Raw genomic sequence first — 72,089 nt, forward strand, 5'->3', positions numbered from 1 at the left:
GGATAAGAACCATGAGAATGGATTCAGAGGAGCAATCATCAGAGTTTACACAGGGCTGGAAATAATTTGTATTGCCACCAGCCAGAGTGACAAAAGGTCTTGTAATCCACAAGATATCAGGTACAGTACTCGTGATGAGCGACAGAGTGCCTCATTAGTGGAGCAAAATCCAAATTAAACCAAACAGAGATGTGCCCCTCCACCCAACAAATGTGAAAAGATCCAAAAGGATCAAAAACTGAAGTGGGTCTCTGAACAAAATTCATGCCTATTTATAGTAATAAAAAAACATCCAGCACCCAACAAGGTAAAATTCAATTTTGATATCCAAGGGTATCAAATCAAAAATTAATAGGCATGCAAAGAAGTAGGAAAGTAAAACCTGTAACAAGAAGAAAAATAAATTGATAGAAACACACCCAGAAATCACATGGATGATAGAATCTGTAGACAAGAACATTCAACCAGCTATTCAAACTATATTACAGATGTTCTAGAAGGTAGAAGGAGATTGAACATGTAAAGTGCAGACACATATTCAAATCAAAATTCTAGTAATAAAAACTATAGTTTCTGAAAGGAAAAGCACATGGGATAGGATCAGCAGCAGATTAAACACTAAAGATTATTAACCTTAAAACATAGAAATAGACACTAATGAAAATGAAATACAAATAGGAAAGTATAGGGGAAAAAGGAAAAGCATACATCTGTGAGCTAAGAGACAACTTCAGGAAGTCTACTATACATGCAGTTAGAGCCTACAAAGGAGAAGAGAAAGAGAAGTGGAAGAGAAAAAAATATTTAACAAATAATAGCCAAAATTTTTCTTAGTTTCATATGAAGTATAAATCCTCTTCTCCAAAAGTTTCAACAAACCTTTCGTACTAGACACATCAAGAAAACTACCCAAGGTAATACCATCAAATTGCTGAAAAAGTGGCGATGAGACATTCTTAAAAGTACACTTTTTATACAGGGGAAGAAGGATTATCTATCTCTCTTTTGAAACAATGCAATCCAAAATACAGTAATGTAGTATCCATAAAGAAGTGAAAGAAGAAAATTTAATCCACAATTCTATACCCAGCCTTACTAGTTTGTTTTCAAAAATGAAAGAGAAATAATTACTCTTCTGGCCATCACAATGTTGAAAGAATTCACCACCACCAGATCTGCACTGCAGCTAATGTTAACGGAAGTCCTTCGGAATGAAAGAAAATGATACCGAACTGCAATATGGATTTATGCAAAGAAATGAAGAGCACCAGAAGGAGGAAAAACCCATATCATATAAAAGGAGGCTAAAAATTGAGACCCTAATGCAATAGATACTAAAGATTAGCCGGATTCCCACGTGCAACATTTAGAATGGAGAAAGCCAAGAACTACTGTGGTGAGTCCCGCACCCTCAGCCAGATAAGATACGAAAAGCGGTCAGAGGCTTAGGAGGAAGAATACGTTGCAGGCTATTTATTGGCAGAGTGTTGCCAAACAGGTTCCTGCTACCTCCTTTAGGGGGGAATATGGAGTCCTTTTCCCTTCACCTCAAGCTTGGGGAAAGGAATGCATATGGAAACACTTGGAGAATTTGTCTTTGGAGTCATGGAGTGTTTGTCCCTAACTCACAGCTGAGAAACTTTAAGCCACCTAAAGCTGCAGAATAGAAACGAATGTATAGTTTGTCCTGACTCATGTTTCTAAGAGCAAGGGATATGTGGCTATTTCCCCGGGGTAAGCACGGACAGTAGCGAAGAGAGCCAGTATGACATGATCTTAGGTGCTGTCGTATAGAGCAGTCCTGAAGGATGGTCAGATGACAGCAGCAAGAACATGGATGTATAAGTGAACACCAGATTTCAGGAAAAGGCATCACAAGAAACTATCTGGAAGAGAGAAGCATCGTCCAGGTCAAGAGAATTGCAGAAAAGTGATCTACAGTGCAGCAGTGGAAATTAATTCAGCAAAGTACCCCCAGTGTCATCTTTAAACATTGGCTAAACTAAAAGGATACAAAGTCACTGAGCCAAGAATCACCCTAAATCTTTGCTCTCTCTCCTCAACTTTTTTCATCTGATACAATTTATCAGGGTACAAAACAATAGCCATCACAAGTAGGGCAGGAGTTCTATGGGGAGAGAAAGCAAAATCAACCACACTCCTCCTCTTGGAAGGCAGAAAGCCACCAGCTTCAGGTCAAAACACACAAAGGGGAATGGACATACCTTTGAAGAAAGATTATGTTGAATTTTACAAAGTATGAAAAAACACCCTGTTAAAAAAAAAAAAGTCAAGACACCTGGGTGGCTCCGTCAGTTAAGAGTCTGACTCAGTTTTGGTGCAGGTCATGGTATCTCAGCCTATGAGTTCGAGCCCTGCATCAGGCTCTGCACTGACAGTGTGGAGCCTGCTTGGGATTCTGTCTCCATCTTTCTGCCCCTCCCTGACTTTCTGTCTTACTACTTCTTAGTAAGGAGAAAAATCATGTCTTCCATCATTTTTTTAAAGGTTATTTTGAAACCTGTTGAGTTTTGAAAGAAAATATATATACGTATATCTACTTATGGGTATGCAGGCAATTTTTGAAGGTACACACCAGGAAATGGTAACTAATTAAATTTTGGTCTTTTCCCAGAAAAAGCCCAAACATTGAGGACAGGGAAGTTTCACTTCTATCTTTTTTACCGTTTGAACCTTCTTCTTTCCTCACCACGTACATTGTGGCATTCACTGTCAGTTGCTACTCAATACCCATTCACCCCTTCGTGCTAAAAGAATCCTGATTTTGTTCAGGACAGCCAAGTACCAACCCACAAGAAATGGATCTCAAATAAGCTACACTGGATTCCCTGTGAAACTAGAGGAAGCATGTATTTCACTTCTAAAACAAAAAAAATCACCAATAAATACATTGCATGGCACCACCCTTCCCCTGTTTTCTCCATCTGCCATGAATGCAGACTGATAGCTGGAGCTGGAGCGAACATCTTACAGCATTGGAAAAGGACAAAAGCATCACAGAGACTTTGATCCTGACCTCATGGAACCTGTAAATAGAAACCAGAACCTCCCAACCTCTTGTTATCTAAGATTACAAGTGTGTCCCTCGGGTGTCAGCAGTATCACTCAATAGCTTGTTAGAAATGCAGAACCTCAGGGGGCACCTGGGTGGCTCAACAGGTTAACTCTGACTCTTAGCTTTGGCTGAACTTACGAGGTTTTTGAGTTTGAGGCCTGACTCAGACTCCATGCTGACAGTGTAGAACCTGCTTGGGATTCTCTCTCTCTCTCTCTCTCTCCCTCCCTCCCTCCCTCCCTCCCTCTCTCTCTCTCCCTCTCTCTGCCCCTTCCCTTTTCCTGCTTGCTCATGCATGCGCGCGCGCGCTCTCTCTCTCTCTCTCTCTCTCAAAATAAACTTGAGAAGAGAAGAGAAGAGAAGAGAAGAGAAGAGAAGAGAAGAGAAGAGAAGAGAAGAGAAGAGAAGAGAAGAGAAATGCAGGAGCTCAGGCCTCACCCCAGACCTACTGAGTCTGAAACAGCATGTTGAGAAGATTCCCCAGGTGAGTCATAGACACATCAGAATATGAGAATCACTGCTCTACAAAAAAAAAAGAAAAAAAAAAAAACCTTCCTGTTTAAGTCATCAGGTATGTTAACTGGAGTTGACATTATTTAAATCATACATGTATGCATTGTGTTCTCAATAAAAAATAAAACTACTTGAAATGATATAGTATAATAATAGAAAAATACTTACATAAACTTTTTAAAAGATGTTTAGGTGCTATTTATTTCCCTTCAGCACAGGTAGCAAAAAGCAAAAACTATAGTTGCAAATGAGGTTTCTAATCCTTTCAGAATGAAAAAAAAAATTCAAATAAATTCCAATGCTAAAGTTTCAAATGAACTCCAAATGCCACCCTGTATTAAGGCTTAACATTAAACAGCCTCCAATAATGGCATAATATAGATATATAGCTATAATCAATTATTTTTTAATTTTGCCAAATTGTTCTTGTTTACTCTAGATTTGAATTTAATCAAATGTAAGCTCTGTGATAATTTTATCAAGATACACTTTTTGTATATAGGGGTTTTTTGGGGTTTTTTTTATTGTTGTTTTGCTTTTTTTTCTTTGTTTGTTTGTTTTTCTGGTTTAAACCCTAGATGCTATTTTAAAGCACGGACTGAAATCACCTGCGTTAGTAAAAACAAACTCCCACCACCAGCATTTTCCATTTCTGCTGGCTGTACAATTGAACTGCTTATGTATCCTGGCTCTGCTGTAAAGAAATTTTGGGCTCAAATCCCAGGATTGATTCCACTACAACAGGATTGTCAGCTACAGAATTCTGTAAAAGTTTCCTTCCTTCTACATTTATTTAACCCAAAGATTTGAAGTCTTGGTCACCTAAAGTTTTGCACTAACCAAAATTTCACAGGATAACTAAGAGAAGCAGAAGAGGTGGCTGAATCAATTTTGTCCCCATATTCTGAACATATTCACAGAACAGAAAATGTATCTATTTGATAACCCAGAAAGCTATACAGTATATTCTATAAATATATTTTGTAAATGTGCATGCAAGGTTGAAGCGGAACAAGGCTCAAGGAAAACACTTATGCATGTAATCTGCATCAAACAGGTAACAGCCACACTGCCATTGAGATTTCCTAACCACATTTTATGTAAAGAAGAGAGGAAAATGATATTAAAGTAACTGCACTTTGGTTTCACACTGATACTGAAAATATGAAAACGATTAGAACTACATAAAAATTCCATGAAACTGATGATGCATTGAAAAAGTGTGTTGTTTTTAATTTCTGACTACCTTCAGTGCCCACTTCTAGTGGCCATTTTTCAATAGGTAAAGTCTGAAGGATATCATACATCTCACAGCACTCTATTTTTCTCTATTTTCCATATGTATATATCTGTGTCTCCTAATTGACTAGGAGCTCCGACCCTAGGATTGTGCCCAGCTCCTAGTAAGCACTCCATTTTTGTTTTCTATTTAGTTTCGTGTTGGGCTCACTCTGCTGCCACTGCTTATAAAAATGGTTGTTCTGATGTGCTTCAACTTTATCCATTTTATCCACAGATGCCCTAGAATTTTCTCACTTGCCTCTAAGAGACTAGTTTTAAAGGTGGAAATCAGGACTGAAATGATAAAGTTGCCATGGGGCTAGGTGGGGTTAAAATCTAAGAACTTAGATTTCTGTCTGCCAATAATTAGTGGAAAGACTTTGGGTAATTCTTCTTGTGGTAGAGCCACTCCCTAAGGAATGTGGTGAAAACCTCAAGACAGCGGAAGGCAACCTGTCTATGGATGCATGGGAGACATTCCTCATGACTCTGTAACATGAGACCACCCAGACTGTATGTTACCATATATGGGAGACAAAGGAGCAAAAATTGTACACAATGCTACACCCCACTGCACTTGGGCTCAGCCGTTTCAGCTGTGGCCGCGCCCATGCCAACACAACAAATTTGCTTCCTGCACAAAAAAGCCTCAGTGTCCCATCTCTCTGTGCAAGAATCCTGCTACATCCTAACCTCTCTGGGTTTCATGTTCTCTGTAAAATGAGGGTTTTGCTCTACATTTAGTCATCTTCAGGGTCCCTCCTCATCTTCAACCTTTTGAGCTCTCTACTCTTCCAGTCTTCCAACCCCACCCTCAACACCCTCGTTGCCAAGCACAGGACTAAGAAAATAAGCTTAGACGGGATCACTCAGAGTTCATGGCTCATAACATTCAAAATCCAATCACAAAAGGCCTTTCTAACCTGATCATTTTTTAAACTACAGGTAAAAGGTCGAAGTCCAAGTACAACTTTTAATGGGTAAGCACTAAATTGTCCTACCTTTAAGTGATGCTCCAATTCAGAAACAAGTTTCTCCTCCAAGATTAATTACTGCTGTCTGACACTATTACCCATTGAAATGTTCTATAAGACCACAATACCAAGAGTTTCAAAAAGTGTCACACACCAGCAATTCCTATTACTGAAAACATGAAGATGACAATTGAATATAGAGGGAGGGGGGAAGCTGCCCCCAGGTGGTTTTTCTGAGCTTAGCTTGCACCTCAACAGGGGATGATGAAAGCTGGCACTGACCTTGGCAGGACTACCCAGAACATCTTTCTATTAAGTTAAGGTTTCCTTTAAAATGCTTTGGAACAGAGGAAATAGAGAGGAATTCTGTTGTCAACAACCAAATGTGCTGCTTAGTGTCACCTTTTCAGTTTCATGACATACACATTTGCATAGCAATTGCTTGAGAAGATCTTTCTTTTCCCTTCTAATTGGATTGAATTGCTCCTAGATCTTTCTTCTAGTCCCAAAAGCGATAATGAGGGGGTGGAATATCTTAAGCTAAAAGGTAGAATTATTTAAAGCACTCACTTTGGATTCCAAAGCCACTGTAGGTGTTTCCTCTTTCTCACTCTCTCTCCTTCCTCTTTTCCTCCCTCCTTCTCTTTTCTTCTTTAATGAGTTTCCTGGGGGTATATTTTTCCTTACGGATATCCAATAACTTTGTTTTCACGTTGTCTTTGGGTGTGTGATTGGTCACGTGTGGCACTGAGCCGTGCTAACGTACAGATCAGTAGGAGCCCCTACATTAGGAGAACCTTACAGTTTTTATAAGCCTTCTGACACCCATTTCTTGGGCTACACAACCCTGGGTGTGGAGAGGAGAAAAGAAAACTGTTTTGAGGCAAGATCTGTTCCTGGTACTTTGAGGAAACCTTTCTCAGGGCTCTTCACATGGCTTTGAAAAGGGAGCAGAAGGCAAGCTGAGGGCAAAACACAAGCTAGCACACACTGCACCCCACCCCCTCAGATGGGATATGTATGATATTTCTCAGGCATTTCTGGCTGCCCAAGAACAAAGGAAAGGAAAGGAAAGGAAAGAAATGGTTACTTGATAGAGATCACAGACCTGCAGGAACTGAGTCTCCATCAGTTTACAAATATCTTAGTAAATTACAAGAAAAAGTCAATCTTATCAATACCCTAATCTCCAGAAACCCATAGACTCAGTTTCCTGGAGCTCCAACATCACCCTCCCTTCCACAGTGATGTGGGGAACAGAGGCAAGAAGGAAATGGCAGGTAAAATTAAATTTTCTTATAACCTGCAGCCCATTGACAAATACTTGAGGTAAATACAGAGTTTACCATTTCTAGAAGGAACACAACCTTAGCTTGACAATAGCAAGGCCTCCAGTATCTTAGGAGTCTTCTTTAGCATATCAAAGTCCATCTGGAGGCCTCCCTTTTGCCTTTATCTCCCCTAACTCCACAGTATATAACCAGTCGCTCTTCACAACCCCAGTGCTGCTCTTTATGCCCAAGGGCCCTGTCCCCATGCTTTAATAAAATCATCTTTTTGCACCAATGGTATCTTCAAGAATTCTTTCCTGGCTATCAGCTCCGAACCCCTACCATTCCAAAACCCCATCAGCTTTATAGAACTTTTCTACCTTTTCCCCCTTCTTTTTCCTCTCCCCCTTTACCCCTTCTTACCCTCTCCCCTCTCACTCTCTGAGAATGCCAAAAAGAGATCATCTCAAATAAGGATATATGCAAAATAATAGGGTCCAGATGCAAACCAAAGGAGAACATCTTTTAGCATGAAAAGGGTAAGATCTTAAAGGGGCACATCAGTTATACACTCGGTTAGAGGACATTCCAAGGAAATGCGAAGAAAACCATTGTGGACAGGGACCAGAATTTTATATTCTTCATCACCCTCACAACAAATAAAAGTACCATCAACAAAGTAAGAGTGTAATAAAGAAACAAAACATAGCAATAAAGAAAGGTCAAAAAGAGTCTAATTTGACAGAGGATTCTTAAATGGGAAGAGGCAACTGTTCATTTAATTCCAATGTGCTTCTTGTTCCCATTTTAATAAAGGACAACCGTGTGGGGGGAGGGGGGCACAGGGGATGCTTTGAGTAACCTGAAGGGGTACAACACATTTATAGATGTCCAGTTCACATGATGGCCACTGCTCTTTTAACCATTTAACACCATGGGTGTCAGGGAATAGATTAGAGGAAAAATTTAGTTTCCAAAGATCTATTATTATATAGGGGCCAAGGGCCACCCACCCATGATAAGCCACTTCAGCATAAAAGGTTATTTTGAGTTAAAGAATAATCAAAACCCAGTAGATTTAGGAAAAGCTCTGTATCTCCCCCTCAACTGCCTAAAAAGAATTTAGATGGAGAAGATGCTCCAGGAAGGAGCTGTCACCATAGATAACTACATTATGACATGAACCAGACAGGGAGGAACCCGGAAGACCTGTTTGATCAGTCTTCTACATCCTATTGTTTCCCGAATGGCTCAGTGAAGATTTGTGTACCAAACATCTACTCTTGTTCATTCCTCCTGAGGGTAGCATTCCTTCTCTTTGAAGACCCAGACCTCTACTCCCTTCTCCTCAATTCAGAATGACACATGTACCTCATTTAGCCTGTTTTTGGAATTTCCATGTCTGTCTGAATTCTTTGTACATATGCTATGAAATTCGACTTTCTCCTGTTCATCGGTCTCATGTCAATTTGGTTCTTAGTTCAGCTACAAGGACCTCGAAGGGGACAGAGATTCTTGCTCCCTGACAATTTCATTATAGACCATATTAATAAAATGAATGCATCCTTTTTTCTCAGATTTCAAAAGAAACACATGTGCCTCCATTCATTTAATTTCTCAATTACTCGTTTTACCATAAAAGATCACTAAGTTAAATGCTTTGAAATAAAATTGAATTACCACTTCCCTTCTGTTGAAGTTTTCAATTTAATATTTCATAAGAAAGTTTATATTTTAATTCAAGGCTGCTATTAGAACAATAGGTGAGATAATGTCATTACAGGACAGGAAGGCAGATAGCCTCTACTTTCCTTGAAAGAATTGTTGAAAATAGTAATTTCTTGAAAAGTATAATCTGAACTTCTTCTATTAAGAAAAAAATTAAGAAAAATTACTTTTTAATACAGAATACATTTATTTCGAGCATATACATTTTCTGTATACTCTCATTAAAATCCAACATGAGTATTATCCAATGCCTATTAAAATTAAACACACACCTTTAGGTGTAGGCCTCCCCATGTGAATGCCAACACAGGACAAGCTATATACTGTCAAAGTCTCTACCATCAACTAGGTCATTCTTGCTTCTTCCAGATTGCTCCATGAACTACTGGCCAAGACAGATTTGTTGCCATTGACCATACTGCTGGGATGGAATTGGTAAATATTACTCACCAAAACTTCAGAGTTTTGGAATGCTAAGGTCACCAATTTCATGTACAGCTGATGTGGTTTTGGAATGGTGGGGTCCCAGAGCTGATAGCCAAGAAAGAATTCTTGAGATGTCTTTGGTGCAAGAAAGGTGATTTTATTAAAGCACTGGGATAGGACCCTTGGGCAGAAGAGTTGCACTGGGGTTGTGAAGAGAGGCTGGTTTTATACTATGGAGTTGGAGGGGTAAGGACAAAAGGGAGGCCTCCAGAAGGACTTTGGTATGCTAAAGAGAACTCCAAAAAATTCCAGGGGCCTTGCTATCCTCTAGCTAAGGTTGTTTTCCCTCTGGCAAAGCATTAACATTACCACAGTATGCAGTTCCTGGAGAAATGGTGTAGTCTATATTCACCTCAAGTATTTGTCAATGGGCTGCAGGTTATAAAGAAATTTAATTTTACCTACCACTTCCTTCTTGCCTTTGTTCCCCACATCACCAGGGAGGGAAGGGTGATGTCTGGGCTCCAGGAAACTGAGTCTACAGGTTTCTGGAGATTAGGCTATTGATAAGATTGCCTATTATAATTTACTAAGATATTTACAGACTGTTGGGAGACTCATGTCCGGCAGGACTGCCATCTCCATCAGTTAACCACTTATTGTCTTTCCTTTGTTCTTGGGCAGCCAGGAATGCCTGAGGAATATCACACATATCCAACCTGTGGGGGCGGGGTGTGTGCTAACTTGTGCTTTGCCTTCTGCCTGCCTTATGCTCCCTCATCACAGCCAAGGCTTGTTTTTCCCCCCTCTTTTATTCCTTCATATGTATGTATGTATGTATATGTGTATGTATTCTATCATATATTTTATCTATTCCCACTATATCCCAACCCTCCTTCTTGTGAACATTTTTTATCGCCTCTTCTTACAGTATTTGGCACACGTGTTCATTGTAGGTGATTAATAAATAATCATTGTTTATTTTGTGTATGTGCCAAGCTGCAGTTAGGTTTAAGGTAATCTCACATACTGTAATTGTTGCAGGACGTTTTTAACACAATACTCAGGATTTGTTGTCTTGTCGCTTTGAAGAATCAAGAGGTGGACGCAAAATGAGCAGCAGGAAAGTTTATTAGAGTCTAAGATCAGAAAGTAAGCATAATAGGAATGCTCTCTTTACAGAGAGGGAACACTTGAAAGTGTCTATAGGCAAAACTATAGGCAAGGTTCCTTGTTTTATAAGGTTCTGGTCGCCCCCCTCTTCCCTTCCCCTTCATTCCTTTTCAGGTTCTACCCTTACTGGCAGGACAACTCTACGTGCTGGATTGTCCATTCCTGATTGGCTTGACTCCATTGTGTGAGAAGTCAGACTATGTCATACCGTCCCTCCTGTAAGTTTTCCTATAACATAAGTTTTATGGTTTAGCTAGGTATTTTTTATTGTCAAATTCCTGAGGGGGACCTAAAGGGAAGGGTGTGGTGTCTGTTACATTCTTAAGAGGAACCTTATGCTTGAGGAGGCTTACTATGGTGGACACTTCCCATATTGTTCCAAAATATATGGTTTTCCCCCACCCAGAGACCTCAGGTCCTAACCTCCTTCTCTCTCTCTCTCTCTCTCTGCTTATTTTATCCTATCTTTTCCTATCATATAATCAGAAAATAAGGATGACAAAACATCATTATTATTTAGGCTTTTAATAGCAGATTTAGGAGTTTAGATTTGATGCAGTAAGTGCAAAGTTCCTATTGGAACTTGAATAATGATACTTGGTATCAAATACACTTTGTCAAAGATGTTTCCTGCAATAGGCCATAGATGTAATTTTTCTTTTAAAATATTTTTAGAAAACTGTGACAATAAAAGAAGTTCTAATTATTTCTTTGTCCCAGGAATCAAGCACTACTCTAAATTCCTGAAATTGACAACATCCAGCCAATAAGGTTAACAAGAGGTCAGTACCAGCCAATAGATGTTTGAGTTGCTTCTGTATCCACTCCCCTCATACACAAACCTACCCTCACCACAATGTCCCAGGAGGCCAAGCAGAGCAAATGTTAAATCCTGCTTGCAGCATCCTAGTTAAGGAGCCTCGGTTTCTCACCAAAAACAAATTCCCACGGGAATTTGACCAAATTCAAATGACCAAAAATTAAAGTAGCAAAGGCAACCAAACTTTGGAGGGGATATTTAGATACAATTTTCTGAGACCAGATTTTTTACTTTGGATTCTACTTGTTTTTGTTCATACTTAGAAGAAAGCTTCAAAGAGAAAAGGAGAAGATACATGTGGCTTATGTGTGCCTAGGAAAGAAGTTTCCTTTTAATAACATACCATTTCTTATGAAAACCAATAGGTCAGGAAAACAAAATGTTAGGGAATGTTGTATAAGAAAGAATTTGCCTGATGTTCATCCTGAGTTCCTGGAAGGGAGCATCTAAGCTTTTGAAATTTACATACAAGTTTCACATTTGGGTCTCTCTGAGACCTCACCCTACATGTCTCTTCACTGACTAGTCCTGATCTGTCTCCTTTATAATACAACTGCAATCATAATTATAGCACTCTGAGTTCTTAGTCATTCTAGCCAATGATAGGACCTGAGGGGATAGCAGAGGACCCTGAATTTATAGCCTGGGAACGCTGGAGCTTGCAGCTGGTGTCTTAAGCGAGGGGAATTTTGTGGAGGACTGTGACCTCAGCCTGCAAGGTCTGCACTAACTCCAAGTAGTTAGTGCCAGAAGGGTAAATAGCAAGCTCAGAGAAAAAATATATATATTAGAAGCTTAATTATTAATTCCCATTCATAACTTAATTCAGCTTTTTAAAATCACCCAGCTAAAAACATTTTAACTGGAGCATTTATTCCTTTACCACGTGCCATGTCACGTTGTATTATTCATGTAGCTGTATCTTTTTTATCTGCTCCTGCCTCCCCACAAAAATGGAATAAATAACTCAATCTGGACTATAGTAATTTTGTGATAAGTTATTCTGATAACTGCGATTGTGAGCGCTGGCCATTTATAATAAAAATAATAAACTGTCAGTGTGACCTAAGCCACAGAACTTTAACTCATAATTCTTGATCTTCTTATTCCTGTATTGAAAAGTATCAATCCTCCATCTACTTGGAAATCCTTTTCAATGGTCTCATGATTATATTTAATTTACTCAGCAAACCTAGCCTCCCTTATAAAGTTAACTGAAACTAAGTTCTGCATATATAAGCAAATGTCAGCATTCCCAGATCTTCTTTAGGCCAGTACCTATGTGCATTATTTGCACAGCCAAAAATTGGGGTGATCAGCAAATTGTTAAAATTCTATTGACAATTCAGTAAAAGAATACAGTGTCTTTCTCCATCAATTAGCAATGATCTAAATTAACAATAACCCAATCTAAACTCTAATTTCATTCCATTTTCATTCTGAGTAAACAACTTAACTAACTTTTCATTTAATATAATTTACCAGCAACGACTAATCAGTATATCACACAAATTTCTCCTGATGTAATTCTTCCTAGCATAATTCAATTTCTCCTAATATAATTATTATTCAATTTTTCTTCCTGTATCAAATCTTTAACCTATCACCTTTCTAACTCTAATTCTGTGTATGTGCGTGTGCACACGTGCACATGCTTATGCACACACATGCACAACAGTTCTCTAAACCATATACCTTCTATAGCACTTGAAACAATGAGGGGGTAGCAGACGTTAAAACAAATCTTTTAAGTTACTAATGTGGCAAAATCCCCCACTCTTAATACCAGGTCCCTACAGCAACAACAACAAATACAGTAACAACAAAGGTCCTCTTTAATACTCCAAATACTTCGTTTTAAAATGCAATAAATCAGTAATTCTGGTAAGAACACTGTCACTTACCAAAGATTCCTGATGTCTTACTTGCTCTTTATTGGCATTCCCTAGGGTAGTCACTTCTCAAGAAGTGGCCTTTAAATGATAGCTAATGGCTTTCAAAAAATTTTTCATTAAATATTTCAGCCATAGTATACTGTTCACCAAACTCCTCTGACTCAATAGCTCTTATGTACAAACTTCTTTCTTTTCCATCTCAGTGGCAGATAACCATGAGTCAATCTCAGAACTTTATGGGCACATACTATTATGAAAAAAGCAAGGACTTGAAGACAGAGGCAGGTTGTACAGTATGTATGAGACCAGGGAGTGCCCACAGAGAAACAAGCCAGCTTTTGGAGAATCTGATGGCAAGAAAGCTTAAGAAATTATCAGTTACAGCAAGGCTGTGATGGGAGACCTCAAGCCCAGGCAACAGCATATTCTTTCCTTTAAGCCTCAGTTTAAAAATAATTGTGATCATTAGTCAAGAGGAGGGAATAGGCATAAGTATATAAGAAACTGAAATGATATTTTGACCTCTTCTTTATAAGCTGAAAATATTATTAGCCAACTCCCATAACAAAATGCATAGCACCACCTATAGGAGTTGAGAGCCTTATGTGACTGTTGACTCTGAAAGTCTCAGAGAAAACTATTATGCAACATTTTGCAAATTTTCAGTTAACGTAAAATGAATATCAGACATCTCAAAACACTAAATTAATTTGCACATAGTAGTAACATCAAGAAATTTACCTTTAGTACTATATAAACCATTGTATACTTACCATATAAAAGCCCATAACGTTGAGAAACTCCAGTTATTTGGACTGATTTACAGGTCATCCTGATTTAGGACAAAACTGATATTATAAACTATCATTTTAAAACTATATGGTTACAATAAGTACTGGGGAGAAGAAATGCTAGCTATTCTAGGTCCCTGGAAGGCCTGTTGTAATAAATCACCAGCATGAAGCTAGGGGACAGTCCCAAGACCACCCTCACTTCTGACACCAATTGCAATTTCAGGGTTCCCAAAATCATCCTCAGGTTTAATAATTTTCTAGAAGGACTTAAGTAAGCCATTCAAAGCTGTTATGCTCATAGGTATGGTTTATAATGTGGAAGGATACAGATTAAAATCAACCAAGAAACACATGGAATGGAGCCCAGAAAAGTCACACACACTCTCACACACACACACACACACACACACACACACACACACACACACACACACACACAGCTTCCAGGTGACTTCTTCAACTGGAGTTGGGGAAATGCTAATTTCTCCCAGCAATGATGTGTGATAATATGCATGGAGAATGGCCAACCCAGAAAGCTCACCTGAGCTCAAGTGTGCAGAGATTTTAGTAGGGCTCGAGCAGGTGAACACGGTTGATTGCACATGTGGCAGACCTGTAGTCTCTGGAGAGAGCTGGTATGATGTGTCCTAAAGCCCTCACCATAACTAATATTGTTACACTATCTGGAGTGGATCCATGAGTCCAAGTAAACAAGAGTACTCTCATTAGGCAGAGCATTCTAAGGACTCAGTGATCAGTTCCTCTGCTAAGGGCAAACGCTAAACCTTTCTTGAGGCAAGTTTTATTCTTTACTACACAGCCAGGACTATTTTTTTTGAGGGGTCCAGATGTTAATTTTTCCTTTGAAGTTTCAGAGGAAATTTAAATTGTCACTTATTTTTTAGAAAGCAATTATATATACCTGCTATAAGTGCAGCAAAAATTTATCAAGATAATCAACGTTCCTATCTTATTTTTTATACACTATAAATTAGTGACACCCATTATCAAGTAAGCTTATACTTTAAAATGGGATTAGCATATTTACAATTCTAAACATCATCAAATAGTGTATCTCTCTCCTATGGAGATAATATAATGACTGAGTAGTAAAGAAGCAGCAGCAGCAGCTATAGTTTTATACTTTTTCACCAAGAAAGGGAAGATATATTGTGAAGCATGTATAGTACTCATTTACTTAAAAGGCACTGGTGGCTCTTGGGGCCCCTCAATGGCTTGACGGTGAAGCATGGAACTCTTGGTTTCAGCTCAGGTCACGATCTCACGGTTTGTGAGTTTGAGACCCATGTAAGTCTCTGGGCTGACAGCATGTTCAGAGCCTGCTTGGAATTCTGTCTCCCTCTGTCTCTGCCCCTCACCCACTCTCTCCCTATCTCTTAAAATAATAAACTTTTTTTTTTTTAAAGGTACTGGTAGCTCTTAACAGAAATAGAAGAAACTATCCCATATGAATGTACATTTACCATGATGGAATATGTCACAACAATGACATATTTTTGCTCACAAACACACAAATGTGATGTTCCAGTATACACTAAGTCCTTTTTTAGATATTCCTTTTCTTGAGAAGAATGCTACATATGAGTTCCTAACCCAAGCCAACCTAAAGCCATGGCAACTGCTCCCCACCACCAAAAAACAAAAAAACAAAACAAAACAAAACACTATTGTATGTCTATGTGTGCCAATAGAAAATTCATTGAAAAACTAGATACAATATGAAGAGCAACTCCCATCAAAAGAAATCAAGAACTAAAGACGCTGATGCATCAACTCCTTTGGCAGAATAACCCAGAAAGGAAGTATCATTATCATTGCAACACTGTGTTCCTCATACATATTTTATGAACTAAGTTTTTCACACACTTTAGAGGTTAGCAGTGCATTACATTTTTGTCTGCTGCTTGATTTAACAGAATGAAATGCCCTGAAGGCATTTATTAAAACCAGAGGAGGAAAAAAAATGCGATTACTGTTAACCTCTGCCTATAACTTATAAAGGCTTTCATGAAACAGGTATCAAAGTGCACTCCAATCACAAAGTGAAATATGAGCTACTCTGGCACTTAACAGTCACTGTTATTTAGCATTTATTTGCACACTGACAGGAAATAGGTTTGTGTCAAGCTTAAACCATGGCATCTGTGCTCCAATTTCCAACTTCCTGAGTCCAAATGCAATAGTATTTTGTAATTACCGAAATTTGTAAAGGTTTATCTTTTAGCAAATACTGAGTTGTTTGCATGTTTGTTCTTTTAACTGAACTTATGGGGCATCAACCATGTGTAAAGTTCTGTGGAATAGCAACTCCCCAAATATCACCAACAATTACCTCTACTGCTCTGACAATTGTGAGTTTTTTGCTCACTGTGTTCAAGATGGACAAAGATTGCTATATCTCGGAGAGGAAAAGGTAAAGTTGGAATTTACTGAGAATTTGAAGTTTGGTGTTACTGGGTCTTTCAATGTAAGGGAATGATTAGGATTCCTTGTGTACAAATTGTAACATCACTGCTTAGAACTGCAAGAAACAGCAGGATGAGGATTTTAAGGGCAAGGGTTTGTGAGTTTTGGGCTTCAACAATTGGTACTTCCCACTGAAGAAGGGATGGGTTTTTCTTGAAGTTTTCCCTTCCAGTAAAAACTTATGCTGTGAAGGCAATGAGTTGGTAAAAATCACGTTAAGTAGACAGTAAGCTGAATTGTGAGGCGGTAGTTTGGTCTTTAGTGCCCTGCTAGTTGCTGAAGGAATGAACAAAACTGTGTCTTCAGTGTCTGTAAAGTGGAATTATAGCATTAAAAAATTATATCTGGGTATAACCAACTTAAACAGACATACGATATGAAACCTGAGACTTACATAATCGTCAACTAAGCAAAGGGTTTCTAAATGTCATAATAAATGCATGTGTGCAAATCTCTTTGTGCCTTTAAAAATAGAATCTGACTGTATCCCTTTGTTTTTGCACATACCATTAGAATTATATCAATTGCATAAAATGATGTTTGAAATGCCCTGTTGTAGAGAAGTATATGAGAAAGAGTCAGGTAAAATTCACTGGCAATGTTTAACAAAGGAAGTGAATGTTAAGGAGAGTTTTGAAAATAAAGTGGGGAACATATCTTTAAAATTGCACTGTAGATCACATATAACATGTGATACAAAGACCTCCTACCAGAAGGAAAGGGCAGGGGCCAGAGTAAAGGTGAAGAATACATTTATAAGTGGGAAGTCAGCAATCTGGAAATCAATGTTTTGAAGTGGAGAAGCAGCCATTAAATGGGCCTCATAATATGAAAGCTGCAACAGAAATAAATCTTTTCAGACTCTCCAACCTGAAGAAGCTTCCTTCTGAGGACCACATAGCTTCTTTTTGGTGCAGATAAGGGTGATTAAGTGAATAGGAGAATTGGGAAAATGGCCAAGTTGTGAATGTATTTACACAAGAAAAGGAATGAAAATATGCACGTGGGAGGAAAGCAAAGATCCTAAAGGAAGGAAAAGAATTATAGACCAAGAGAGGACATAAATAAAGGGAAAAAGAGAAAGGAAAAATAGAGAAGGACATAGAGGTAGACAGAAATTGAAAGGAGCTTAGGCTAAAGGTTCAGAATGTTGGTAAAGAATCACTGCCAGGACAAGTGTGACTGGGGAGAGATGTCTAGTACGGATTTTAGGCAGTTTTGCTATGTGATGTGTAGTGCAGTTTTACTCCCGTACTAACCCCAGCACATACAATGCACACGTAAGACCACCAAGACAGGTCTTTCTTAAAAGAGTGTCTTAAAGCAAGGTCCATGCAACAGACTATAGGGCAAGGCAAATCCCAATCAAGTATTATTTAGCTGTTAAAGAAAATGAAGTCCACACTAAAGCAAAACTCAACATTCTCCAAGGTTTGGGCAAAGAGCTTTTGAAAAGGTACTGCCTGATGATAAAGCTGAGAGGGAAGGGGAAGAGAACTCATTTATTGAGTGTACAGTGTGTGTCAAGCACTTTATATTTTCTATTCCATTTTACAGTTTCCTCAGGGCCATGAAGTGAGTTTCAGTGTTCCCATACTAGAGATGAGGAAACAGACTCCTTAGTCTTTTGCTACACCACCTTGTCTCCAGTTGATTAACATGTCATAGAGACTAAACCTTGCCATTGATGGGACTGGCAGCCACTCTTCCTTTGAATCTTTAATTCACTACTCTCAACTTATGAGAATGTGTCAACTGCCTATCTGTCTCCTTCAAGGAACTTCTCTCACTAAAAGCCATGAGTAGCAGATGAGAAGGAGGCAATCAATAAATTGAAGGATAAGGAATAAATAAGTTTTAGTTTGGAGGGGGGAAACCATTTCTAGTTTTTGTCTCCCAGCTCCTTCCCTATACCCTCCTCCCTCACTTAAGCCTCTATGACACTGCAAGGCAATGTTCATCCAGAGCACTGATAACACATGAAGCAAGGAAGAAAATCCCAGGGAGGAAGAAAATATAGAAGTCATACTGAACCAGAGTTTGAAGAAAGATTGTGCTGACAAAGAGTTCTAGAAAATGAAAACCCTCACTAGTGATCACAAATCAAAGGGTATCAGGATAAGGTAGAAGGAGCATTCAATTTCCATAATGTAATGCAGCCTTGGATAAATTTGACAGAATTATATACATTAGTGGGACTTATAAATGTACTCATTATAGAGAAAAAAGTAAAGGTCACACTTTATTAAATTTAGTCATAACCCAATTTGTCATCCCGGTAAATAACATAAATAAATATACAAATTAAATGCATGGCATTTGCTTTTTCATAAAAAATATACACTAGGATGATCACTAATTTCTTAAAAGTCACCTATATAGCATTGATTCACAGTATCATCTACACCCTGAAGTAGGAAAAGCTGTGTTCATTAAAGGAAATAAGGAAAAAGAAAAGGCACCATGGGTGAATCATAGGAGTAAGAGGAAAATGAGATTATTGCTGAAGGTGTAGGCAGGGATCATATCATATAACCTTATTGAGCCACTGGAAGGATTTGGGGCTTTATCATAGGAGCAACATAAAGGCACTGTAGAGTTCTAAGCAAAAGAGTCACAACATTAGGTTTGCCTTTTGAAAAGATCATTCTGACTGCCTTATGAATAATGAATCACCAAGTGGAAAGAGTGTGCTCTTGGGAGGAAGCATTTCAAGGACGACTGCAGAATGCCAGACAGAGGTGACACTGGCTTGAACTAGGGACTTGCTAGTGGGATGGAGAGAAACTAAGACCTGAGAAAATTGAGGAGAGATTAGAATACTCCTGAGATTTGTTGGTTTCATGGATGTGTGGGGTAAGAGAGATGCTCAGAATGGATCTCAGGTAGCCCCAGTTGGATGGTCAGCACAACAGTATGCTGAGTAAGGAAGTACTGACAGCAGGTCATTAGTTCCATTTTTAGGATGTTCAGTTTGAGGTACTTGAAAGGCATCCAAGTACAGCTATAATGTACATAAACAAGATCTCGTGTTCACAGGGGAGGTAGACTAGAGCCAGGAACTGGGAAACCGTCCTCATATACACAGAAATTGAACTCATGTCAATAGATAAGAGAAGCAGGAAGACAAAAGAGAATTAAAAAGTATTATGGATCAATCTGGGAAAAGTGAACACTCAGAGTTTTGGGTAGAAGAGATTTCCACAAAGATGATCCAGAGGCAGGAAGGAAAAACAGGAGTTACTGAAACTTCTGTGGCATGTATTGTGGATATTTTTGGCAGATTGTTTCTAATGTTTCTATCAACTATATAAGATTAAATGGAAAAATGTATGAATGGATATCTTAAAAATATCCATCCTGGAGAGAAATTAAGCCTGAGGACCTTCTATAAGGTCAATTTACCTTTAATGTACTCCATGCCACCTTATATTCACCCCAAAGACTGTGGACAGTATAACCCAGGAAAGTTTAACTGTGCAGACAGCACCAGTCACTGCTACACTGTATAAATATGGAATGAGTTTAACGACAAAAACATGAATTTTAATAGAACAACATGACATAAATTTTAATCAAATATACTGAAAAGAAACTTCTGGGAAACAAAAAAAATTTTCCTTTCTTTCCTCTCATTTTGATACCTTAGCAATCAAAGCTAAAAGTAATATTTTAAAAATGTAAATTGTGGTATTTGCACATTTCAATTATCTTCCACTGGTAGATTTAATAATTTTCAAAATCTTGCTTTAGGATGAACGGAGCAAAACTTAAGAAAGCCAATAATGAGAGGAAAGCAGGAAAATGCTACCAGACTAGGTGTTGTAAATCTGAGCAGGCAGAATCCTGTCTTTATACAATTAGAAGAGATCTTTACTTGAGGGTTTAGGACTGGATGACAGATAACAATGAGTCTTTATCTCAGCTTCTTATCTGTAAATCTGAAGTAGTGTCACCTACAAGATAGGACTCAGAGGGTCAAAACAAAAGATGCCGGTAAAACTGCAGTCAGTACTAGGCTCACAGGAAGCATTCAATAAATATTCATTCTTGGAAAGTCAAATTCACATTCCAAAAAAAGAAGAAGAGGAAGAAGATTGTCGCACTGGCAAATGGAGTAAACAATAAATGAATACCACCTGGTCTTCTAAAATCCAATCAGGCTTTGTTGGAGATCTTTGTGAAGACAATCTAATACGGTATCTAAAAGCCATACCACTGATACCAGACAGCCAAGGTTCAAATTCCACCTCTACCATTTACTAGCATAGAACCTGGCTTAGTAGGTCAACTTCTCCTGGCCTCAATTTTCTTATCAAATGTTAACAACAGTATCTACTTTATAGTGTTCTTGTGAAAATTAAATGAATTAACACATATAATGTAAATATACGTGAAGTTAATAGATATAAAGCACTAAACACATTCCTACATAGGGCAGGTGCTCAAAAAAGATGACCTTTTATTATCACACATGTGAAAACAGTAATTCTGTGGCAGGATGGGAGCTATTAATTTCTACAATGGTCTTGCTGGTATAGGAGAGAACAAATAACAAATTTTCTCTTTTACTTTCCTCTCAGAAGAACAGACAAGGGGCATCTGGTTGGCTCAGTTGGTTGAGCATCTGACTTCGGCTCAGGTCATGATCTCACAGTTCATGAGTTCTAACCCACATTGGGCTCGTGTCTATCAGCCTTCAGCGCAGAGCCCACTTTAGATCCTCTGTCCCCCTCTCTCTGCCTCTCCCCTGCCTGCGTTCTCCCAAAAATAAATAAATAAATAAATAAATAAATAAATAAATAAATAAATAAATAAGCCAAGTCTTGTGTCCAAGGTCTAAGTTCCTTATTATTTATCCCTTTAAGTTCTTGGCTGCCTTGAGATCTATAGGCATAACTGAAGAAAAACCACTAAGTTCTTAGATCATAAAGTTAAGCAAACAAATGTCCATCGACTGATGAATGGATAAAGAAGATGTGGTGTATATAAACAATATTACTCAGTCATAAAAAATAATGAAATATTGCCATTTGCAACCACATGGATGGAGTTAGAGAGTAATTATGCCAAGCAAAATAAGTCAGTCAGACAAATACCCTAAGATTTCACTCATATGTGGAATTTAAGAAACAAGACAGATAAACATAGGGGAAAAAAGGGGAGAGAGGCAAACTAGAAAACAGACTCTTAACTATAGAAAACAAACAGGGTTGTTGGAGGGGAGGTGGACAAGGTGATGGGTTAAATGGATGATGGGTATTAAGGAGGGCACTTGTGATGAGCATTGGGTGTTGTATTTAAGTGATGAATCATCAAACTATAACCTGAAACTATTATTACACTGTATGTTTAACAAATTTAATAAAAAACTTTTAAAAAAAGTAATTAAGCTAGATGTCTCTAAAAAGAGATGGGAAAGCAGATAGTGCTAGATAGCCAGGAAAGAATCACATTACCTAAAGATCAAGATTCCTAAAGACCTGAGAAACTGAGGCAAGTTCTACAAAAGCCATAGAGTTATGTCCTCAATGCATGCAGAAGCCCAGATTGGGAGGAAGTTGCTGGATGCCTTGGATTCTGAACACAATAACAAGTGTTTCCATCTAATCAAGTTTTTTTGTACATCCCAACTACTCATGCCTGCTATATGTCTACAGCCAGATATGGACACATCAATGTCTCACAAATTTCAGAAGACTGATGTCCAACTGTGGAAATAGTAATAAAAATAGTAATTAACATGGCTATTGCCATTTTGGTGCACCTAAGCCCTAAGTTATCCTTATAGGCAATGGAGATCTAGAAGCCAGTATTAAGTAATATACAATTTCATATCAACACTGTTGTGTGGGGACTTGAAATCAACTTTATCTTTAAAAATATTTTAATGACCTTTATTATATCTGAATTCTGTGGGTACAATTCAAACAAGTAAGAGTTCTGTTATGAATGTGGAGTCCTATTATATTTATCTAGGTGAGGTTGTTCTAACCTTTTTCTAAACTAATTGGACATTGGCTGTTTTACACTCCTTTTTGAAGTTGCACCTAAGGATATAATGAATGTAATAAAAATGGTGCAATGTCACATACTTTCTGATAAATCATTTCTTTTTATCTAAGTATGTGACATAAAAAGGAGGACATGACATATTACTACCAAAATAAATATGTCTTAGGAGTTGAATTGGGTATGAAAATCACTTAAAGGAACAAGACCATAATATATAATCTGATGTCTATATTGAGTTTTAAGAGATAAATGAGTCTTCAAATATAGAATTGACAGGTAAACCATATTTTGCACTAACCTCAATAACCCAAGACATATTTGAAAGTTTGGAATAATGCCTTCTGGAAATTTTCAAATAGTCATAATGATTGAGAGAATTTACTCTATTTGTTTTGTACACATCATATTCCCACACGTCCATTTTAAGAAGAATATTAAGAAAAAAAGTCCTCCCAACTAATCCCTCTGTCATCACACCATCATACATAATATACTCTTTTTCCTGCTTGGAATCAAGAATTATATGGTCAGCTCCCCTAAAGCCTATCTAAAATATTCTTGTGTCCTCTAAAGTGTTTCTAAAAAGCAAAATCCAGCAACCTGTGGCTGAGAAGAAAAAAAGAAAACATTTTTACTTGTTCTTCTCACATTACTGTCTCTATACATCACTCCCTCATGTGTCTCTTCACTCACCTATTCCCTCATGTGTATCTCTCAGGCTAAAACGTAAAGCTATAGGTTTTCTGATGTACCCCCCCCCCCAACTCTGGAAATTTTTTTTTTTTAACGTTTATTTATTTTTGAGACAGAGAGAGACAGAGCATGAACAGGGGAGGGTCAGAGAGAGGGAGACACAGAATCTGAAACAGGCTCCAGGCTCTGAGCTGTCAGCACAGAGCCCGACGCGGGCCTTGAACTCACGGACCGCGAGATCATGACCTGAGCCGAAGTCGGACGCTTAACCGACTGAGCCACCCAGGCGCCCCTCAACTCTGGAAAATTTTAATGGCACTCTGCCATTGAAGAAATTTCCACAAAATAAGACTTTTTGCACCTTATCTTCTTGCTCTTGTATTAATGTGGTTAGTTTTAATGTAAAAGTAAAGTAGTTTGGTTTCTGGGTCAAGAAGGTACATTTTAAAAGCTCCCTCTTCCTGTATAAACCCTGAAACGGTAAATAATAAAAAAGGTCTTTAGATTTTTTACAAAATACCTTCCTGTGCTTGGAAGGAAAAAAGAAAAAAAATCTGTCATTTAAAAAGAGCACTACCTCTCCATACACATACATACATATACATATATATATATATATATATATATATATATACATACACACTCCATATATATTTTTTTCTTCATATATATATTTTCTCCATAAATTTTTCTCCATATATATATATATTCTCCATATATATATATATATATATATTCTCCATATATATATATTTTTTCTCCATATATATATTCTCCATATATATATATTTTCTCCATATATATATATTTTTTCTTCTCCATATATATATATACATATATATATATATGTATATATATGTATATATATATATGTATATATATATATATATATTTTTTCTCCATATAATGACTCCATATGTCATTATGTCATATGTCATACATATATGTATATATATGTATATATATATATATTTTCTCCATATAATGACTCCATAAAGTGACTGGGAGGAAAGAAAGGAAAAGGAACAGAGAAAAGGGATAAGAAATTAAGAGAGAAAAAGAGAAAGAAGAGAAGCAAACCGTAAGACCACTTCACAAAGAAATTGCCCCAACCCAAGGCACACAAACGAGAAATCTTTTCTAGAAGTTGAGCTCATAAAGTATAATAAGTTTATGAGAAACACCTGCACCACGAAAGTTGGTACGCAAAATCCACACATAAGAGATTTTCCGTCTAAGGAAATAGATATAAAAGAAATCCATAAAGAGTTTTGAAGTACGTACCTGTGAAAATCCTCATAAATAAAGGTATAAGTCCCATCCACAAAATAAAATGGGAAGTTGTAAAATATTAGACAATTATTAAGTAGAGTTAAATATTTTAAAGGCCAACTTAGAAACCTTAGAAAGGAAAAAATGCTTATTAACATTTTAAAAGGAAATGATATACTGAATAGAATCGACAAAACCAAAGAGTAAATAAATAGGAAAATCAAAAAAAGAGAGGGCAGTATGGTAACAAGATAAAAAGCTCTAAAAATTGAGGAAATACAGAAATAGACTGAAAAAGCACAATTTAAACATAAGAGAACTTCAAAAAGAATGACAAAAGAAAATGGTGAATAGAGAGAAATGATGGTAGAGAATTTCTCAGGGTTGAACAAAAAGCTTGAGGCTTAATTTAAAAAGCCTCCTAAGTATTTAGAAGGCTGAAATAACACACGCGTGCGCGCGCGCACAGACACACACACACACACACACACACACACACACACACATCACTGATCATGTGAAAATCAGAAGATACAACCTACTGGAGAAGTATCATTACCTACTTCAAAAGCTAATAATTGTACGAATATCACAAAGGCAATGATTTAACATATATGGCTACAAAATGCACAGTTAACATGTTACTCTGTCAAATATGACTTTTCATTTAGATCAAATTATTGTTCTTTAACATTTATTTTACTAAAGTTTTATTCCCAGTTTTCACATATGCAGCATGTTACATAACTTTAAGTCTGTTAACTCTATTAGTAGAAAACCCAAAACTATAAATTACATCAAAAGCAAGATAGAAATTAGACAAGATTTAAAACTGATTAGCAATACACCAATATCAAGACTAAACCAACACTTAAAGGAGAATCTATAAACTTAATTGTACATGCTAGGAAATCAAGAGAATCCCCAAAATTTTAAAGTTTAAGCCAAATACAGCAAAAGAAGAAATAAAAAGAAATAAGTGAAATGGAAAACACACAGTAATAAGTTAAAAGACTAGTAGACAAACCTCTGATAAAATTGATCAAATAAAAAAGAGAGAAAGCACACATAAACAATCTGTACATATAAAGATAGGATATGTATTTTAACTGTAATAATTCTATGAATATTTCATATTAAATTTGAAAACATGGAAAAAAAACTTTTATAGAAAACATAACTCACCAAAACTGACTTAAGGAAAAATAGCAAATGTCAAAAAACCTTCAAACATTACCAAAAAACTCAAATTGTAGTTAAAATTCTATATGTACAAAAACTCACATGCACAATCCACCAGATTCATATGGTTTTATGGGTATGTAATGCAAAATATATAATGAACATAAATCCAATAGGTTTTATAATCTGCTGCAGAGAAGTAAAATAATATTTATTATCTATCTAATTTGGTGAGGCTGATATAACCTTTATACAAAAAGAGAAAAGGATGGAATGTAAAGAAAAATCATTAGGCAATTTGACTCATGAACACAGAGCCAAATCCAACAAAATAATTAATGATAATAATAATAATAACAAACACACACATTCCCTACAACTATATGGTCAATTAATCTTCAACAAAGCAAGAAAGAATATCCAAATGGAAGTTACAGTCTCTTCAACAAATGGTGCTGGGAAAATTGGAGAGCAACATGCAAAAGAGTGAAACTAGGCCACTTTCTTACACCAAACACAAAAATAAAATAAAAATGGATGAAACACAAATATAAAAACAAAATGGGTGAAACCCCTAAATGTGAGACAAGAAATCATTAAAATCCTAGAGGAGAACACAGGCAGTAGTCTCTTTGACATCAGCCATAGCAACTTCTTTCTAGATATACCTCCTGAGGCAAGGGAAACAAGAGCAAAAATCAACTATTGGAATTTCATCAAAATAAAAATCTTCTGCACAGTGAAGGAAATAATCAACAAAACTAAAAGGCAACCTACAGAATGGAAGAAGATATTTGCAAATGATCTATTGGATTAAGGGTTAGTATCCAAAATCTATAAAGAACGTATCAAACTCAACACCCAAAAAATAAATAATCCAATTCAAAAATGGACAGAAGAAACGAATAGACACTTCTCCAAAGAAGACATACAGATGGACAACAAACACATGAAAAGATGCTCCGCATCAGTCATCATCAGGGAAATACAAATCAAAACCACACTGAGATAACTACCTCACACCTGTCAGAACGGCTAACATTAACAACTCAGGCAACAACAGATGTTGGCGAGGATGCGGAGAAAGAGGATCTCTTTTGCACTGTTGGTTGCAATGCAAGCTGGTGCAGCCACTCTGGAAAACAGTATGGAGGTTCCTCAAAAAGTTTAAAATAGAACTACCCTACAACTAGTAATTGCACTATTAGGTTTTACCCAAGAGATATAAAAATGCTAATTCAAAGGGTTACATGCACCCCAATGTTTACAGCAGTATTTTCTGCAATAGCAAAATTATGGAAACAGCCCAGGTATCCAATGACTGATGAATGGATAAAGAAGATGTGGTACATATATACAATGGGCTATTACTCAGCCATAAAAAAGAACGAACTCTTGCCATTTGCAACAACATGGGTGAAGCTAGAGAGTATTATGCTAAGTGAAATAAGTCAGTCAGAGAAAGACAAATACCATATGATTTCACCCATATGTGGAATTTAAAAGATAAAACAAATGAGGGGCACCACTAACCTCAGTCAGTTAAGTGTCCAACTCTTAATTTTGGCTCAGGTCATGATCTCACAGTTTTGAGAGTTCAAGCCCCACACCGGGCACTGTGCTCACTATGCAGAGCCTGCTAGGAATTCTCTCTCTCGCCTTTCTCTCTGTGTCCCTCTCCATCTTGTACTCTCTCTTTCAAAATAAATAAACTTTAAAAAGGGGGGGGGGAGAGTGCCTGGATGACTCAGTTGGTTAAACGTACAACTTCGGCTCAGGTCATGATCTCACGGTTTGTGAGTTTGAGCTCCACGCTGGGCTCTGTGCTGACAACTCAGAGCCTGGAGCCTGTCTTTGGATTCTGTATCTCCCTCTCTCTATGCCCCCCCCCCCCTCTGCTCACCCTGTCTCTCTCTCCTTCTCTCAAAAATAAATAAAACATTAAAAAAAATTTTTTTAAAGAAAAGAAAATAAATGATCACAGAGAGGGGAAAAGGAGAGAGAGAAAAAAAACAAGAAACAGACTCTTAACTAGAGAGAACAAACTGATGGTGACGAGAGGGGAAGTGAGTGGGGGGATGGGTTAAGTAAGTGATGGGGATGAAGGAAGGCTCTTGTTGTAATGAGCACCAGGTGCTGTATGGAAGTGTTGAATCACTATTTTGTACATCTGAAACTAATATTACATGGTATAATAACTGAAATTTAAATAAAAACTTAAATATATATATAATATTTATGTCCAAAAATAATATATATTATTGTTTTGTGTTCTTAAAAATATTTGTAAATGTATTATCGTTGTGTTTCTTGCGTTAACCCTAATGAATCATAACTGAATATATATTGTGATTCATTGGGATTAGTGCAAGAAACACAATGATAATAGCATTTACAAATATTTTTAACACACAAAATAATAACATGTTGTTTATGGACACCTACATATACTAAAAGTAGACAAACTTGAATGGGAATAATACAGGACTAATTTCAGGAAAGTTGGCACTCCTGGAGCGGAAGGAAGGAATTGGGAATAAAGATGATGCCACTTTCACGGCATCTAATTTATTTTTCTTAAATTGGACACTTTGAAGCTAATATGGCAAATATTAGCATCTTTTTAAAAATCTTGATAATATTCATGGATGTGTTATTTTCTCTGCTTTTCTCTTTGCTTGAAGTTTTAATAATTACACATACACTGTAGTGTCTGTTTTACATTCACTAAAATCTATGGGGATTGTGGAGGTTCATTGCTACATGGTTAGTGGGGACTCCCAAATATCACTCTCTGTGGGTTTTTTTTTAGAGGTATTAGTTTCTCCAAACCTCCAATTTCCTGCCTGGGGTGTTTATCCAGCTGCAGATATCTTTGCAGCCCAACATCTGTTTCCAGCACAACACCTACACCTCTCCCTCTTACATGTCAGTACCACAGAGTCCAGGATATTCTTATTTCTCCTGAAAATAAATAGTTTTCTTGAGGACAGGGCTGGACTAATCACATTACTGTGTAGGATAGGAATGGGTATCTAGGACTTTTAACTTGTCCTTTCAGCTCTTCTAAAGATCTCCCCCCTCAGTTTTCATCACATCCCTTCACCTCTATCTTTCTAGTGTCCTGGGTCCTTGAATTTCTCAGTTATTCTAGAGTTTTGACAGGCTAATCAACTGGCATTGGTGGCATCCCTCTGTATTTCCTTAGATTTTAGCTGCTCCCACTCTGTTACTCCCACCCAATAGTCCATTTCCTATCTTCAAAACATCTAAGATCCTACCAAAGCTCACCTACTGTTACCTGCTCCCTCCATTCCCTTTGCTCCTGTGGACATGTACTTTAAAAAAAAAAAAAATGTGGGGCACCTGGGTGTCTCAGTTGGCTAAGCATTGGACTCCTGATCTCCTGGGTTCATGAGATCAAGCCGCATGTTGGGCTCTGTGCTGGCAGTGTGGAGCCTGCTTGGTATTCTCTCTCTCCCTCCTTCCTCTCCCTCTCCCTCTTTCTCAAAATAAATGTAATTAAAAAAATATATAATTACTATAACTTTAGAAAAATTTGCAAAGAAGCATAGTTAAATGTGTTTTCAACATTTTCAATCAGAAAACTTGTTTTTCCAGTTTAAAATAATAGCATAAAATAAATGTATATTTCATTTTTAGTGTAAAGATTTTCCATATAGTACTATCAGATGCAAAGTTAAAGGACTGTTCTGAGATAAACCAAATAGTAGAATATTACAACTCCAACAAAGACTGACATCCTTGCTAAGACTAGTCAAACAATGCTTCAAAATACTGTAGGTATCTGTTTTGAAGTAACGAGGTAATTTACCCCAGTAGGTAGATTCTTAAATCCTTTACTAGAAGTACTAGTGTTTAAACCCCTTTCCTCTCATACTGTGGGAATAACAGGGTGTCTTTTCAACCACTAGTTTCAAACTGGTGGCTTATAGGAGCACCTGGGAGTCTCAGTTGGTTGAGGGTCCAACTCTTGACTTTGGCTCAGGTCATGATCCCAGGGGCATGGGATTGAACCCTGTGTCAGGTTCCGAGCTGAGCATGGAGCCTGCTTAAGATATTCTTTCTCTCACTCTCTCTTCCTCTCTCTCTTCCTCTCTCTCTCTCTCTCTCTCTCCCTTCTGTCCTTCTCCCCCATTCACACTCTCTTTTGAAAATAAATACAAGATGAATAAATTTTGAAAAAACCTCGTGGCTTATACACATCAGTAGTCTTACTTGGCTTATGTTTAAAATAAATTTTAACATGCATTTAGGTTAGGGCGACAGTGTCCTGTTTGAAACAAATCCCATACCCTCTATTTTCTCAACCCTCTTCTTGACTTACATATTTACATTATCTCTCTATGCTCTGTAGTTAATTTAGGTTTACAACCCTCATTTGGAATTCTCAGCAAACTGAAGCCAGAGCCTTCTAAATGAACCCAACTCTTAACAAAGAGAACAATTTTAAGGCATCAGCATTATAAAGACATCTGAAATGATACCTTCCTTTTACAGACAGTAACAAAATATAAAAGAAAAATATAGGTTCAGTAAGTCACAACAGAACTAACTGCTTTCTATGAGTATCACTTTGGATGTTTTCAGAGAAACACAGAGCAATCCCTGACTCCCTGTGCTCTTAGTCCAGATTAGTTAATGAGTAGCCTTCAAATATTTATAAGGAAAATGCTGTATTTTGCTTGGGGAGTAGCCTAAGAGTTTCAGCTAAAATTTGGTGGTTTCACCTTGAAACGTCTGCTACCTCGACTTACAACAGCTGGAGGCCAGTGCTCTGAGAAAAAGCCTGGCTAACAGAGCAAAGCCTCAAAAACATCCCATCTCAAGTTTTATGACTCCCTAATGGCTTGAATCACTTGTAGGTCTTTTTAATACCTGCTGTCAGTTTGGAAATGTTTCTCACTTGGCAACTGGATAAGGACAATAAACTTGTCAAGCAGGCAACTAACTATTCAATCTATTATTAAAAACATAAAATCCAAAGAAATGGAAAAGCTGTTTAGGTCTATGGCTGCTCACTAACACTTTTCATCCATAATGTCTTTTAAAAGCACTTCCTGAAGTTTATTCCCTTATTAAGAGAATTATCAGAGAATAAATTATGTGGCAATAATCTAGTGCTCTTTCTAAATAACAAAGAGGAGCAATAAATATGAGAAGATATTTATATTATGTGCTTTTAATAACTACTGCTAGTCACAAACACATTATTTTAATTAAGGAAAGGTTTAGCAGAAATCAGTTATGGAAAGTATCTGTGGCTAACCCTTTTGTTTCCAGAATAAAATGCAAAGGTAAATTTAAATTTTTGTTTCAGGAGAGAGTAAGTTCGTTGAATACACGAATGTCATTCCCAGACTCAGGGTTTATTTTGTTGCTCCTGAAATAAACTTCCAACTCTTCTTTCACATACTAAAATATGTACTTTCAAAATAACTCCTATCTGTTCAGTAATAAAATGAAGCCCGGTAATACTGGAAGAATTACAATTAATAAGACCTCTTCATTTTTATTCAGGAATAGGGTTAAGATACTTGAGAGACATTAACTCTACAGAGTACATCCATGTACTATGGTTCCAAAATCACTGCTAAGAAAACTTGCAACCTCTGGATTTTAAAAGAGTTCAATCAGATAAATATTATTAAAATTACCTATGGTACATGGACTATTTCAATATGAACACCTTATTCATTTTGACCAAAAATCCATTGGTTACCAGTTATCACTTACTTATAATAGGATTTTATTGAGGGGGGTCACAATTCAATGTATTAGAAACATGAAATGATTTAATTTTTCCCCTATCTACTCTAGGAGCTACAAACTGGTAGCCTAAAAACTTAAGCGGTCTTCTGTTTTTCCTGTAGAGTTTAAAATAAAATTGAATATGAATTTAAGTGAAGCATGCACTCTCTTACTTGTCACAGGTCCATACTCTCTGTGGCAGGTAGAATCCAATTGCAAGATGGCCCCTGAATTCTCATCCACTGGGACACACCCATGTATGTAATACCTCGCTTTCGACTGTGGCTAAGACCTGTGAATAGGATGGATGATGCCACTCCCACTGATAGTTACAATATATTGCCAAGGTAAAGTTCTTTCCAGATTCAGTTAAGGTTCCTTATCAGTTGACTTTAAATTATTCTAAAGGACAGTATCCTGGTGGGCTTGACCTAATCATCTGTGCTCATTCGGAGAATGTCTTGGCCCTTCCTCAAGCAGCAAAGATGCTTTCTGGCTGGCCTTGAAAAAGCAACCAGTCATGCTGCGAACTGCTTATGAAGAGGGGCAGCTGAGGGCCTGAATTCCACCACTGTAAGGAACTGAATACTGCCAACAGCTTGACTGAGCTTGGAATTAGATCCTGAGCTCCAGAGGAGAATGCAGTCTGTCTGACACATTGATTGCAGTCTTGTGAGATCCTGAGCTGAGGACCCAGCTAAGTCACTCCCACACTCCTGATCCCCTGGAAACAGTGAGATAATAAACATGTGTCATTTTAAGCCACTCAATTTGTGAAGATTTATAACTCAGCAATAGAAAAATAATATGCTCTGTATTGCCTCAATACTCACCGTGATTCACACATACCCTCTTTTCCATCTTTTTACAACTTAGAGAATTTCTTTCATGTTATCAGTTTCAGTTACTAAAACTTAGTTCTATCCAGTTCATAGTTTTAACTTCATAGAAATGTAAAGATTGTCCTCTCACCTAGTACAAGTTACAGCTGTAGCCCTGCCTGCTTGGAGTAACGTGGCTAAAGTTCTGTCTTTCCCACTTTTTTCAGGGTCTAGAGTTCTGTATTAGGTTCTGTAAGGAGGAAAAGGAGGGAGATATTACTGCATTGGTGTATGTGTTGGGAGGTTTGGGCTATGTGGTCTGATTTACTGTTTACAAAGGTGGTATTCATGCCTTTCTGAAGCATGTTCAGCATCCTGAAGCCCCCGTCTGTTGCTGAGGATTCCCAGAGAAGGGCAGTTGGATTTCTCTTGGTCTCTTGCCAGTGGACTACACCCCTGTCTTTTCCACATTGAGAGAATGACTCCTTGTCCCTGAACCTGTCTGAAAGCCCAGTGTTCTTCCTCTAACCATACACTCACCCATGGGGGGGGAGACCTGGGTACCCACAGGTTCTCTTCTATCACTTCTGAGGAGAACTGGGACAGGATGAGGTTGCCCCCACCTCCTGGCATGTTATGCTACAATACCTTCAAGCCCTGCTGGAAAGCTCCTTTAATTCTCCTGCCTTGAGAAATACATAAGAGGGAACTAGTCTTGAAATTCACCAATGCTTTCCAACTTCAGGGAACGCTTATCAGGCTCTCTCACAAAATCAGGAGTAGTACCACATTTGGTCTACATAGACTTTAGTTCAATATTCATCCAGCCAGAGAATAAAAAGAAAGATTCCTTTTTTGGACACAAATACTCTGCATCATTGGTACCTTCCCTTAAAATTTACAGCACAAGAGATTTTTCCTCAAATGAGCTTCAGTTAAACTTCCTGGACAATAGGAAAATTCTTACCTCTAGTGGCATAATTAATTTATACAAGAATAAAACCAGCTATTTAAGGAGAGAAAGTTGTAAAGCATTAAAGACCAGCAACATCTATACTCTGTTATTCCTCCCCACAAATAAAATTTATACTTATTCACCATTCAAGGAAACAAATGTCAAAACATTTCCATCAATTTTTCCCTCCTACTATCTTCACCAAAAATAGAAAAGGAAGAAGCCCAGGCCCTACGTTTGATTTTCCATACAGTTAATTCTCAGTAAACAGCACCAACCGGACTGAGACCCATTCACAAAAAAATCAAAAGCTTATTCCAAGTAATTGTGGATCTATCATCTTACTGATCTCAGAGCTGAACCCACCTTCTGTCTGCCGTAACTCCTAGAAAAGGCTCTGGTGCACAAATCATCTGCCCCAGTCAGAAATGGAACAAACATCAAACTTGAAAAGCTACACATCCATTCAGGAAAGCATACATTTTCAGTGCCATCTTAAACTAATCAACTTTATTTTTTTTAGAGAAATTTTACGTTCACAGCAAAATTTAATGAAAATCGCATGCAGTTTCCATATACCTCCATTTCCCCCATTAACACACAACCTCCTGTACTACCATTATCTGTCACCACAGTGGTGCATTTGTTACAATTGAGAAGCATCCTCTGACACATCGTTATCACCCGAAGTCTATAATTTACATTAGACTTCAGTCTTAGGGTTGTACAGTCTGCAGGTTTTGATACATGTATAATGATATGTAGCCTGCATTGTAGTATGGACCATAATAGTTTCACTGCCCTAAAAACCTGTGTTGACACATAATCATACAAAGTCCAATAGTTTATATTAGAGTTCACTCCTGATGTTGCACAGTCTAGGGTTTTGGACAAATGTATGTCATATATTCACATGTACAATATACAGAGTATTTTAACTGCCCTAAAAATCCTCAGTTCTCTATCCAACCCCACCCCCCCTGCCAACGCCAGCAACCACTGACCTTTTTAATGCCTCCATAGTTTTGCCCTTTGCAGAATGTCATATGGTTGAAGTCGTAGATGATGCAGTCTTTTTCAGATTGGCTTCTTTCAGTCAGCAATGTGCATTTAAACTTCCTTTACATTTTTTTTTATTGCTTGATAGCTCATTTCTTTTTAGTGCTGAATAGTCCATTGTTTGAGTGTGCCATAGTTTGTTAATCCTTTCACCTACTGAAGGACATTTTGGTTGCTTGCAACTCCTGATACTTAAGAACAAAGCACCTATAGACATCTGTGTCCAAGTTTTTATGTGGACGTATGTTTTTAATTCACCTGGGTAAGTACCAAGGAGCAAGATTGCTGGATCATACAGTTAGGCAATGTTAGTTTTGTAACAAACCGCCAAACTCTCTTCCACAGCAGATGTACTGTTTTTTATTTCCACCAACAATGAACGAGAGCTCCCGTTGTTGTTCCTCATCCTTGCCAGCATTTGGCATTGTCAATGTTTGGAATTTTGACCATTCTAATATGTATATAGTAATATTTTGTTGTTATTTTAATTTGCATTTCCCTGATGACCCAAGATGTAAAGCATCTTTATATATGCCTTCTTGCCATCTGTATATCCTCTTTGGTGAGGTATCTGTTAAACTATTTGAGTCACTTATTAATCAGGTTGTCTGTTTTCTTATTGTTGAATTCTAAGAGTTCTTTCTATTTTGATAATATCCTGTATTAGATGTGTCTTTTGGAAATATTCTCTGACGCTTGCCTTCACATTCTCTTGACATTGCCTTTTACAGAGCAGAAGTTTCTAATTTTAATAAAGACTAGCTTATCAATTCTTTCTTTCATGGATGGTATCTTTGATATTGTATCCAAAAAATCATCATCATACCCAAGGTCATTTAGGTTTTCTCCTATGTTATCTTCTGGGAGTTTTATACAGGTAGATGGTTTTATACAGATAGATGGTTGATTACTAAAATAACACCTAGTACATAGTAGCCAAATTTTTACTGAATCATTTTATTTATTTACTTATTTATTTGGTATACCTGTGTGCAGTATAATAAAGAATTTGTTTGGTTTTTGCCTAAGGTTTCTGACAAGGAGTTTCAAAAGCTCTTAGAAATTCCTGAGTGATCCGAATCTTTGCAATGCTAAAGACTCCTGTGGACCCCTAAGTAGCTTCACAATGGAGCTGGTCACCAGGAAGACCAACAAATAATTATAGGGTTGAACTTTCTTCCCCTTCACCCTCCAGGGAGGGGAGGGAGACTGCAGATGGAGTTCAATAGCTCGGTCATTAATTGAATCAATTAATGAAACTCAGGGGTACTTCCTGTTTGGTGATCACATTGATATGCTGGGAGAGAGAACCACCCCAGTGCCACAGGTAGAGGGCAAGACATCTCAGTATTTGAGATGCTCTCAGACCTTGCTCTATGTGTACGTCATATAATAAAGTCTAGGGCTTTCCTGAGTTGAGTTGCTCTAGTGTATTATCAAACTTGTGCTGGGTAGTGGGAACTCTCTAACTGGTGGTCAGTTGGTCAGAAATGTAAGTGGCTTCAGGATCCCAAGAACTTGTGCCTGGCTTCTAACATAAGGGTGTCTGGATGGGGACTCTATCCTTAAACCTGTGGATCCTGATCATAACTCTGGGTTATGCATCGGGAACTGCACTGAATTGCAGTTCCCCAGGTGGGACTAAAACAGAATACTGTGTTTAACAAACCATTTAATTGCATTTCCACAAGTGTGTACATTGTATTTGTCTAGTATCTACAACCAAGGCCCAGTCTCAAATTACAAACACTCACAATTAGTGCACAGAATCATTTTTAAACTAACTTCAATAAAATGACAAATAGGAGTCCAATCAACACATTTATTTTTTCCATGCTGCTGAATATTTGCCTTTATTTCCTTTTTAGCCAGTGACCTATGTATATATTTGTTTCTCTGAGTAGTATCATTAAGTAAAATTTTATAAATATAAAAATAGAATTGAGATGCCAGGAACTACAAACTTTGAAATGCATTAAGGTAAATCAAGCCATCATTAACAGTACCTGAAATATATTGTAACTACTGCATCAATACATAATGGGACACTCATTAATTTTATGCATTCCATGAAGATTATATTCTAATAGTTTCTAGGTTAGCAGGGGTAAGTAAATTAGGCAAAACATTAGGCAGGCATTAGAAAAGCAGGTGATTCCTATTACCTTGGGTTTTCATAAGCTGAGATAAGTAAGGATCTACAATAGAGGCAATCAATTATCTCAAAAGAAATTCAAATTCAAAAATCAATAACTGGCTTTCTTTGTGCAAGGGGAATATCTAATAGCAGCAATCAGTAACTAGGGCAACTTCTAACCTGATACATTTAGCCAAAATGATTTCAATTTCTATCTCCAAGTATGTTTTAATGCTTCTATTCCATCTTATTACTTTGAAATTTTTCATTAGAGATTCAAGGCTTTTCAGAGCTGAAAGTCACCATAGAAATTATTATAAGAGAACATCTGCTGGAGACACCTTAGGAAGTTAAATTTGAATTTGCTTTAAATATGTAATAAGGGTGATTGTTAATATTACACTAATTCTTTTGCTTAATGAAAGCAAAGTGAATAAATATAGGTGCTGTGTTTCATATGTAAGGACTGTAAAAATGGGCAGATTTTATCTTTATATCATCACATATAAAATAGATTTGTTAGCAAATCAATAGAGCAAAGGAAGAAAATGTTTCTTCTACTGGAGAGTAAAGGACAACCACTGTTTCAGTCACCACTTAACAGCAGTGTTTGCATTCAAACAATGAACTGTTAATTACAAATGATTGTTATCTGTATGTAAAAACAAGTTCTCAAAGATATGTATATAGCCCACTTCTTCCTCCCTGAATCCCATCAACAAAATATCTCTAAGCGCTTGAACCTACACCAACTAAATTACATTTTTTAAATTTTCTATAAAAAATGAAAATATTCTATAAATTTGACTTCATAAGGTCATATTCCCTCTCAGCTAGGACAAATTAAGAAAATTTTTTCAATGTGTGCAAAGAACTAACTAGCTTAAAATCTCTTGATTACTATTCTTGCAGTGGAAAAATTTTAAGGCATCTTTTTTTTAAAAGAACCCAGAAATGAGCCTAAACTAATTAATCCCACTCCCAACAGTTTATTTAAAATTCTACATCTTTCTACTTTTTCAGTAAAGATCATTTAAAAAGAGTTCTGAAAATAAATACATAAACAAATGGGGTGCCTGGGTGGCTCAGTCGGTTGAGTGTTAAGCATCCGACTTTAGCTCAGGTCATGATCTCACGGTTCCTGAGTTCAAGTCCCGCATCGGGCTCTGTGTTGACAGCTCAGAGCCTGAAGTCTGCTTTGGATTCTGTGTCCCCCTCTCTCTCTCTCTGCCCCTCCCTCGCTCACGCTCTCTGTCTCTCAAGAGTAAGTAAAACATTAAAAAAAATTTGTTTAATACATAAACAAATGATGAATACATAAGTTAAATAATTCTAATTGCCAAATATAGATGATACCTGCTAGAAACGTAGATTTTAAATTGTGTTGGGTATAACAAGACTTCTCAACCTCAGCATTATTGACATTTTGAGTTGGATAATTCTTTGTCATGGAAGGCTGTCCTGTGCATTGTTGGATGTTTAGTAACATCCCTGGTTTCTGTTCACAACATGCCAGTAATATCTACCCTCTACCTTAGTTCTGACAATCAAAAATGCCTTGGAACACTGCCAAATGCCCCCCAGGGATGGGTCCAAAATTACCCCCAATTGAGAACCACTGGATAGTTTGTTGAAAATACAGAATGCTGGGGCGCCTGGGTGGCTTGGTCGGTTAAGCGTCCGACTTCGGCTCAGGTCACGATCTCGCGGTCCGTGAGTTCGAGCCCCACGTCGGGCTCTGTGCGGACAGCTCAGAGCCTGGAGCCTGTTTCAGATTCTGTGTCTCCCTCTCTCTGTGACCCTCCCCCGTTCATGCTCTGTCTCTCTCTGTCTCAAAAATAAATAAACGTTAAAAAAAAAAAAAAAAAAAAAAAAAAAAAAAAAAAAAAGAAAATACAGAATGCTGAGTCCCATCTCCCAGCATTCTGATTCACAAAGTCTGAAGAGGTCTCCATTTTCTTTTTTACAACCATTCTGCATTTTTCTTATGTGGGTATTCCCAAACACCATTTTGAGAGCCACTACATATTTATTTGCAAGCAACTTCATATGGAGGGGAGAGACATTCACAAAACACTAAGCGTTCAGCAATCTGACCTCAAACAGCCCTTCTGACTGCCCGAAGTTGAGAGGCAGAAGGAAAATCACAAAATGGGCTCTCATTAATCAGTAAACTGTATATCTTTTTGAGCCTCACAGTATATAGAATATCTTCATGAGCTCTGGAGTCTCTCAACAATCCTCTGAGGGACATAAGATATTTTATAAACAGGCTTCCTACCATTTCTACCTCATTAGGAGTTACGTTTCTAGTTTGTGTGATCATGAATATCAGCACAACAAAAGCTAATCAACTCTTTTAACTGGGATGGCATCCCTAGAGGAAACAGATGCAGGGTCATCTTATTTAAAATTATACACCTAAAATCTGCTAGAATTCAAAGCTTGGGACTTTTCACATGTAAAAGTTTTTTTGGGTTTTCTTTTTTTTCTTCCCCCCCATGATCCACACCTCCTCTCCTTCAGTAGGCATAACTAGGTCAAACAAATCAGTTCACTATAAACTGGTCATTCAGGAGTTCTATACTCTTACCTATACATGTCACTAAAATCATATGTGAATATGTGTAAGCAAAGATTTTTGAATAAATTTTAGTATTTTTCCCATCAAATCATTTACAAATATAGTACTCATTTTAATTAATCTCCCATCTTCTCTGCAAGCTGAATGTTTTTGTTGTCTTTTTTAGAAGTCACGTTACTCCTTATCTACCTTATGGTCAAATAAATTCTCTTTTCCCATGGTCTACTGTCAAACCTATCCTGCACTGTGCAACTGACTTTTATGAACTAAATACAAGAGTGCACAGTTATTGCTGTCAAATTTATCTTCTTGATTCAACCCAAATGTCCACTCGGTATAAACCAAATAATCAAACTGGTGATAAGGCTAGATGTAAATTCCTGTGCAAGTCCGATATAACCTCTATCTTTCCTTTTAATCTTTTCCCCAATCATTATTAAGAGATATTTATACTTCTAAGGTCCTCCGAGCAAGATGAAATCATAAGGACATGTCAGGTAAATAGAACAGCACCATAAATAACTGAATGGATCAGCCCAGAGGGTATTGGCTTTCAACAGTCTACTAAATAATGCCCGAGGACATGGTATTCAAGCATCTCACTACCAGCTTTCAACTTCTCTTTTCAGACTCATCTCACCTTGATCTTCATCCTCTATGCTCTACTATGAGCCAACAGGACCATATCCTATTAGTTGAATTTCACAGGATTTCCTACCTTAAATCTTTACTCACTCTTTTGATCCACCCATTCATGAGATTCTAACTTTGCCTAATCTTTAATGTTCAACACAACCTCCTCCTCCATAAAGCCTGCCATCATTACCTCTCATTGTCCAACCTTTTAGAAAGAAATTTCTCCTCCTGACTTCTCAGAGTAATATATGAGTACATCAGCCTTAAGTTACCATCATTTGCTGATACCCTGTTCATACATTGCATTTACCTAATACCTAATACAACGTTCCGTACTTGGGAATTTTTTATTGATTTAAATGATGAGGTAATATCATATCGCAAACTTGAAACTTTTATGTGAACATTAGAAAAAGGTAGCAGCTAGAGGCAGCACAAATTACAGTAGGCTTAAGAGTAAAAAAATAAGAGTGAATAAGAAAATACTTCATAAACAATTCTGCATTGAGAAGGAACAGCAATAAAAATGTGCCTCTTCTAACCCAAGTTTTAAAAATGAGATTAATCAGTCTAATGGGCTTTCATAACCATTTCTAGCTTCTTATGATTTTCATTTCTAGTTACTATGATGATGAATAACAACCTAACAAAAGCTAATCAACTCTTTCAACTGTAGGGCAACACCAGAGGAAATGGAGTCTGATTTCAGAAAGAGCACTTCAGAAATGATGCAAAACCTATAGTGGTTACAGATGCCTAAGTAGGTTTGGGCCAAAATAGCAAATTACTTAACCAGTTCTCAGGTCACTAATTCATTTCAAAACCATTTGACCTGAAGTAAGCCTGGTGAGCTTAAGTCTGTCTACATGGAGATAAAAACTGTTTAGAGGTACTAGGCAATTGATTCCCCAAAGGACTCCAATAAAAAACAACTTAAGTTAGAGAAAAGAAAACAAGAAGTTCAGACCTTGAGCCACAAATTATTTATGCACTCCTATCATGATTGCTGAAACAGGATTTAAGTTGGGAAAAGCTTTTAAGTGAAAACTTAGATTTTTTCCTAGAATCAATAAATTTACCTGACTTCATCAGTTTAATAGAATAAAACAATACCAGTCAAATATATTTTAACAAACACTATTACTGCAAAAATATCCCTGCAATAAAAATTTGCTTAAGTAAACTAAACATATGCTCTTCTTAAGCAACAATCAAATGGCAAAATTCCAGTATGAAGAAGAGTTTTTTAAAACCTTCTACATTCACTTCAATAGGGTATTTTATCAAAATTGACATAAATTTGCCTTACAAAATCTAGTAATAGTTACCCACCAACATAGTTTATTATTACATGTCTCTGAATATACATACATAGATACATGAACACACTAACATCAACGTGATATATAATTAAAACATGCTTGAGAGCCCAGAGATCTGGATTTTAAATTCGCCATCCTTACTTTAACTCACTTTATGCCTTATGGTCACTCTACCTCTTTAGAATTGATTTCAGATGTGGAAAAGACAGATGCTTGGACTATATGAATTTTGGACCGACCGCGAAAGCTTCCCATATTGTCTGTGCCTTCATGATCTTGATCTTACATGATGGAGGTATGCAGTGCTGAGATAATCTACATCTTAACCACAAGAGTCTTAAATGTATTCTTTTTGGCACCATTATGTTAATAAAAGAAAAAAATGATATCCAAACAACAAAATAAGATTTTCCCTACACCCTACCAGCTGTCTCTAATGTTCTAGAATTCAATCTATTTCTCACCTTTCAAAAGCACAAAAAATTAAGCATTTGTTTATTCATTGAACACATCATTTTAGATCCTCTGTTTTGTGCCAGGGACTGTTCCTAGGCAGTGGGGATGCAGTGATAAACAATATAGACAAGCTATCATAAATATCACAGATCTTATAACTCGTTGAGGAGACAGATCATAAATAAGGCAAGATAGATACGAAGTATGGTAGGAGGTGTGAAGGTGGCTGAGATATAGCAGGGTGATCAAGAAAGCCCTCTTTAAAGACCTGAGATCTTGAGCTGACACCAGAGAATAGGTCATAAGCCAACAATGTAAAGAGCTGGTGGATGTGCATTCTTAGCACAAGGATGTAAAGCCAAGGGCAGGCCACCTAAAATGTGCCACCTTGACAATATTATTTTAAATAAAAGTTACTTAAGAGACATCCTGTTCGAGGACTCTCGGACCCTCCTCTGTTCCTGGGTATGCAAGAAATAAATCTCCTGTACTAAAAGTCCCCTCTTTGTGCTAATAAAAAGGAATCCTCATCACCAGAGATAGGGACCTTAAAGCAGAGAAAGCTTTATAAACAAACCTTTTTACTTTTTACTAATCTACTACCTCAACCCAAATTCCACTTAGAATTCCTTACTAATTGAAGCTCCCAAAGTTAAGGGGTTTTTTTGTCCTTTCAATTCCTCACAGATTTATTGTCTTTTCATCTATACAGTATGAAAACTGCCTGCCTTGGTCATTTCTTTAGTCCCCAGTTTCAATATTGGGCCACCATGCATGCATAATAAAACTTCGGAGTTTTTTTCCTGTTAATCTGTTTAATATAAAGATCATTCTTAGTCCAGCTAGAAGAATCTTGGCTAGAGGAAATTTTCTTCTTCCTTCACAGGGACCAGCAGAAACACAGGTCTTGGGAAGAGAAAGGCAGCGCTGTGTCGGTCATCAGGATCCACTTACAAGCAAGATCCACATGGAGCACTGGTTTAGAACTTCTATAAAGGGTCGTTAGGAATCATTTTTTCTAGATACAACAAGAAAAAACAGTCTAGGCTTTGCAAGAGTTCTTGACTCCTTTCCTAATCCCACTGGCCACATCCAGTTGATCACCAAGTCCTAGTAACTTAAATCATGATAATCTGATACTAAATGCTTAAAAGTGCCAGTCATCTGAGAGTTCTATATTTAATAATTCATTTAACCCTTATAACCTCCCTACTTTGTAGGCATATTACTATTATTATCTTTAATATGTGACCCAACAAGAGATATATGGATTGAGTAACTTTCATGAAACACAGCTATAGAGAGGTAAAATTTAGGACTCTAAGCAGCATGTCTGGCTCCAGAACCCACATTCTTCTCCATTACATTTCACCAACCCTTATGTGTCAATTCTGTCTCCTCCTTACCATCCCTACTGCCTTGGCTTTATTTAATTCAAGGACTTATCTTCTCTGGACTGGTTTCTTGCAAGGACTCTAATCATTTTCCCTGACTCCACCATCTCCGCTTCCCAGAACAATACTTTTGTTCACACTGATGCCAGTGTGGCATTAAGCACATAGTTATTGGAAACTTAAAATGTGTCTGGTCCAAATTGAGATGTGCTGTAAGTATAACACCAGATTTCAAAGTGGAAGTGTGGAAGAAAGTGTGGAAGAAAGAATGTAAACTATCTCAATAATTTTCCCTTTGATCACGTGTTACTGGGTCTTATTGCTTCAGGCCCAAATGAGCTAGCAGATTCCACAAAATGTTTAAGCCCTCTAAAGAAGATATCTGCCAGGGGTGCCTGCGTGGCTCAGTTGGTTAAGCATCCAACTTCAGCTAGGGTCGTGATCTCATAGTTCGTGTGTTCGAGCCCCGCATCAGGCTCTGTGCTGACAGCTCAGAGCCTGGAGCCTGCTTCAGATTCTGTGTCTCCCTCTCTCTCTCTCTCTCTGCCCCTTCCCCACTCACACTCTGCCTGTCTCTCAAAACTTAGTAAACCATAAAAAAAATTCAAGAAAATATCTGCCAGCATTTTGTGAAAAATCCCCAAGACAAAGAAGGTAAGACACCTAGGACCAAAGCACGGCATATTGTTTTTCCACATGTCCTGCGACACAAATGTTGGCTACATTGTTCTAAAAAAACAGCTTCCTGAAAAAAGAGAAGCTCCAAAATATGATAAAATTTTGGCCAGGAGAATAAAGGAGGCCAAAGGAAAGCTTCAGAACAGATTTCCAAGACACTGAGGTTGTCCTTTCTGAGAGCTTCCATCTCTAAAGTTGAGTTTATTAAAAAATGAGATTTTTCTAAGAGTAACAAATAAAACTAGATATTAAATAAAAAAGAGGGGTATGTGAAGAGATAGAATCCAAAAATGTGTAAGCAGGTGGCAAGAGGGGCTGTTTTCTAGAGGAAATATATATACATTTTGGAAAGGCTGCATTAAAGGGGCACCTGGGTGGCTCAGTTGGTTAAGCATCCGACTCTTAATCTTGGATCAGGTTATGATCTCATGGTTCATGGGTTCAAGCCCTGCATTGGGCTTGGTGCCAACAGCGTGGAACCTGCTTGGGATTCTCTATCTCTTTGCCCTTCCTCTGCTGCGTGCGCGTGCTCTCGCTCTCTCTCAAATAAGTAAATTTTAAAAATAAAAAAAAAAGCCTGCATTAAAAAGGTTCTTGACTTACTACTTCTCAGGGTCTTGAATGTAGTGCTAATGTGCACACCCAGGGCATTGTTGGCAGGTTCCCACTACCTCCTTGGACAACAGTGAGTGAACACATCTAGGGAAACACCTGCGCCCATCATCTCAGCCTCTTCTGTGTTCCTGTTCATACACGCTCTTACTAACCCAGCACGGACTCTTTACCAGCAGGACGTGCCACTGGCCCCTATTTCCTGCCAACCTGCTTGTGTGTCTGAGAAAAACAAGAGAGCTCCCTGGGTACCCATTCCTTAAAACATTGTTTAAATTTTGAAATTATAATATTTGAATATATTGAGTTAAGTAAAATATATTATTAAAATTGATTTTACTCGTGTGACAAAGATGGGAGGGAGAGTGAGAGGGAAATACCCCTGATGAACAGCATACTAGTGAATTAAGGTCAACTGTACAGGAAGTTTGCTTCCCAAGGATAACTGGAACTGAGAAAGACCACTTAAAGACCATAGAAAATGATAAACCGAAACTTTGTAACTATTCTTAAATGTTTAATGCAGATTTTATATTGAACAATACCAAAAATACTATGTTAATTTTTATCTTGTGTTGAAAAGATTTATATTATAGTTGAAACTATCCTAGATTCTTAAAATAAACTATGAATATACCAATAGGGCAGGACTCATTTTTTTCTTTTTTTAAATTTATAGCCCCACAGAACTTCCCTTTGCATTTACCTTTCACAGCATGATTACAAACAAGGGTCAGTTACACAGATGTATTCAAGGGCTTCCTTAATTTTCCCAAGGTCCTCTTTATAACATTTTCAAAGTCAAATCATCCTCTTTAAAATAATTATCTTGTTCTCATTCTTGTCAATTTTTATCTTATTGTTTTCTGGTTTAACTTCCACATCCTTGCTTGCCAATAGCTTTGTTCCAATTTAAGTAATTTGTCAGTATTACTAGCATATGCTTTATCCAGTAACTTTTGTGAAAATTATATTTTTACTTTATAATCATTTAGTTTTCATTCATTGTTGTACTGCCCCAAGTTCTATCAAGAGATTGATCTTCAAAGATGTTAGAATAATGGGCCAGAGATACTAGCAATGAGCAAAGAGGACATTTGAATGATGACTAATTTTTATAAGAAAGTTCATTAAACTAAAAAAAATTAAGAATAAAAAGGGGTGCCTGGATGGTACAGTCAGTTAAGCATCCGACTCTTGATCTCAACTCAGGTCATGATCTCACAGTTCATGAGTTTGAATCCCGCATTGGGCTCTGCACTGATGGCATGGAGCCTGCTTGGGATCTTTCTCTCCTGTCTCTGTCCTTCCCTGTCTTGCGTGTGCATGCTCGCTCGCTCTCGCTCTCTGTCACTCTCTCTCAAAATAAATAAATTATAATAAAGTATATCAGTTCATAGTAAATAATTTCTGGTTACAATAACTATCTCTTCTCTATCAAATGTAGTAATTTCAGGGATACAGATACCAAAAGTGCTTATAGAAGACTTCTGTTAATTAGGAGAGCAAAATTAAGATTGTAGTCAAGACAGTAAACTGTTACATAGAAAACCATAAGAACTCAGGATATAGAACCTAGTGTATTCAACAAAATTCTTCATTTGGTAATTAGAAAAATGTTCTGTGAAACCTTTAGAGGGAACCCCTCTTAGGAGAAGGAAGTCTCCAAGAAGAGAACAGAGACAGAGGGAATATCCTGCATCCCTACATGAAATGGAGGGTGTCTGTTTTTCTGTGCACTACACTAGCTCCTTTAAGCAGCAGAGTCAAAACTGTGTCATTATTCCACAAGATGCACAGAAATGGCTCAAAATTCAAATCATGTTTAAGGCCTGAAGCTGAGAAAAAAAATGTTTCTGTTTTAGAATCATAAAATACCCTATTCTGAGCAGATTGTGTGGGAGGGGCAACTGAGAACCTAGTTCACTGGTGTCCAGATTGACACCAATCTCATTAATAATGTTTTTTTTTCTATTACAAAAGTTTCCCCTGCCTCAGGCTATGTAGGCGTCTAGCCCAAGGTGACACTGAAGTGGCTGGAGAAGCCAGCTGCAATCAAAGGGCTGTCAAGGATTTGCCGTCGGAGTTGACATAACCTCAGTAACTAACCACCTTTGTAAAGAGGTATTGATAACTTTAAAAATCATAACCTCAAATCACAGTGTTCTTCCAGAACTGATAGTTCAACCTTATCTATTCAGCATATAAAAAACAAAGAATTTATGAAATCTACAAAAATAGCCTGGAAGTATTTGGGAATGAGCTATCTCCATAAATCCATAAATATACCACATGTCCACTCCTCTTTGGCTGGGTCCACCTTCGTGCACTTGGCAGATGCTGACTCTGAGCCTACAAAGTGTCAGACACTCTGCTAAGAGTGGGGCAGCATGGATGAAAAAGGTTCAGTGTCTTCTTCATATAACTCAGCAGATGTGTAAACCAGTTAGAGCAGATTGTCAAGCTAGTAGAACACACAGTTTGATTGTTGTTCCATTGATTTGGGATTGGTTTTATATTGATTTGGCAGAAAAATTCTATAGCATGGTCTGCCTGACTCCCAGTCCCATATGTTCTATCTTGGCACGTGCAATCACTCAACCCCCCACCTACACACTGAACTGTCTCATTAACTGTAGTAAATAAAGGGCCCAATTAAGTTAGTTCCCTCAAACCAGCCATGCCAACGACTGTGTCCAGCTTTGGTAACCCACCGCTTGGTAAGTACTGCTCTCCTGAGCTTCACTTCCTTCACTTCTCCTTCAGCTCCCTATTCTTTGTTTCCTACCACTGAACCATCTGGACAAGCCACAGACCCCATTCGTCTATTTGATGTTTGATAAAGTGTGGTCAATGAACACCTACAACAGAATCACTTGCTTGCTGGGCCCCGTCTACACCAGCAGAATGAAAGTGGGGTGGAGGGTAAGAGAGAGAGAAAAAGAATGAGTTTTAGGGTGGTATGTCTGAGTCTGAATTTTACAAAGTGCCCTCAAAATGATTTCTCCATTTTACAGGATTCTGAATTCTCCTGGTTTTCCTCTTACCTCAACTGTTCATTCTTTGTCAGTCTTGTTTGCTGGTTCTTTTTTATCTGCTGGCTGGTAAGTCACTGTAAATACCACAGGACTCAGTCCTTAAAATTCCTCTCTTTCAATCCACATTTATTTCCCTGCAGTCTTATGATTTTAAATACCATCTGGTTACTCCCAAATTTGTAGCTCCAGCTTGGACATCTCCCTTGAAATTCTACTGCCTTCCTGACATCCCCACTGAATGTCTTTTAGGCATCCAACACATAACATGTCCAAATGAGTTCCTAAGCTTCATCTTCAAATATACTCCTTCTTCTATCTTTTGCAATCTCAGCACTAGCAACTTGACAACCCGGTTACTCCAGCACAAATGTGGCATCATCTTTTACTTATAATTTCTTCCCTCTCCTGTACTCCCTGTACCTTTCTCTGCTATTCTTCCTCCACGAGCCTTATCACTATAAAACACAATGTATTTTATCTATTTATTCTGCCAACCATTTGTCACCCACAGCCCCATTAGAAGGATAAAGATTGGGGCACCTGGGTGGCTCAGTCGGTTAAGTGTCCGACTTCGGCTCAGGTCACGATCTCGCGGTCCGTGAGTTCGAGCCCCGCGTCGGGCTCTGTGCTGACCGCTCAGAGCCTGGAGCCTGCTTTGGATTCTGTGTCTCCCTCTCTCTCTGCCCCTCCCCTGTTCATGCTCTGTCTCTGTCTGTCTCAAAAATAAATAAATGTTAAAAAAAAAATTTTTTTTAAAAGAAGGATAAAGATTATTGCCTAATGTTTGTTTGTAGGCACTCAGTAAACTTGTGTTGAATAAACAGAGCAGTGCCTAACACACAGTAGGTACTTAATAAATATTTGGTGAAAAATAATTAATTTTTACCTGCTCATTCTTAAAATAGATTCCTTTGCAATCTCCCTCCAACCTTTCAGTTCCAGGATTACCTCCAGCCTATCTTATTTGTTTTCCAAGTCCCAGTTAGGCTACAGTGTGGAAGTCTGTCAGAGAGTAGATATGAACATGACCTCAGAGTCCACCTGCCAGGCAACAAGTAGATACTTTCTATTATTATTCCTTTCTACATCTGTCAAATGATTGATGACCAATATTACCGAACAGTATCAGCATCACCATTACCCTCATCATCAAGGTGTTGATAATACCTAGTCTGGAAAATTTTTGGCAAAATAAATTATGTGTGTATAACCAAGGGAAGAATATCTTATGAACTCTAAAAGAAGATCTAGTTATACCAGAAGATTTTTAGTCTAAGTAATAGGCTCCAAACTGGCTGACCTCAAACTGTGTGAATATTTGTTTGGCCTACATGGGCTTTTAATTTTTTAAGTGCAATGTCAATATTTAAGTATTCGGAGATAGTATATGAAAATCTAGATTTCTGGTTTATTCTCAATGACGGATCAGATGGTCCTGGGCCTGCATTTCTGCCCAACAGGCAAGCATATCTATCACCTGCTCCCTCCCGACAGGCGATGCTCTCTCCAGGTTTCCACGATTGCTATGCTGCCAGATTTACCAATTCACACTACCGTCCTGGTGTCTGTGAGCACTTAATTTGGCAACTAGGACTCACAAGTCCAGATTCTTGCAAAGAGACCTAATAATTAAGACCCAAGCTGCACAATGTTGTGAGACAAAGAAGGAAATGTATAGGCTGAAATACCATTCCTCTGGGGGAAATCCATTGGCTAAATACGGTCTCAAGTTTGGGGCTTACAATTTTTGTAACCAAACCAAACAGAAATGCCATGCAGCATTCTAATGATCTCTGATAGGTGACATTCTGTGATAAAAGCAGCAAAAAAACTTTTGGTTTTATCCAAAGCACCGAGCGGGGATTCAGAAGGCAGGAGAATGCATCCCATCACTTTCAAAGGAGTTTGCAGTGAAAACTCCCATTTCTCTTCCATTCAGCACACAGCACGCATTTGGTGACAGATGGCCATTCCAAGTGTTGTGGTCTGTCTCAATATATAATGAAAAATATATAAACCTTCTGCTGCACAGCATAGGCGTGAGGCTTAAACACCTGTTTCAAATTATTCTGATACTATAAACATTGTTGGAAATTGGAAAGCCTTGTGTTTTAAGAAAGTGAGTGGTGCCATAGCCAACTACACTAAATTGAGTAGGCTTGGGTCCAGTGAGCAGTAAAAAAAGAAAATTATGCCTGCAGCTACTGGCAAACAGCTGATGGTAATAATATTACTGAGTGGGAATACAGTTAAAATCTATTGCAGTAGAAATCCTGTATATTCTCAAAGGTGTCCTTACACTAATTTCATATATTTTATTTTCCATCTCCTTTCTTTTCAATGCATTGCTTCTAGCATGATCCTTGGGGGATATATTTTAAGGTGGTGGTGTTTTGATGTTCTAATTAACAGAAAGATTAGTGACCCTCTCTACTCTTTTTCCTTTATATGTCCATCAAATGATTGATTACCAATATTACACTCAAGAAACTGACCTGCCAGCATTTCAGCTCATCTAGCAATTTCATCTAAAGAAGATATCGGAGTTCTTGTCAGTCTACAATAAAGTTGTCACTGTGCTTTCCTGATTCCTTCAGGGAAACATCTGCCTCCTTGAACCTCTCATAATGAAGCACTGTCAAATTACTGAAGGACTACACATCATCCAATAACTAACCTGGAAAGATCACTTGCCAATGGCTCCATGCCACAACAAACAGATGTTGTCTCTGTCACCTACCTGAAAAAGAGGTCAAATGTTCCACAACAGACACACTCTGCTGTCCACCTTGTGGATATACATTAGTCATTTAATAAGCTTTTCGTTTTACCCTGTATGAAAATCAGAGGTACTTTTCAGTTTATTGAGTGACATATCAGATCATTTTAAAAGCAGACTTATCTTTAGAGTAATTATGCAATCGAATCTGACTTCAAGATTGGAGGACTGCAAATAGCTTGTCAGAATGCACGTCAATTGGCCCTGCCTTTTACGTTCATGACAGTTATATGAACACTGTAATCAGTCTTGCCAAAATATACAAAAATAAATTTCATATTAATAAACATTTGAAACCCACCTTATTTCCCATGTGCAAATACTCAGGGTTAGATTATTACCATGGATCAGACTGAATAAATTCTTTCAATCCTGAACCACTGGGAAAACATAGGAAAAAATGATATTTGCTAGGCTAATGGCAATTTCAATAAAGAATAGTATTTACTAAAATATATTAGGATCAAAACACTGTACTTGACCAAAAATACAACTTCTGCTCTCATAGACCTTCATTTTAAGGGAATTTACTTGTTAAAATTTGAACCAGTACAGTAAGTTTTCAATAAAAAAAAAAAAAAAAACTCCTCTTTTTTTTTTTTTTTTTTTACTCTCTTTCTTTAAAAATATTTTGGGTGTGTGGTTTTCAAAAAATCAACTATTGGAAAGATGTAAAAGGGGAAAAAAGTACTCTCCTCTGCTCTATATACTCACTCTCCAGAGAGAAGCAGTTGTGTATATCTCTCCAGAAATGCTACTGTCTACTTATAAATGATATTATACTCACTGTTCTGCACTTTGCTGTTTTTATTTGAGTATAGATTTTGGAGAGCTTTTTTATATTTTCATGTGAAGATAGATCATCTTGTGCAGCAGATGCATGTGTGTATATAATAACTTTTTTAAATTTTCTCTGATGGGTGCTCATTTTGTTTCCTACTTTTAACTGTTACAACAATGCTGTAATGCACAAGAGTGACTTTCTAATAGCGTTTACTTAAAAATGGAATTAGTTTCTTTGAGAAATAGAGGAAATTACCCAAGTGTCAACAAGTGAGAGCAGCCAGAAAAACTTCTAGTTTCATGATTACTTCAATCAGCCTCACTCCCAGCACAAGGACAGGCTCATAGAAATTACTTCCAAATGTTCACTTATGCCCTGTCTTTGATGGTCTCATCGTAGTCAGTTACATCTCTGAACTAGGGAATTTCATGGCTATTTAAGGCAGGAATATATGCAGTTTCATAGAGCTCCTCTCTTTGCATGAAGCTCTGTCTCTGTTTGTTTGAGTTTGTGTCTGTCTCTGTCCCCTTCCCTCTCTTTTCCCTATTTCTATATGTAAATAGAGAGATAGAAAAGGAAAAATATATACTCACACATATTTCAAATAGATTTATAGGATATTTTTACTATACTTGTATTACATATTTTTGTCCCTAAACCTCTTGTATGTCCCTTTGATGTTGGGAAAGCCTAAAACATAAAAAAGTAGTATGGTTCACAGAATCTCTGGAGACAGTGAAGTTCTTAAGACATCAGGGAAATGAGAGCATGGATGCACCAGCCTAGCTCCAAAATCAACATTTAAATAAAAATCTGAAAATACTTTTCTTCAATTTCACAATGACCCTTCAATTTACAAGCCTGCTTTTAACCAAAAAATTTGATATTTCTAGGCGAAACATTGTAAGGGGATATTGAGGAAAATTGGCTGGCCATTTTTTTTTTCTGGCCATTGTTTTTAATTCAGTGGCTTTAATTCATTGACTTTTGTGTTGAAAGTTCTTCTCCTCATCTCTTTATGTTCTTCAGGCATCTTATGACACTCAGCTTGTGCCCCTCCCGAGTTTCCAATATCAATCAGACAAAATTCATTAAGAGAAGGCACTCTTTACTTCTGTGAGCGCCTAATCTATTTTTTTTAATTTTTTTTTATTTATTTTTGAGACAGGGAGAGACATAGCATGAACAGGGGAGGGTCAGAGAGAGGGAGACACAGAATCCGAAACAGGCTCCAGGCTCTGAGCTGTCAGCACAGTGCCCGATGCGGGGCTGGAACTCACTGACCGCGAGATCATGACCTGAGCCATAGTTGGCCACCTAACCGACTGAGCCACCCAGGCGCCCCGAGTGCCTCATCTATTAATCAAAGGCTCTCCTGAATTGTAGTAAGCACCTGGGGGGGGGGGGGGGGAGTCAAGTGGTTACCATGAGCTCAAATCTGAGCTGCCTGCCAATATGTAAATGACTCACTGAGTCAGAGCAACTTTTCTTTTACAAATGAACTACATTTAAAAGTCTTTAGAGAAATTCTATAAACTTAAATAAACTTCTGGATAATCAATAATTTATTGTTTTGGGCCATTTTATTTCATATATATAGCATATATATATATATATACATGCTATGATATATATATAGCATACATATATGATATGAAATATATAGCATATATGCTATATATCAAATATATAATTGTTGTATATAAAATTATAAAATCTATGCTGCAATGTACATATATCCTTTCCCACTTAAGGATGATTCCCTTAGGCAAATACCAGATTTGAATTATTTTGGGTAATTTCTTTTTTTAAAACGTTTATTTTTGAGAGAGAGAGAGAGAGCATGAGCAGGGGAGGGTCAGAGAGAGAGAGAGAGAGAGAGAGAGAGAGAGAGAGAGAGAGACACAGAATCTGAAGCAGGTTCCAGGCTCTGAGCTGCCATCACAGAGCCCAACGCAGGGCTCAAACCATGAGATCATGACCTGAGCCAAAGTCAGATGCTTAACCGACTGAGCCACCCAGGTGCCCCGATTTTTGGTAATCTCTTTAAACATTACTATTCATTTGTCTGGCTTTCAGTTCACTTTCTTTATTCTTCCAATCTCTGGTCTTGCTTTAGTATCTCCTTTTGTTATATCTTCCTAGTATTTAATAGAGTGTATATTCTTTATTTTGCCTTCATCAGGACATACTGCCTTCCCTGAGCACAAAGTAGAGCAGATCTCTTGGGGTCCTGTCAGTTTCCCCCAACACAGACTGTACCAATTGCTTAACCTAGTGACATTGGGCTGGAGAGGAATTGAGAGGGAGCTTTCATGGAAGTTATGACTCTGAAGGAAACAGCAAAATATCATGACCCTTTGGATACTAGCCCTGGGATTCAAAGGTAATAAATATATGTTTGATGGTACGTAAGATATCCCCATTACAATCTTTCAGACCTCAGCTTATCAGCTTGAGCTGCATATTAAAAGCATGTGGCAAGGGGCGCCTTGGTGGCTCAGTCGGTTAAGCGTCCAACTTCAGCTCTGGTCATGATCTCACGGTTGGTGAGTTCGAGCCCTGCGTCGGGCTCTGTGCTGACAGCTCAGAGCCTGGAGCCTGCTTTGGATTCCGTGTCTCCCTCCCTCTCTGCCCCTCCCCTGCTCAGGCTTTGTCTCTCTCTCTCTCTCTCTCTCTCTCTCAAAAATGAATAAACTTAAAAAAATTTTTTTAATCATCTGGTGAGATTTTTTTTTTTTTTGAATTCTCATGTCAGAACATACCTCAGACAAATTAAGTCAAATGGATCAGATTAGAGCATTAGTTTCTAAAACTCCCCGCGGTAATTCCAATGTACAGCTACATTGGAGAACCAGTATTTCGGAGTACAGTCAAGCAGCCATCTGCAGACTGTGGAGAGGAAGGCTGTGCCCATGTTTAATTAGTGCAGACCTTCTACTAAGGAGGTAGAACTGTATTAGCCTTGGTTAAATGCTGGGATGTGACAGAATCAGAAGGTACACTGTTACACTGCATCCTACCTAAGTCCTTGAGAGAAGCATTAGGTCTCCATTTCATAGATGAAAAACCTGAGGCTCTGATAACTTACCCAAAGCTGACTGAACTAAGATTCCACCCCAACACCGTAACCCATCAGAGTCCATGCTCTTTTGTGCTGTGTGACGCCTCCACTGCTCTGCAAAACAGAGGCAACACCCATCACCACTGCAAATCCTATCTCATTTCCGACTGTCTGTCGTCAGATTTCATATCTGGCTCCTGGAAATTCTCTAGGAAGGGAAATGAAGAAGTGAAGGAGTTCTAAACACACACAGAATTCCATTTTACTGAGAACAGCCATTCAATCAACCAGGCTCTGTGTCTCTGACATTCTGATAACAGAAAATAATTCCTTTCTTTTGCAGGCTCTCTGGCACATCAGTACCAAGTTTCTCATGTCACGTCCACTTCAATTCCAATTTTACCCTAGGACACATGCACCTCAGCATGGTCAGCTCAGCAGCATATCAATGATGGCAAAATTTAACAGCCTTTAAAAGAGAGCTGGATGAAAAGGATTCCTAAATGCTTTTCAGTGCATCCATGAATCATCTGCTTTCAATGGAGTGATATTTTAGAATCGCCCACTCAAGTTGACACCAATTCTGAATGGCGAGGTCTCACCCTTCTTACAAAGATAAGTTCCAGTGCCATTAGTCTCTTTAATGCAGCCTTAGTACCAATGAAACTATTTCTGCTGCTGCCTGGAATGGAAAGATAGAAGTATTTCCCTTGGAAAATACTCATTTTAAAGCTTTAACATCATAATTTAACAAAGTCCGGTAAACTACATATCTTGACTAGATCTCTCTGGCTTCTCACAGAACTGTCTTTGCAGATCTGAGACTTAAAATCACTTTCTCAATATTCAGTAAAGGCCAATGAAGATCTATCAAGAATCTTTTGGGGCGCCTGGGTGGCGCAGTCGGTTAAGCCTCCGACTTCAGCCAGGTCACGATCTCGCGGTCCGTGAGTTCGAGCCCCGCGTCAGGCTCTGGGCCCATGGCTCGGAGCCTGGAGCCTGTTTCCGATTCTGTGTCTCCCTCTCTCTCTGCCCCTCCCCCGTTCATGCTCTGTCTCTCTCTGTCCCAAAAATAAATAAAAAACGTTGAAAAAAAAAATTAAAAAAAAAAAAAAAAAAAAGAATCTTTTGTCCTTTCATTAGCTATACATTGGGGAGAAAACTACTATAGACTTCATAGATTTACTATATAGATTAAAATGAGGGATGAGAGAAATTAAGCATAGTTTAAATTATGTGGAATTTAGTAACATTCAATACATATTAGCATTATTCCCTCATTTTTTATAAGTTACTGAAGTTTCCTTATTTAAAGAGCCTAAGAATAAATTGCATTCAGGGAAAAGATTTCAGTAAAGCTTCCTCTCCTCGTAAACTGGATATTCACTTCCGCCAAACAAAGTTATGCAATCCAATGTACTTCCCTCTTTAGCCTAGCTACCAGAAATCTCGGTGTTGTGTCTGCTAAATTACTCTTCCTTGGATCAAATAGAAGTTATTTTTTTCATTCATTTAAGAATGCCTACTTCTTTTTTCAAAGCAGTATGAAGAAGCACACTACAGAAGAATGAATTTAATAGAAAATAATCTATACAAAATAAACACATTTTTTAAAAAGGCATTTTTGTCCTCAAACTCTGAGGGAAAGAGAGCCAGTAGAGTGTTGATTTAATAGGAATTGAACCTTGGCCAGTATGCTATATAGATGGATGGATGGATAGATGGATTGATGGACAGATGCCTCGCCTTTGCCACTTGGTTTCTGTCTTTCATTAAGCATTAAGGATTTGATTTATAATGTCAATAATTTATTGTAAACTGCCTCAATGCTTTTGGGAAATATTGTATAAATAAATATATAGATATACATACAAAAATGTGTCCTCTTTCTCTCTCTTCCTTCTCCCTCCTTTACTTTAATTTCAACATCAATTGATGTTGAAGCATCATCAATTTGTAAAAGCAAAACCCATTCCCACACTTGTCACATTTGTGACTACCGAAAGCTCTCTGTTTTGTGTCATTAAAAGTTCAGATACCACATTATTAGGATTGTTTAGAACCACTTTGAAAGAAATAATGATTGTGGCCCTGCTTCTTTTTCATAATTCTTCAACTATCCTGTCACGGGGACAACCCGGTCCTTAAACATCACCGTTCCATTTGCTGAATAAATATTATGTTTCAGGCTTTATCCTCAGCCATAGGATTACAATAATAAAGAAGGCAAGGTCTCCTGAGAATGATATTTTAGAGCAGATCTTTCCTTGCCATTTAGGGTACACCAATTAGAGTTGTACCAAAGATCAATCCGCTAAGTCTTTTGGGTGGTTAGGGTGAGGTCTGGGGACTGGAGCACTGAACTCTAGAATCACATACCCAACTGCATAGTAGACATTTATTGGCGTTTAATAAGCATGCAAAGCACTAGTACATTTATCCCCATATACCAAATACAATCTACCCTCATTATTCAGTAATTCTATATTTGCAAATTTGCCTATTCACCAAAATTTATTTGTAACAGCAAGATCAATACTCCTAGCCTTGTTTTTAAATTTTCTTCTAATGATTGTTTATTTTTGAGGGAGAGAGAGAATGCAAAAGGGGGGAAGTGCAGAAGAGAAAGAGGGACAGAGGATCTGAAGCAGGCTCTACGCTGACAGCAGAGAAACCAATGCAGGGCCCAAACTCCAGAACCATGAGATCATGACCTGAGGCAAACTCGGACATTCAACCAACTGGGCCACCCAGGTGCCCCAATACTCCTAGCTTTCTATCGATATTCACAAACATGCACAGAGCAGTCAACATTTTGAGTTATGTGACATGGAACCTTCCAGGCTAAAGCTAAACAAGGTGACAGTCCTCTTTCTTTTTTCAGCTCATACTATAAACAAGTGCCCCTTCTGTAGTTTTAGTGCCGCATCTTCCACAGTTTTGTGCTTTTTGCTAGTGATTTGCTGTTTAATATGGCTCCAGAGCACAGTCTCATAGTGCTGTTTAATGCATTGCATTATGCTTTACAGAGGGGAAAAAAAGGATGTAATAGAAAAGCTTCATTCAGGAATTATAGTGCTGTTGGCCATGAGTTGAACATTGTAAATCAACAATATTTTAAACACGGTTTCTTTAAACAGAAACACACACAGAACAAGGCTATGTACCGGTGGGTTGAGAATAGTGTGGCTTGAGGTTCACAGGAGACTAACCCAGTATTTTCTGTAGAAGTAATGGGTCAGTATTCACTAAGTCAGTGTTCATGGAGGCTTTATTAAACATAACTACCATGAATAACAAGTCAACTGAATTATTTCTTAGGTGTGCTATCACATAAAAAATCGTGAAGAATTGTTCTAGATGAAAAAAGAAGGATAACAGGCAAATAAAAACATTCATGAACAGGATGGTTTCAAATATGAAATCTCATGAAGAAAATTAAGGGCAGGAAAAAGAAAGAAGGTAACCAGGAGCAACGAGACCACTTAATATTAGATGGTCAGAAAGGCCCTCTTGGATGAAGTAGCATTTGTGCTGAGCCCTGAATATCCAGAAGAAGCCAACCATGAAGAATAGAAAAGGCAGAGGATTCCAGGCAGAAAAAATTAAGTATAAAAACCTTAAGAAAAGTATATTCCAAGAGAAGAAAAGGCCAGTGTGGCTGGAGCATTGTTTGATGGTGGGAGAGGAAGGAGGCAGGGTTTTGGGGCCCTGATAAGGAATTTGTATTTTAAGTATAAGTGGAAGCCATATGAGAACTCTAAGCAAGCAAATGACGTGATCTGATATACATTTTTTAAACCTCCCTTTGGCAGCTATGTGAGGAACAAACTGCAGCCAGGCCAGGAATAAAACAGAAAGAGCTGGTAAGAGGTGATGGCAAGACCCAAAGGAGAGATGGTGGTGGCACAAGAGCATAGCCCTAGGGATGGTGTGAATTGAGTAGATTCTGGATGCTGACAGCATTTGTGAAAGGTAAGCAAAAGAGAGGAATTAAGGGTGCCTTTTGGGTGGCCTGAGACATTTGACAGAGAATTGTCCTGGGGGAAAAATTATGAATTCTTCTGGCGAAGTCTAGAATGCAGTTTGAGAGAGGACTCTACAGAGTTCAGTAAGACAGTTAGAGCTGGACACTCTGGAAAACAGTATGGAGGTTCCTCAAAAAGTTAAAAATAGAACTACCCTATGACCCAGCAATTGCACTACTAGGTATTTATCCAAAGGATACAAAAATGCTGATTCGAAGGGGCACATGCATCCGAGTGCTTAGAGCAGCGCTGTCAACAGTAGCCAAATTATGGAAAGAGCCCAAATGTTCATCGACTGACAAATGGATAAAGAAGATGTGGGGTGTGTGTGTGTGTGTGTGTGTGTGTACACTAGAGTGTATTATGCTAAGCAAAATAAGTCAGAGAAACATAAATATCATATGATTTCACTCATATGTGGCATTTTAGAAACAAAACAATGAACATAGGGGTAGAGAAGGAAAAATTAGTAAAAACAGAGAGGGAGGCAAACCCTAAGAGACTTTTAAATACGAGAACAAACTGAGCATTTCTGGAGAGATGATAGGTAGGGGGATGGGCTAAATGGGTGGTGGGCATTAAGGAGGGCACTTGTTGGGATGAGCACTGGGTGTTATATGTAAGTGATCAATCAATCACTAAATTCTACTCCTGAAGTCATTATTATACTACACGTTAACTAACTTGGATTTAAATAAAATTTAAAAAGTAAAAAAGAAAGTTAGAGTTGGAAATATAAATTTGGGCATCACTTGCATACAGCTGGCATTTAAACCCTTGGCACTGATGCAATCACCTAGCAAAAGGAGCAAAGAAGTGAACAACACAATGTTGGAAACAACAACATTAAGGGTAAATACAGGAGAAAGAAAAGTCAGCAAAGAAAACCAGGAATGAATCTCCAGATGAAGCAAAAAGGAACTCAAGGCTTACAAATATATTTTACAAGAGTGTTAGAATCATGTATATTTCATTGTCTATATTAAGAAAGTGTCACTGTAAAACAGAATAACCACTCTGTTGGCATATTACTATTCTTATTACCATCAGTAGTGACTGATTAAGCAAATAATATTAAGTATTTGCCTCTATTAATGCAATAAATTTGCTCTTATAATTTTCTTAAGCCAACAAATATACAAAATGAATAAAGTTTCTTGTCCTGTAGATACATTATTCACTGCCATAAGCTGCTGGAGACCTTTAACTCTCAGGCAGTGAAAAGTTGCATAGCAACTAAGGTCTCTCTCCAGGATGCACAGCTATGGCCCATATGCTGTTTGGTCCCTCTACACTTGACATTCTCCATTATTTTTGGCAGATGGGGTTACCTGTTTCTAAATTAAGCAAGAAAATGCTGAACCATGGCCACAGTTACAGATGGGCAAGTACAATGAACCTAACGATAATTTTTTGTTGTTGTTATTCTTATCATCTTACAACAGAACTTACAGAATATTTATTCATTTTTTTTAAATTTTTTTTAACATTTATTCATTTTTGAGAGAGAGAGAGAGAGAGAGAGAGAGAGCATGAATGGGGGAAGGTCAGAGAGAGAGAGGGAGGCACAGAATCTGAAACAGGCTCCAGGCTCTGAGCTGTCAGCACAGAGCCCGACGCGGGGCTCGAACTCACGGACCGCGAGATCATGACCTGAGCCGAAGTCAGACGCCCAACCGACTGAGCCACCCAGGCGCCCCTATTTATTCATTTTAAATCATTTGTGGTTGTAAACAATGGAAAACTAGGCTTGCTGCTCCCGACTGCAGGCATAGGTCAGGGCTTGAAGACAATTGCAACACCCTCAAATAGCATCCTTTTACTCCATGTTGAAACCACCTGAAACCTGGGTTAACTACCTTTTGCGAGGAAAACATCCACCGCCTTTCCCAGCACCCTGTGTGACTTCACTCTGCCACCTACGTCCACCCCACACAAACTCAATTTCACGTTCAGAAGCTTCACAGTCTCCTTGTTCTCATTCTTTTCATTTGTACATTTATATCTAGTACTGTGTCTTATTTCTCGCTCTCACCCCAAAACCCAGCCAAGTGGATAGAAAATAGCAGGTTCCCATTAAATGTTAAAAGTGGACCTTCAATCTGCAGTTGTCCTGCTTTCTAAAATCTTGTATGTTTTGATGCAGAACCTCTAACTCTTTCAGTATAATTCATTACTTCATGATTTTTGGATCTTTAAAAACACAGTATGTATTTTATAGCATCTACTATAGACAAGACGTTCATTTTAGAATAGCAGCTATTACAAAAATCCTACCTTTGAGGAATTGACAGATTTTATTGCATAATATAAAAGTATCAAAATAAGTGCCAACCATATAGAATATACTAAAAATATCAAAGTTCAAAGGAAAGAGAGATGAGCATGTGCAAGAGCCACTGGAGAACATTTTTTAGAAAAGACAGAATTTAAGCTAAATATCAAGGATAGGACTGAAAAGAAGGACAGGGAATACCTTGCTGGAATAACAAATATGAGCGCGGGTCCAGATCTGGGAATGTATGGTAAATTTCAAGGACTAACAAGTAGAACAATTTGTAAAAAAATGAAAGATCGGTTTCCAAGAAAAAAAAAATGGAAAAGGCAAAATGAGAAAGGCAAGTCAGGCCCTTGCCCTAGAAGATAGCTATTTTTCATGCTTAAGTTCAGAATCTCTTTTAAAGCAGCAGGGAACAACTGTGAATTTTGTAATTATTAAAGAGAAAAAAGATCAATTTGTAAGAAGGTTTTAAGATAGCTTGCAAGAAAAGAGATACCACTGAGGGCAGGGAATCCAGTGAGAATATGGTTAACATATTATAAGGATTAGGAACGGTAATGAAAACTAGCAGAATATATTGATTAAATATGGCTGAAGAAGGAAGACATGAAAGACAGCATGGAGGTTTCCAGCTGGGGCAGCTAGAGCAAGGAGGGCATTATTGACAGATATAAAGAAGTCAGGACATATCAGAGGGAAGCTGTTTTAGGAAGGAAAGAATTCTAATTTAGACTTAAAGACTCTGGGGTGCAATTAAAGCACCTCAATAAAGCTGTTAGAGGGACGCCTGGGTGGTTCAGTCAGCTGAGCATCCGACTTCGGCTCAGGTCATGATCTCGCGGTTCAGGAGTTGGAGCCCCTCATCAGTCTCTGTGCAGATAGCTCAGAGCCTGGAGTCTGCTTCAAATTCCATGCCTCCCTCTCTCTCTGCCCCTCCTGCACTTGCGTTCTCTCTCTCTCTCTCTCTCTCTCTCTCTCAAAAATAAAGCATTAAAAAAAATTTTTTTAAGCTGTTAGGAAAAAAAAAAAGTACTTTGTAGAAACATCTACTAAGAAGGCAGAAGGGAGGACTGGACATTAGAAGAGAAACATTTCCAGCCTTCCTGGAAGATACAAGCAACTATCTTTGGCTTCATATTATATGTACATACTGAGCAAAGGCCTGCTTTTCAGCGTTTAATACATTTTGAACTAATCTCTCAGATGTATCCCCATGAGACCCTTTGAATCAAAGGAAAATGGACAAACTTCTGAGCTCTAAAATATTTTCAAGGACCCTTATTTGAATGAATATTTACCCATTAGAAGTATTTCAAACAGCTACCAATAGAGACGACGTGCAGTTCCAGAGAGAACGCTACACTAGAGAAGACACAGGAGCTTGCAACGGTGCTAATTATCTGTGTCTTTGCAGGCAACACACAAGTTGCCAGGTGTCTGTTCCTCATCTGTGAAACAGCAACATAAGGCCAGATAATCTGGAACATTCCTTTTCTATTTTTCATTCTGATTTCTATCAGATTCCGTTGTACTAAAGCAACAGTGCCATAACTTATGAAGAAAAATTAAGTAGAAAAGAACAAGGACACAGAGAAAGTTGAGAGGCTCTTCACTAGAAGAGCTACTTGTCCATCAGGACAAGCTGCCTCCCTTGCATTGCTTAGGCCTGTTCAAAAGCATTTTCTGTGTCTCCAATGACTAGTTACGGTAATTAAAGGGCTGCTTAGATATGCAACAACATGGATGGAGTGAGAATTCTAATAGAAATGAGTATTAACGTTATGTTTTAGTACGTGTACATTTAATGAGTAGAATCCCATACATTGATTTTTCTTCATGTGACCGATTCTTCCAGAGAGGAGTCAATGTACTCTGTATTTTGACTGCAATAATCAAAGAATAACCGGAGGAGGGGTACCAACATCCACAGCTAAATTTAATGTCCCTGGTGCTTTTCACATCTAACATGCATAACCTTGCTGAAACCTCAAAACAACCATCTAAGATAAGTACCATTTTGATATTAGACATTCTTTTTAATTTTTTAATGTGTATCTAAGAAAGAGAGAGAGAGAGACAGAGTGCAAGCAGGGGAGGAGCAGAGAGAGAGAGAGAGGGAGACACAGAATCCGAAAGCAGGCTTCAGGCTCTGAGCTGACAGCAGAGAGCCCAATCTGGAGCTCGAACTCACTAACCGTGAAATCATGACTTGAGCTGAAGCCAGATGCCCAACCGACTGAGCCACCCAGGTGCCCCAGTGCTTAACAAGTATATATTAAGTGAATCAATTAATCGGTTATTTTTTATAGGAAATGAAATTTTATTCACACTAAAAGGCAAAGAAGGTTTGGTGAAGGGATCCAACCAAGACTGCAAATTGGCCGCAGGCAGGGTTAATATTAAAAATAGTAGGCTCTCGCAGATAACAGATACTGACCAATCAGTATGGATGCTGACCCCATCAGATTAGGGCTGAACCGTCAACACTTGGTAAGGTTATACTGAATATTAATTGACCCATGCTCCAGGAAATAGAGCTGTAGACACTGACCGACTTATTGTCTCTTGTCTTTTATATCTTTGTTCCTGTATTTCCTTCCTGCTGAAGAGTGGCTGAAACCCAATAGCTACTGACAGCTACAAAAACTCACACGTATAAATTATCATTGGACAAAGACTGATGTTTCACTCTGTTTTAGTGAAAATTTCTAGAGAGGGAAGGATGTGTTATTGAGCAGATCAAATGACAGGTGTCCATTATAATAGATTTGCCATTAAAATTTTGGTAATGTGTTGCTCCAACATACAAAACTCTTCACTTCATGGAAGACATCAGAGAATTCAAATATTAAGCAATAGTTTATTTTGGCACAAAGCTTATGAAGTATCTATTTGTTCTCCTGAGGTCCCCAGCCTCCCTTGCAATCAAGTTTGGGTTATGTGACTGCTTTGGACAAGTGGATTTTATATGGATATGTCTGTGTGACTCTGGCTGAGTCATTTAGGGACTATGCACCTTCCCTGTCTCTCTTGTCCCCTGCTGCAGGGATTGTGGAGTCCCTGTGTTCCACATGGTAGAGCTTCAGACTGTAGGAGAGCCACCTATTCTACATCAGATCTGATCAGGCTGTACAATGGCAACAAATGTCTACTTAAGTCCCTAAAATTTTGTTTTTATTTTTTTGTGTGGCACCTACCATTAATTACCCTGACACACGTGTTTTAAATATAGAAAACAAATAGAGACTTTGGACTTAAGAGAATTTGGATTAAAATCCAAACTTGGCCATTTACTGTGGTGTGATTTTAGGCCAGTTCTTTGGTTTCTCGGAGCTTCAGTCTTCCCGTTAGTAAGATGGGGATGATACTGTTGTCCATCTCTTGAGGTTCCTGCGAGCACTAGATATGATAGTGATCACACCAGGCACCGGATGCTGCATAACAGTAGCTAGCGTTTATATGACCAGGCACAATGAGGTAAATATTTCACTTATATGAACATATTTAACCCTCAAAACAGCCCTCTGGTGTAAGCATTACCATCATCTCCACTGTACCTGAGGCATAGTAAGGTTGAGTGACCTAGCCGAGGTCCTGCAGCTGAGATTTGATCTGAAGCATCTGGTACTAGAATTGGCCCTCTGAACCAGTGCCTCTTGTGTGGCATTAAGAATTAAGTTTCTTAAATGTGGGTAATGGTACAAGTAGACAAAGGAAAGGCTTTTTGGAATAAAATCTGCATTCAAATCTGGCTTCTAGAGTGTACGAACCAAGTGATAGTCGAATAAGTTACTCTAACTTCTTAGTCTCAGCTGCTTTATTTATAAAATGTCTAATATCAGGGCGCCTGGATGGGTCAGTTGGTTAAAGTGTCCAACTTCAGCTCAGGTCATGATCTCAGGGTTTGTGAGTTCATGCCTCATGTCAGGCTCTGTGCTGACAGCCCAGAGCCTGGAGTCTGCCTTCAGATTCTGTGTCTCCCTCTCTCTCTCTGTCCCCCTCCCCTTCTGACCTCCCCCACTGGCTCATGCTCTTTCTCTTTCAAAACTAATAAATACATTTAAAAAACAAATATTAATAATTTATTATTAATTACACACGATGGGCTAGACAATAAGTGTTGGGGACAGAGTAGTGCACAAAATAGACTGTTGGTGTGGAACTTACAGAAAAGCATGATTTTTGTGAAAACAGTCATAAATCTACCAGGTTACACTATGTAAAGTGATTTCAGCCTATTCTTCACTATTTGAGATTCAAAAGTAAAATTTACTGTTAACTGAATGAATAAGCTGCCCATTGTGTAACTGTCACTATATATGAACCTTAAGAAACAAGAAGCAAATATTTTTTGTATGGGTTTGGTTAGATAGAATTAGAGCCATATACTGGTTGAAAGAAAATAGGGCAGCCATGTCGTATAAAATACACACACACACACACACACACACACACACACACACACACACAATCCCTGAATGACAAAAGCAAAACCTAATATTCCATAGTTCTATAGAACACTGGCAGTAAAATATTTGTATTCCTTTTTAATAAGTAGCATGCCTGCAGTAATTATTGCCAGTAGGATGCTCAAGTCCCAAGGTAGGGTGGGGGTTGGGGAAGGGGGGGCTCAAAAAGGGTATCAGTTATGAGATTTTCCCTCCTGAATTATTTCTTTTTAAATAATGAAGCCTTACCATTTTCCTAAATAACCTAAGGTGTTGAGGATTAAAGAACTACCTTATGTGTGTATAAATATAAAGAAAGCCCTAGAGACCTGAAGATATAAAAACCTTCAAGTCAGCAGTCGAAGGAAGGATAGGTCAGTGCAATTAAAAATAAAATAATGCTTTGCCACTTTTAAAATACACTTAAATATCAGGTTTTAAATATTTCTTTTATTCATTTTTTCCCTAGGAAAAATCCCTATATTTGTTTTAAGATATAAAGCTTTAGAGGATTTAAAAATAAAAGTATTTCTTGGGCATCCAAGTGTTTTATGCAAAATACATATTTAAATTACATAAACCTTAATGAATAAGATATGAATTCAATCTCTGCTAAATTATATGTTACTTCAAAAACTATGCTGATCATGCTAGATAAACATTTCTAAAAATAAGGTATCCAATCCTCAATGAATCCTTAGTTTATGGTCGATCTCTACGATTAATGACAGGCCAGGAATTTTACCTTCTTTTCATGCAGCCGTAAAGGTTGAGTTTATAAGTTCTTATTTCTGTGCCAAGAGATTCACATTTAGAGAATTTCTTTCCACAGCACTGGAGCATCTTGTCTTAAACTGTCATTATACACCACTCATCACTATCAACGTCAAATGTAATAGCACCAGCTGCTCCTGCCTCAGAGAAAAATTCTCCAGCTTCGGAGTTTAGATGCTGACCATCCTATAATTTCTGTAGTACTTATTAGACTGTCAGTTTGATTAGTAATGAGAATTTCCAGCTGGACTTAAATAACAATACCCCTTTATTTCCTACGTATGGGCTGGAATGGCGGCTCTACCAGTCCTTCGTCAACTCTCCTCCCTGCCAGCTCTCTCCCCCATCCCTTAAAGCCCCCATTCTCTTAGCCTGAGATGATTTGCCAGAACTCCAGGTACCCTATCCTTACTCCAGGTCTCAGATGGCCTCCCTCTTTTTCTTCTTTTTTTTTTTTTTTTTTTATTAAAGATTTTCCTAATGTCACCCACAATACTTTCACCTCAAGCTCAATGGCTAAAACCGTGTCAGGTGACTGAGCCTTGATTGCAAGACAAAATGGGGAGTGCAGACTTTCAGCTCATTAACAACATGCTGAATTAAAAATAGAGGCTATTTCTAAGGAGGAAAAAGTAGAATGAGTGAGATGCAGCTAGAACATCAAGCAGACGTTTGAATAAAACTTTATGCTTTTTAAAAGGCGGTTATCGCATGTGAAGAAGAAAGAGCATATATTACTTTCATTTTACTGACAGAATTGAATTGAGTCCTAGGAAAAGCTGTACAGTGGGGACCAGGTTGGTAATCACTATTATCCATATATAGAGAAAGCTGGCCCACAGTGCAACAAAGAGGGAAATAAAAGGAGCAGAGATAAAAGTGGTAACCTCACTTTTTCTTGAGCTAATTTAGTGTTCATCTGTTCTTAGCCACCAGAAGGACACTGAGAAGAATAAGCTATCAGGAACACAAAAATAGTGAGAAGAAAACTGATATTTTTTCAACATTTGCTTTGTATCAGGTGTTATGTTCAGTATATTAATGCCTTAAAATTTATACAGAAAACCTCTATTGAGTCATGAATAAGCAATGGATGTGTGCATGTAACTTATTCCCAATGGCAATGAAACCAGTATTTCATTTTGGGTTCCACACCACTACAATAAGGAGAAACCCACCTGACATGCACCAGCTACCACTAAGTATTTTGTCCTACATAAATCAGTTATGTTTGGGCCGTGTGGTCAAAGTGGCAATCTGCTCACTCAGCACATTCCCAACCAGTTTTTTTCTTGCTGTTCTCCAAGAGCCTAGAAAGCTAAACATCTAATTTCACTTCCACTCAAGGTTAGTCACATGACAGTCCTGGACAGTTCTGTAGATAAAGTTTTCTTGAAAGGGCTTCACTTCCTGAATGAAAAAAAAAAAAAGTCTTTTGGAAGAGAATGAGTTTGGCTTTTCTATATTTCATCTTTCTATAACTTTAATGCAAGCTCTATCGGCTCAGCAGCCATCTTCAAACCAGAAGGGAAAAACTCACCTACTGAGAACGTCTAGGTAAAAAATAGAAAATACCTAGGATTCCTCATAACGTTTTGAATAGCTGTGCCAACCTCTGCCTGCCATTTTGAAATTCTTCTTATGTGAAAAAATACTCAGTATTCAAGTTAGTCTTTATCATCTTCTCTGTGACTTGCAGCTAAATACTTTTTTCAATGAACAGGTGGGTACCTGGCTTCAAAGGCTCTTCTAGCTATGCTGTTAACCTCAGGATCTACTAAAATCATTGTGCTCTGTTTGTTGCCAAGACTGCTTCTCCACGTAACTACCTCTTTCCCAGGCTAGCCTCAAAGCTGCTTCTTCCTCCTCCATGGTAGTGACCACCATCAGGGTTGCCGTGATCTGACCTGTTGTTCTGGTATCAGCAGGCTTTCACTAAGAAGGGTGTTGCTCAAATACTGGTCTAGACATGTGGAAAGCACATCCGTGATACTCACTGATGATTTCCTTTTCTGTATCCATCAAGTAACACAGAAAAACAGACACTTGTCTACCATCCATATGAAGGCCACCTTTCCCTTTCTCACCATTCCCAAGTAGTTGCCACACCTATGAAATACACACACACACACACACACACACGCCAAGAGCTAGATATCTAGAGATGCTACATCTACCTTTGTTTTGAGGTCTTCTTTAGATTTGAAATTCATAGTTTAATCACACAAAAATTATGTAGGATTTAAATTATTATCCCCATTTTGAAAAAAAAAAATAACATGCTTAAATTCAAGCAGCTGGTAATTGGAGAAGACAGAATTAAATGTCATAGATGACCCAAAACACTTTATTTTTCCACTTCGTTTCACTTCCTCTACTGGTCAGCATACTTACTAAATCTACTTCTAACTAAACTACAATTGAAAAGAAAATAACAGGAAGAGTTAACTGACTTTTCGTGCAGCAAATAAGTGCCAAAAGAGTGGTACAATAGGTTACCCTAGGAACTCAGAGGAAGAATAAATGTCAAAAGGAAGACTGTTTCAATACTTAACAATCACCAATAAAATGAGTCATAATTACTTTCCTGAATAAGATTCCAACTGTTTGTCACGACTCATGTTGTCCTTTGAGTAGTTCTCCAACAGTACTAGAGTCACGGAAGAAACAGATTATTCAACCCTTTTCAGGCTACTTGAGACTGATTTACAGGAGAAATAATTCAAGCTGCAGAAACCCAAGGAAGAGAAAGCAGAGTTGCTGGCCAAGTTGGCAACGGTGTTCCTCCACGATCTTTTGCCTGTAGTTGCTTGCATACCACCCATCCCAATGTAATCTGTGTTCTATCTTATAATAAAAGGCTCTGGAATTTGTCATAGCATTCTCCACAAAATGCATGACAGTAATTAAATAAATGCAGATAATTAAGAATTAAATTTGTGGGCTGCCTGGGTGCCTCAGTCAGTTGAGCATCCAACTTAGGGTCAGGTTATGATCTCGTGATTTGTGAGTTGGAGCCCCATTTCAGGCTCTGTGCTGACAGCTCAGAGCCCAGAGCCTGCTTTGGATTGTGTCTCCCTCACTTTCTCCCCTGCTCATGCACACACATGCTCTTTCTCACTCTCTCAAAATAAAGAAACATTAAAAAAAATTTAAGAACTAAATTTGCTCAGGAGACAGTATCTTCTAGTATAAAAGGTTGTGAGCATGGTACTGGATTTGTTACCTCATTCAATAAACACGGTCTTTTATATGAGACACTGTGCTAAGATTTGGGCATTTAGAAACAATTAAGACCTGTCCTTTGGGGGAAAAGAGTAAGGAAGAACGAAAGGGATGTGGCAAGAGAAATAAAAGAGGGAGGAAGGGGAAAGAGGAGGAAGAGAAGAGGGGAGGAAACAGGGGAGAAAGGAAGGGAGGGAGGGGTGGGAAGAGAAAAAAGGAAGCAAGAAAGGGAGAAAGGAGAGAAAGAAAATTGGAGAGAGAAAAGTATTTCATATGGAACAAATATAAATGAATGGTCAACTCTATCCAGACATTTTTATGGCAGGGGGTGGAAAAATTTATTAACTTATTTATTCAATAAATAATTTTTTAAAAGTCATGGCTGGACTACTACCTTAGAAATATTAGACACCAATAGACACATGAAAAGATGCTCAACATACACCTGAAACTAATATTACAGTGTATGTTAACTGTTTCATACAGTGTATGAAATTTAAATAACTTGGGGAAAAAAAGATGCTCAGTATCACTAATCATCAGGAAAATGTAAATAAAAACCACAACAAGATATCACCTTACATCTGACAGAATGGCTAGAATCAAAAAGATAAGAAATCACAGGTGTTGGTAAGAATGTAGAGGAAACAAAGAACTATAAATTGGTGCAGCCACTGTGGATAACAGTTTGGACGTTCCTCAAAAAGTTACAAATAGAACTACCATGTGACCCAGTATTATGTACTCACCCAAAGAAAACAAAAACAGTAATTTGAAAGATATGTGCACCAGTATGTTTATTGCAGCCTTATTTACAACAAAGAATATGTGGTGTGTTGTGTGTGTGTGTGTGTGTGTGTGTGTGTGTGTGTGTGATGGAATATTACTCAACCATAAAAAAAGAATGAGATCTTGCCATTCATGACAACATGGATGGACCTAGAGGGTATTATGCTAAGTGAAATAAAACAGTCAGAAAAAGAAATACCATAGGATTTTATTTATATGTGTAATGTAAAAGGCAGATCCAAGAAACAAGCAGAAAGAGACTCATAAATACAGAGAAGAAACCACAGTTGCCAGATGAGAGGTAGGTGGGGAGATGGGAAAGTGAGTGAAGGGAAACGAGAGGTACAGGCTTCCAGTATGGGATAAATAAGTCATGGGAATAAAAGGTATAGCATAGGGAATATATTTAATGGCCCGGTACTAGCACTGTACTGTGATAGATAGTAGCTATACTTGGGGTAAATGTATCCTAACATATAGAGTTGTGGAATCACTATGTTCTATACCTAAAACTAATGTAACATTGTGTGTCAACTCTACTTCAATAAAAAAAAAGTAAAATAAAAATCTTTTAAAGTTAGAGAAGATTTCAGTCCTAGTGGAGTTTATGGTCTAGTAGAAGCAGGAAGGAGTCAATATCTTAATGGGTGATGGTTTCTTTCCTGGTCTTTCACAAGTTTAGTGTGGTATCTAAAGCAGGCCACATAATTATCTGGGCTTCAGTTTCTTGATATGTAAAAGTAGCAGTTCTCCATGACTTTCCTAACTTTCCAGGTTTCTTAATAGTGTTTTTGAAATATACTTTTTTTTTGGATTGTAGAACATTTTACAAATAGAAATGGAATTTTTCCACTTGGCCATCCTTTAACCAGTGGAATTTAGCATTGAACAAGAAAATTACACGCTCTCAAGGGTGAGTTCAGCACTGTAAACTCACTGTCAACACTAAGAAAATCTGAGAGAATAAATGTGAAAAGCAAGCTTTTCTACCTTTTGTCTGATGGCAATTTATCTTCTAAGCGTTTGCCATAACATATCAAAACAAAAAACACCCATCGTGACATCCATATAATAAACCATCTGCCCACTTTCCTATATATGACCACATAAAGGTTTACCCTCAAACCTTCTAAAAATATGCCCCATTAGGTTTTGAAATGTGGTAGCTGTGCCAAAGCACATGGCAATGACAATTAAATGGCACATTTCTATGATTAGACACACAAACTTCCTGGAAGATTCATCACACTCCAGGCTGAAGGTCCATGACCTCCAGATAAAACTTCACCATTTGCACAATAAAAAGGGACGGAGAGATTTTTTTTGAAATTTCGCTTTAAATTACCACTGTGCAGATCTGCAATTAATTTCTTGTTAGATTGCCTAGACTTTGCCAGTGAAGCCTCATCTCCTAACACAAGGAGCAAACATTCCCAGGAAGACATATAGACATGATTGTCGTAAAACACTTAAGTGGTACCCATGCCTCTTTCAATCATTTCAGCTGAAGGCAATTTTATCTCAGCTACTCCTCGGAATTTGAAAAACCCAGCCATTCAACAGTTTTTAGTTAGAAATATTTCTAACTGATTAAGGCTAAACATTTTAACTTTCTCTACGTAATTAATAAGGATACAGGGGGCTTAACACATGTTTATTTCACTTAAATGTCCCTGGGCAAGTTACTGAATCTCTTGAAGCTCAGTGACATCACCTATTAAATCTGTTTCAGGGTGTAGCTCCCATTTTTCTGACTGACACATCGTTCTCGCTTTTCTCAGTTTCTGACCCTCATCCATTGGTAAACTTAAAGCAGAAGTAGCAATACTCTGCTTGTCAAGTAGGGGAAGAGCAGGTGGAAGGCTGAGTGAAGACATGTTCTAAAAGAAGTCAGGGGAAAAGACCGGAGGAGTTCAATGCACAGCCTGGGGGTAAATAACTTTCTGCTGTCAAAAAGGAAATGAAGATTAATAATGTCTATCAAGGAGGAAATGAGTAATAGCAATTAAAGGTCAAGAAAAGTAGGAGTGAGAAATGTAGATTATGTAACTAGCTTGTTGCAAGAGACCAGCAAGTAGGAAAATCCTAGTTGATCTGAGACATTTACCCTTCATCCTTGTTCTTCTTGTCATACTTCTTGCCTAAGATGGGAAGAATGAGAAAGAGGTCAGAGTCAAGAGAATATAGGTAAGTGGGAAACGCAGCCACAGCAAGAAAGAGGAGAAAGTTTATTTGTAATGATTAGTCTTCAACACACTTTTATTTATCTTTGTTTTGACTATGTATTTGGTTCTACTGTTAGACTACAAATAACCTTGAAGGCAGTAGCTATATGTAGCCTTTACCATTAATTCAACAAATGACTAATGACTGTCATATTTGTCAAACTGGAATAGAATCTGTTCCAAAATATACAATAGAGGGTCTTGCTCACCACGTCTCTTAGAATCTAATAAGGACGATATTACTTATTTTCAAGAACTTCAAATCAAGTGAGCATAAAAGAGAAACCAAAATGCTGTAAGAATTCAAAGAGGATGGAGCATATCCCAGCTAGATACTGAGGTGCCTGCCTCAAGAAAGCAGAACTAAAACTGAACCATGAATGAGGGGTAAGACTTCAGTAGGTAGAAATGAAGAAGATGCAGATGTGGAAAGACAGAGAAGGCGAAAACTCTAAGAACTGTTTTTGGAAGCAATATAGAGTAAATAAACTCCTTAAAAAAGAAATTGAAAGGTGAGGCTGAGAATCAAGGTACCTAATAAATTCAGTTAAAATAAGAAGTCTGATTCTGATGAAGAAAATGAAGAGCTTAGCACAGGTCTAAATGTGAATTGGTGCAGATCAGCTCC

At 37.8% G+C, this 72,089-nt stretch overlaps 2 long non-coding RNA genes across 3 annotated transcripts; both read left to right on the top strand.

Moving 5' to 3' along the window:
• Window positions 1–3,393: 3,393 nt before the first annotated feature.
• LOC109258369 (uncharacterized) lies at window positions 3,394–43,284 on the top strand. Of its 2 annotated transcripts, none has more exons than XR_008422681.1 (3): window positions 3,394–3,560; window positions 10,557–10,660; window positions 42,229–43,284. It is a non-coding gene; the product is annotated as an uncharacterized LOC109258369 (long non-coding RNA). The 2 variants fall into 2 exon arrangements; XR_008422682.1 differs by lacking the exon at window positions 42,229–43,284 and adding an exon at window positions 11,163–11,225.
• A 3,672-nt stretch (window positions 43,285–46,956) lies between these two features.
• On the top strand, window positions 46,957–50,130 carry LOC109258366 (uncharacterized). The gene is made up of 2 exons (XR_002076295.2): window positions 46,957–47,130; window positions 49,552–50,130. It is a non-coding gene; the product is annotated as an uncharacterized LOC109258366 (long non-coding RNA).
• The last annotated feature ends 21,959 nt before the right edge of the window (window positions 50,131–72,089 follow it).

Source organism: Panthera pardus, unplaced genomic scaffold (assembly GCF_024362965.1).
Source record: "Panthera pardus isolate Hobbes unplaced genomic scaffold, ASM2436296v1 HiC_scaffold_16, whole genome shotgun sequence".
Lineage (NCBI taxonomy): Eukaryota > Metazoa > Chordata > Mammalia > Carnivora > Felidae > Panthera > Panthera pardus.